At 36.6% G+C, this 53,472-nt stretch overlaps 2 protein-coding genes and 2 pseudogenes across 3 annotated transcripts; 2 read left to right on the top strand and 2 right to left on the bottom strand.

The window, feature by feature from the left end:
- Window positions 1-10,856: 10,856 nt before the first annotated feature.
- Window positions 10,857-19,447, bottom strand: LOC127167577 (uncharacterized; annotated as a pseudogene).
- A 4,157-nt stretch (window positions 19,448-23,604) lies between these two features.
- Window positions 23,605-25,369, top strand: LOC127168802 (GTPase IMAP family member 7-like). The gene is made up of 2 exons (XM_051115877.1): window positions 23,605-23,685; window positions 23,982-25,369. The coding sequence occupies exons 1-2, from the start codon at window positions 23,679-23,681 to the stop codon at window positions 24,926-24,928; spliced, it is 954 nt and encodes a 317-aa protein (XP_050971834.1). The 5' UTR covers window positions 23,605-23,678; the 3' UTR covers window positions 24,929-25,369.
- A 4,390-nt stretch (window positions 25,370-29,759) lies between these two features.
- Window positions 29,760-35,697, bottom strand: LOC127168596 (uncharacterized; annotated as a pseudogene).
- A 9,528-nt stretch (window positions 35,698-45,225) lies between these two features.
- LOC127167692 (uncharacterized) lies at window positions 45,226-52,055 on the top strand. Of its 2 annotated transcripts, none has more exons than XM_051113874.1 (11): window positions 45,226-45,324; window positions 45,581-45,656; window positions 46,888-47,025; window positions 47,145-47,214; window positions 47,344-47,447; window positions 47,892-47,975; window positions 49,119-49,180; window positions 49,277-49,363; window positions 49,456-49,510; window positions 49,968-50,156; window positions 50,254-52,055. In XM_051113874.1, the coding sequence occupies exons 3-11, from the start codon at window positions 46,900-46,902 to the stop codon at window positions 51,148-51,150; spliced, it is 1,674 nt and encodes a 557-aa protein (XP_050969831.1). In that variant the 5' UTR covers window positions 45,226-45,324; window positions 45,581-45,656; window positions 46,888-46,899; the 3' UTR covers window positions 51,151-52,055. The 2 variants fall into 2 exon arrangements, with proteins under 2 accessions (XP_050969831.1, XP_050969832.1); XM_051113875.1 differs by having other exon boundaries at window positions 45,324-45,378.
- The last annotated feature ends 1,417 nt before the right edge of the window (window positions 52,056-53,472 follow it).

The raw sequence follows: 53,472 nt of genomic DNA, 5'->3' as shown, positions 1-53,472 counted from the left end.
TTAAAAAAAATCTACATCATAACACAAGTTGTGACCTACAAAAGACTTTCTTCATTGCCTTTTTCCCTATCACACTTTAGAAATCATATATCAGTTCAAAACTTCAAATCTCAAAATTCATCCTTTGAAAGGCATTTTAAAATCAGACATTGCATTAACACAGAACATGTACATCAAAATCATATTACAAAATGTTTTCATTCATGAATTATAAAAACTTAAGTCTGGATATTGCATTTTTATGTCTGTGTTCAAAAATGGGAGAGACAGTTTACCCCCACCCTTGAATTTATACATTTACTATATCAGTGAATAAAGTCAAGTCCCGCCCTATAATTTATCACATTCTAAAACCTGTTTCACTCTGAAATATATCAGCATAAGTCAGCCAAATCTTCTGTCACATGACTTTAAGTTTGCTAAGCAGAGCATGGACACTAATTTTGAGATGTTGTGAAATCAAAAAACAAAATGGCAAGATCCACTAGAGGTTTGCTTTTCTTACATTTGAATTGTCATTGCATTTTTCTAGTTGTAAAGGTTAAAAACAGGGGTGCCCAAACTCGGTCCTGGTCCTTGGTTTAGCTCCAATCTGTCTTAACACACCTGCCAGGGGGTTTCTAGTAAGAGCTTGATTAGCTGGTTCAGGTGTGTTTAATTGGGGCTGGAGCTAAACTCTGTAGGACACCGGCCTTCCAGGACCGATTTTGGGTACCCCTGGGTTAAAACAATGTTAAGATACTGACAAACAGTAGTGTTTCCTTGGACCCTGACTCGACTCGGACTCGACTCGGACTCGTCTCAGACTCGATTGGTTAAAGACTCAGACTTGACTCGGACTCGACTTAGGTGGACTCAAACCCAACACTACACAACAGCATTTAAATCAAGCAATGAATCCTGTTCTTTTTTTAATGGATTTCATTCTTTATGTTGTTTTATTACTGATATTTTACATGTCTGCAGTTCAAAAGCTTATAAAATTATATGCAAACTAGGTTTAACATGGGTGGTACTGGCTGCAACATTTTTTGAGCTGGAGCAATGGAAATTGAAATTAGTGGGCACATACTGTATCATGGTTGTGGTAGTGTCCATATGTCATGGTGTAATTAAATAATACAAATAATTAAATGCTTAATAAACATTGAAATTCTCAACTTAAATCTGAGTAGCCATACATTCATTGAATTCATTCTGAATATTACAGAACATACCCATCTAAGACTTTGGAGCAAGGGGTGTCATGCACCAATGTGATGTAATAAAGTATTAATGTAATAAAACCATTACTAATTATAATGTTTTCATCGTACAGAAATCAAGCAAAGAACATTTACATTATCAAAAAAATGGCAAGCTGTTTTAACATTTAATCTATAAACCGTACTACTGTCTATTTTCATGCTAAACTACCCTTTCTTTTCTTTTTTTTTTTTTTTCCAGTAGTACTAGTACTTCATGAGCTACTATTTTTTTTTAAATACATTTGAATTTGCTGCAGAATGAATAATGTTCTGCATAGAATTCTGTTATAAACAGATGAGACAGCACTGATGTAGAAAACCACACCTATAACTATTCAATTCAATTCAATTCAATTCAAATTTATTTGTATAGCGCTTTTCACGATACATATCGTTGCAAAGCAGCTTTACACCAAATTGACATTTTTACAATATATGTAGTAGTAGCTTGATGCACATATGGCAGAGATGTGTGGTAAAGATCAATTAATGACGTAATCAAACAGACAAAGAACACTATAAATTAGTAGCAGAATTCGGTAGTGCTGTATGTTTTCAGACTACTATACTACTATACTACTATAACTACTATAACACGGTGTTGTGGCAAAAATAGTCAAATGTTATTACATTACATCCTTATGAGAGAAATTTAAGCACTTTTCAATGACATTCATACATTTCACACAACTATTTCCAGCACTTTAAAGCTGTAAAAATTATCCAATTGAAGTGCTGCTTTTAACTGGATGACCTAACTATACTTTGTTTAAAATATATATAACAACTCATGAAAAACTGATGTTAATTATCTGGGAAACATTCTCTAACAGCTGTCAAGTGGTCATAATATTGTTTGTGTCAAACAAGTTGTGAATTTGCTGTAACAGGAGATCATTACTTACTTTGTGCTCAAAGTGATGCAAATCTAATAAAAGTGCACTCTAATGAAATGATAACTGACAACCATCTATTTATACTGCATCATCTATCAAAGGAGAAGCTGAAACACTTGTGCTTTTTTATTTTAATCTGATAATAATAATAATAATAATAATAATAATAATAATAATAATAATAATAATAACAACAATAACTTACCCTTAACATGTACAGGACCAGTCAACTAATTTTAATGTATATATTTGCATAACAAAAATGAATAAATAAATAAATAAAACATATAGGTATATAATGTATATAGTTGTATATGCAATTATATAGTGTAAGATTCTAGAAACATTTTATCTACAATAACATAACAGTGAATGCATTACTTTAGATAAGGCTTGTTTGAAAAATGTTTTATACACAACATGTTTGCGCACACACAGAACTACAAGAACAGCAAGAGAAAATGTCAGAAACAGCTGAAGATCCTTTAGTTACATTTCAGTTTAATGTTGTTGGTATTAAAGTGTAACTCAAGACAGACAGCTGAGAGCAACAGCAAAAATGTGACCCTGGACCACAAAACCCCAAAAAATAAATTTTAGGGTAAATTTTTAGAAATTGAGATTTATACAAAATCTGAAAGCTGAATAAATAACCTTTCGATGTATGGTTTGTTAGGATAGGGCAATATTTGGCCAAGACACAACTATTTTAATATATGTAATTTGAAGGTGCAAAAAAAAAAAAAAAAAAAAAAAAAAAATCAAAATATTGATTTAAAAGTTGTCCAAATAAAGTTCTTAACAATGCATATTGCTTATCAAAAATTACGTTTTGAAATATTTACAGTAGTAATTTTACTACATATCTTCATGGAACATGATCTTTACTTAATTTTCTAATGTTTTTAGGTATTTAAAAAAAACAAAAAAAAACAAATCTATAATTTTGACCGACAAAATGTATTTTTGGCTATTGCTACAAATAAACCACAGCGACTTAAAGGGGTCATCGGTTGCTAAGTTCACTTTTTCATGTTGTTTGAACATTAATGTGTGTTGTCAGTGTATGTACAAATCTACCCTATAATGATAAAAATACATGCAGCGGTTTTTAATTAATCTGTAAAAATAATATTCCCTTTTTCAAATCGAGCCATTCTCAAACGCCTGTCGATGTTGCGTCACACCCGCAGAGGCCGCTCCCACGATAGTTGATTGACATGAGCGTTTTTACCTTGAATCAGCTGTCACAGTCTGACCTCTTTGTTTCGAAGCAGGGATGTAAGTTAGTCAAGAATATCTCTGATTGAGCGATTGAGGTGTTGTGTTGCTGGATGTAATAATGAACATAGTGGTCGTCATTTACTCCCGTCATCTGAGCCGCTGAAGATGCAGTGGATTAAGTTTGTTTGTGAAGGGAATGCACCTCCTGATCTACATATATCTGTCTATGTTCACGCGAATCATTCATGATCATTCATTTTATTTTTTAAATTATTTATTATTAACTTTTAATAAACTTTTAATTATTAACTTAATACATCCTTGGTGAATAAAAGTATTAATTTCTTTAAAAAAAAATAAAATAAATAAAAAGAAGAAACAATAAAAATGTACTGACCCCAAACTTTTGAACGGTAGTGTGTATATAATATAATATTCTATATTATTTATATATTTATTTATATTATAGTATATTGTATAAACATAAATGTACAAGTCTTATTTGGGAACACATAATTTGATTAATGAGTCTGGCATAAAATGATTTTTATTTTTTTTTTTTATGAAAAATAAATTGATATAAATTGCATCATTTAATCAGGTCGATTTGCTATTCTGTCTATTGTTTTAGTAATTTCTTCCATGACATTCTCTACCTGAACCATTTCTATCCACATCTGCTGGAGTGACATTCTAACTGGCAGAACTCCAAAGAAACTGACTCCAATAAAACATGATGTTTGAGACTTTATCTGCGCAGCCAATACACTGATGTCATATATCTGCATGAAGCGCACTAATTCACTGGCAGATGAAAAATACATCACGCTCTGGGAAACTGAGGTCTCTCATAAACAAGCTGACTGATTTCATTCATCTTGTCCATCATAGGACTGATTTTATACTGGAATTTCCTCAGTTCAGCTTCAGTGTCCTGCATTAATTTTGCCTTCAGGCTTATGATCTTCTTGCTCCAGATATTATCACTGATCGCAGCGCCTGAAAGCACAACTGCTCCCACTCCTGCAATAAGAGCTGAAATGCCCTGATGAACTGGAGCTAAAACTAACCCCAAACCCATCATCAACCCTCCAGCTACTTCTGCATTTAATGCATTTGTAATGGCTCCAGTAGCACGACTGAAATCTTCTTCAAAAGTCCTGATGATAAGATGCACTCTCTGCATGTGTTGCTGGATTTGAGAGAAATCTCTCAAGTAGAGTGCAACCAACTGTTTTTCAAGAAGATTGAAAACAGATCTAGATGGGGGAAAAGAAAAAAAAAAAAAAAAAAAAAATATATATATATATATATATATATATATATATATATATTAAATTGTATTGCATAGTACGGTTTCTGATAATACTAACCTGATGTGCAGATTAAACAATTAAAATGTAATAGTTTGTGCAACATGTGTATACACAGGTTTTGCTCATAAAACATTTTGCTTAATAGTATAATAAATCACATATTTGTATTAACATCCAGTAATTCTGATTCATATGAGTAATGCATAAAAACTCTCTTACAGAATTTTGGGAGGTTGCTCTTTCCTTTTGCACTGACGCTTGCTTTTTTTTTTCCTTTTTAATTTCCTTGCGTTGCTTCTGCAAGACACTGTAAGTGCTGAAATGACCAAATGCAATAAAATTGGCACTTTGTAAGACAAATTTGTACAAAAAAAGCACCACAGCATGTCTAATTAACAACAATATTACACATTAAGACTAACATCTTACATTACTTAAATGTTTTCATAAATCAAACTAAATGTACTGTAGGTTATTAACAAAGGACAGTACACACCAAATATAAATGCATGTACATACATACCAACTTTGCAATCGTCAACCTGCTAAAGCAGAGTGTGTATAGTTATTTATTTATTTATTTTTTTTTTTTTTTTTGCTTTTTGCTTTTTACATTACCACAGCTAAAACTAGTTATTAAAACATGCAATTATACCATCTGATATTTCTTTAATTTGTCTCAAAAAGAAATTAGTCCATAAGGACAAGGAGTAAATATGTTCCAGGTGTACTCATGCCAATTAAAACACTCTTCCTTAATGCAATACAATATCCTCAGTGTATTTATTCTTCAGTTTATACATTACATCATAATTTACCGTACAAAAGCATGACATCCTATGGCATTAAGGCACTGTGCCTGCCTAAATCAGGCTGAAATGTGCCAGTTTAACCCACCTCAACCCCTGTACATAAAGGTATACAGATCATTTACGAAATGCAGTGCTGAAGTATGTATGCTACCTTTGAGCAGCATTAAAATGCCACTAAAGAAGCGCTCCTGTGCTACCTTTGCAGTGTAAATTTGGCGCAAGTATTAAACAGCTTCTTTATCTCTTCCAGTGCCCCTGCTATCACTTACACCCAGCTGACCATTTTCAGAAACTGCATAACAACCTTAAATGACACCACATTATAAAATAAGTCAATTTAGAGCATTAAATCCATTAAACTACAACACCATTTAAGCTACAGGTATCAAACCAACTCTAAAATATTCTAATAAATACTCTATAGGGTGCATTATAGGGAATAATATTCTGAATATTTTACAGTTGGTTTGATGCATTTATCTTTTTTATGAGTTTTATGAATTTAGATGAGTATATGAAACATAAAAAAAAGGATTCAGAACCATATATAAAAATAACAAAGGGAATAAAATTCAGAGTGGGAACAGTATATAAAACATATCAAAAATATTGTTTCAATTCCATATACAAAAACAATAAAGGCATAATCAGAAAAAAACAAGCCTTGTGCATTATAGGCAATACTATTACTATTACAGTTGGTTTGATACCTTTAGCTTAAATGGTGTTGCCGTTTAATGGATTTATATTGTTGCACACATTAATAGTTGTAAAATTATTATAAAACACACAAAAAAGGCTAATTCCAAAAATGAAGCATTGTGCAATATAACGGAAATGTTTTTTTCTGAACATTTTAGTATTGGTTTTATAGTATAGTTTTAACAGGCACAAAGACTTCAATTGGTATGAAATCGAATGTCTAATGAATGTCAAACTAAATTTAACGCAATAATCTCTGCTGCTTCTTTCGAAATCTTTGATATAGACAGCCATATGTACTTTAGTCTATATTTAACACAAACGAAGATGATATTACTGTGCACACGCTGAACAAAAATCACGGGACAGATGTGATGCACATGCAAGTTACTGTCCCTCAGTTCCAACTGTACAGAGCCTACCTTAGCCAAATAAATCATCCAGTGAAGAAAAAATGAATAAAAACAACACACACTGACACAAGCAATGCTCCACAAAAACTATATCTCCTTACTTCACCTTTTTAACGTTTCTCTGTATCTTCCCGTGATTCTGTAAAATCCTCCAAAAAGTCTTTAGAGAACCAATCACTTAAAGCGGGGCAAATCAACATTTTAAAACAAAACAAAACAAGCACATAACTAACAATTACAAAATATTAAATACATTGTCCTCTTATATAAAATTTCAATTAATTAAAACCTAATAATAAAGAAAGAAAGGGCTGATAAAGACTGCACTGGCAGATCTTAAACCTATTTTCTAACTCAATAGCTGTCAAATCGCTGATAGAATCGCTGCTGCGTCTTATGAATGAATGGAATATTCATGTCAGACAATGCGGAGTAATAATTAGCAGCAAACATTCAGGCTTGGGTTGTCCTGGGATTTTACGTATTTATTTATCTGAAATAGAAATCTTTTGTAACATTATAAATGTCTTTATCATCACTTTTGATCAGTTTAAAGCATGACTTCAAGCTTTTAAATGCTACAGTGTATAATATTACAAAAAAGGAATATGAAAACACCCACGAACTAACCAAGACATATTTGGTTTTAATGAAACACCTTGACAAAAACCTGAAGGAGATAGAGGACCAAAAGTCAAATCTTCTGTCTGAAACTTACCAGACCATCAAGCATCTGTCTCAGATCGCATTAAAACCAGACTCTGCCTTCACTCTTCAGCATCTCGACTTCTTCATCCCCAGAGTGAGGGAGGCTGGGAGAGAAAACGTCTAGGTTACGTACGTAACCCTCGTTCCCTGAAGGAGGGAGAACGGAGACGTTACATATGGGAACTCGCTTGAGTGCCCAATCACCTCTGAGCTTTACAAAAAAGGCCAATGGAATTGGCGAGTGGAGTTGCGCGCTACGCCACTCCCCCGTACATACGGGTATATAAGATGGCGGCACACATCCACTCATCAGGTTTTTGCTGAGGAGCCGAGCCGCAGCCTGGCGTCAGCGCAGCCTAGGGTTGTGGCAGGGGATGTAACATCTCCGTTCCCTCCTTCAGGGAACGAGGGTTACGTACGTAACCTAGACGTTCCCCTTCAGTTGTTTCACTACGACGTTACATATGGGAACTGAGAATATCTATTCTGGCTATAGATATATGAGGGAAAACACAGCCTTCTGGCTGACTGTGGAAAAATACTGAGACATTTTGCCACAACCTTCTGGGCGAAGGAGACCCAGTCGGAGCACAGTCGCGGACTACTCCGCATCTAGTCCTGACTGCAGGGCATGGAGGACCCAGGTTCGCCGGAGGGAACATACTGGGAGATAGCGCATGGATCTGGTGGGAATGGCGCAGCAAGCCGACACCTGCCGGCCTCCCGCAAATTACCTGATGTTACCTTAACACACGGGAGGACAGGGGCTCGACGCGGAGATTATAGAATCTCGCGAAGGTGTTAGGTGTCGCCCAGCCCGCAGCTCTGCAGATGTCTGCTAGTGAGGCGCCGTGCGCAAGCGCATAGGAGGAGGCAACGCTCCGAGTGGAGTGAGCTCGAACTCCTAGGGGGCACGGCTCCCCCTGGCTTTCATAGGCATCTACCACCCAATGGGCCAACCTCCGCTTGGAGACAGCATTTCCCTTCTGCTGTCCTCCGAAGCAAACAAAGAGCTGCTCGGAGTGTCTGAAGCTCCGGGTGTGGTCCACGTAAACCCGTAAGGCACGAACGGGACACAGCAACACTAAGGCCGGGTCTGCCTCCTCCGGGGGCAGAGCTTGCAGGTTCACCACCTGATCCCGGAAGGGTGTGGTGGGAACCTTGGGCACATAGCCGGGCCGGGGTCTCAGGATAACGTGAGAATCAGCCGGCCCGAACTCCAGGCACGCTTCGTTGACAGAGAAGGCTTGTAGGTCCCCGACCCTCTTGATGGAGGCGAGCGCGGTCAGGAGCGCTGTCTTAAGCGACAGGTACTTAAGCTCGACTGAAACCAGCGGCTCGAAGGGAGGTCCCCGCAGGCCCAGAAGGGCGACAGAGAGATCCCAAGAGGGTATGAGGTGCGGTCTAGGGGGGTTAACCCTACGCGCACCTCTGAGGAACCTCACGACCAGTTGATGCTTCCCGATGGATTCTCCATCGACTGCATCGTAGTATGCCGCTATGGCCGCGACATACACTTTGAGAGTTGAAGGGGACAGCCTACGCTTCAACTTCTCTTGCAGAAAGGAAAGCACCACTGCGATCGGGCATCTCTGTGGGTCCTCCCCACGGGAGGCACACCAGTCAACGAAGAGACCCCACGTCAGAGCGTAGGCCTGCCTCGTGGAGGGGGCTCTAGACTGAGTGATCGTTTCAATCACGGCCTGTGGAAGGCCGGCGAGGTCTACCGTGTCCCGTCCAGAAGCCACACATGCAGGTTCCATAGATCGGGACGCGGGTGCCAAATTGTGCCCATCCCCTGAGAAAGAAGGTCCTTCCTCAGGGGAATCTTCCGGGGAGGGGCTGTCGCGAGAAGCGTGAGGTCGACAAACCAGGTCCGGGTGGGCCAGTAGGGCGCAACCAACAGAACCTGCTCCCCGTCCTCCCTGATCTTGCACAGGGTCTGTGCAAGGAGGCTCACTGGGGGAAAGGCGTACTTGGGCACCGGAGGCCAGCTGTGTGCCAGTGCGTCCCTGCCGAGGGGAGCCTCGCTGAGGGAGTAGTACAGCTGGCAGTGGGAGGATTCCAGGGAGGCGAACAGATCTATCTGGGCCTCGCCGAATCGACTCCAAATCAGCTGGACTGTCTGGGGGTGGAGTTGCCATTCTCCAGGGTGGGTGGGCTGCCGTGAGAGCTGATCGGCTGCACGGTTGAGCTCCCCTGGAATGTGAACTGCGCGCAGCAATTTCAGCCGCGTCTGACTCCACAGGAGCAGATGGCGGGCGAGTTGCGACATACGACGGGAGCGTAGACCACCCTGATGGTTGATGTACGCTACGGTCGCAGTGTTGTCCGTACGGACAAGCACGTGCTTGTGGCGGAGCATCGGAAGAAAGCGACGCAGCGCGAGAAGCACTGCTAGCAACTCCAGGCAACTGATGGGACAAAGCAGTCGAGGTCCTGTCCAGGAGCCCGAGGCTGCTTGCCCGTTGCATACAGCACCCCAACCCGTGGAGGAGGCATCTGTGTGAACCACAACATGCCTGGAGACCTGTCCTAAGGGAACTCCGGCCCGTAGGTAAGCAGGGTCTGACCACGAGCTGAATAGGCAGCGACACTGCGGGGAAACGCCAATCCGGAGTGTGCCACGGTGCCATGCCCATCTCGGGACTCGATCGTGTAGCCAGCGCTGAAGCGGTCTCTTATGAAGCAGGCCGAGCAGCGTTACTGCGGCTGCCATATGCCCCAGGAGCCTCTGAAATGTTTTGAGAGGAACCGCTGTTTTGTGCCTGAAAGATTTCAGACAGTTCAGCACCGACTGCGTGCGCTCGTTGGTGAGGCAGGCTGTCATATTGATCAAGTCCAGCTCCATGCCGAGAAAAGAGATCCTCTGCACTGGGGAGAGTTTGCTCTTCTCTCGGTTGACCCGAAGGCCCAGATGGCTGAGGTGCTGGAGCACCAGGTCCCTGTGTTCGCACAACTGATCTCGCGAGTGAGCCATGATGAGCCAGTCGTCGAGATAGTTGAGAATGCGAACGCCCTTCTGCCATAGCGGGTTCAGGGCCCCCTCCGCGACCTTCGTAAAGACGCGAGGGGACAGGGACAGGCCAAATGGGAGCACCTTGTACTGATACACTCGACCCTCGAAAGCAAACCGTAGAAAGGGTCTGTGTCGAGGCAAAATCGAGACGTGAAAGTACGCGTCCTTCAGGTCTATGGCCGCAAACCAATCCTGGTGTCAAACGCACAAAAGGATGCGTTTCGAAGTGAGCATTTTGAACGGCAGCCTGAGAAGGGACCGATTCAAGACTCGAAGATCCAGGATTGGTCCCACCGCTCTTCTTGGGCACGATGAAGTAAGGGCTGTAAAACCCCGACCTCATCTCGCCTGGAGGGACAGGCTCGATTGAGTCTTTCGCCAGTAAGACTCCAATCTCCGCACGCAGGGAGTGGGGGGACAGATGTTGTCGTCCCCTGAAGAGCAGCTTCCATCATCTCCAGGCTGCCCTTGTCAGGAGCACCGCGTAGACCTGCGGGTCTTGGATGTTTGGGGGGGCTCCTAAGCAGCGGGCGGCGCCGCTCCCCTGCGGCGGCCACAACGTCTGGCGGCGAGGCACGCATCATGGGCCTCAGCCGGAGACGGAGCAGGTTGTTCTTGCTTCTTGGGGGCCGCAGGGGGGCGCCCTCGGCGACGAGCAGGCTGAGGCAAGGCACCCGGGGACTTGCTAGGAGTCACGCGCCGGGGCAAGATGTGACTGATCGCCTCAGTCTGCTTCTGAACTGCTGAGAACTGCTGGGCAAGGTCCTCGACAGTGTCGCCGAAGAGGCCGGCCTGGGAGACGGGAGCTTCGAGAAAGCGTGCTTTGTCGACATCTGCCATCTGCGCCAGGTTCAGCCAGAGGTGGCGTTCCTGGACCACGAGTGTGGACATCACCTGACCAAGGGACTGCGCCGTGACTTTAGTCGCCCGAAGAGCAAAGTCAGTCGCTGCACGCAGCTCCTGCAACACCGCTTGGTCAGGACTACCCTTGTGCAGTTCTTTCAACGCCTTGGCCTGATAGACCTGCAGGGTGGCCATGGCGTGCAGGGCAGTGGCGGCCTGGCCCGCAGCACTGTAGGCTCTGCCGGTAAGAGCCGACGAAAGCCTACAGGCTTTGGATGGGAGGCGCGGAGAGCCCCGCCAGGTGGCGGCGTCTTGCGGGCATAAATGCACCGCAACTGCACGCTCAACCTGAGGGACCCCCTCGTACCCCCTGGCCGCCCCGCCGTCAAGGGTAGTGAGGGCTGAGGAGGTAGAACGCGAACGAGCCGAATAAGGGGCCCGCCACGCCCTGACCAACTCATCATGCACCTCCGGGAAGAAAGGCACTGGAGGCGAGCGCGGCGGTGCCGCAGACCTCGTCCCCAGAAACCAATCATCCAATTGAAGGATCAGGGGGTGGCACCTTAGGGACCTCCAACCCGATCCCCTCGGCGGCCCGGAGGAGCATAGCCGACAGTTCAGCGTCCGCCTCGGACGGGACAACAACCGCGGAGGTTGTTGTTGATTTAAATCCAGCAGTGAATCCTCAGGATTTGGTTCTGTGACTCTTGCTATAGATAGATGTGTGTATGTTTTTGTTTTTTAATTGTTGTGGTTTACTCATATTAATATCATAATTAATAATTACAATGATGCATATATTATAAATATGATTTTTTTTTTTTTTTAAACCACAGCGAGAAATACGGCACTGTGATAAATATCAAGACTCAGTTTACAGTGCTTTGAAAATGTAGGTGTTTGTTGAGATAGAATGAAGGCTATACTAAATTAGAAAGCAGCAACAAAATAAATGTTTCTATGATTTACTTTATTGATCAACACAGGTTGAATTTTGCCAATAACTGAATTTTAAATCCAAGATTTAGGCAAGGAGTGCACTGTTAGACAAATTTCTGATTATTTTGAATAAATTAGATTATTCTTTAACAATGCAAAATCAAAACACATTTTTGTTTACTTGGTTTTAATTTTGGAAAATATAAAAACTGTGAAAAAGGACAAATATTGTTATTTTAACAAGATTTAATGTATTTTCTTAATCATAGGGGAAAAAAGTCAATTATTCTCACCAGTGCAACAGCATGGAGCAACCTCACAGAATGCTGTAGGACAATGTTCATATGCATTACTTACTTGATTCAGACCAGAATAATGTGTATTTAAACAGGTATTTAAAGCTACAATATGTCACTTGTTTTGGTTAAAAAATAAATACATAAACAATACAAATAATAATAATGGTAGATTGCAGAACAAATCCATTTTCAGAAATACCTTTCTTACAGTGATACACTTTCATATTTTAGAGTGGTTGGGATAGATTGTATAAATACATCATTCACTCATACAAGTTATGTCATATTTGTAAACAGAGAGAAGTAACTTTGGCTAGTCGGTCAAATGCATAGTGTGCGAGTGGAGTGAAGCTGAAAGTTGTCACAACAAGCAAGATATATTGGCCAAACATACTCTTACAGTGTCCACAAGCAAAAAGGGAAAGTGACAGAGTCTAACAAAACCTGAAACATGCATGTAGTTTTATTTTTTAACCGCTAGAGGGCAAAGTTACAGTGTAGCTTAAAAAAATGTCTTTATGATGTATTATGAAGTAACATTCAAAAAAAAACATGATCTCTCAACTGAATTTACGAAGTTTTGAAAACAGAACCATCAGGAAAACTGCTGTCATCCAGACTGCTTTCACTGCTTAAGGATGGACAATGGGAATAAGATAATGTTATTAATTTGTTTAAAGCTTTGTTTAAATAATTCAATCGCAGTAATAAAGATATTCACACTTGGGATGACAAAAATCCATCATTAAGTGGAGATTCACAAGTGACAGATTTGATTTTCCAAAATGGCAAGATTTTGGATCACACTGAGTCCAAAATTAAAAACACTGAAAAACACCAATGAGAAAACACTGGATGAGCTTCTGAGGGAAATATGTGAACAAGTAGATATTGATGAAAAAATGATGGCAAAAGTGACATATTCTGTCCTCTGTGTCTGAATGTCTATCATTCCACAGTATCACATCTACAAGAAATAAAGCACATTGTTTAAGCTCTGCAAAGCTGTAGAAAAGACAATGAACTTTAAAACTCATCTGACTCAGATGGTGAGCTGGTGCATTCTGGTTCTTTATAAATCAAGTTGGCTTGGCTAATTATCAAGCCAAGAGCAAAAAGCATCAGGCAATATTTAAAAAAAAAAAAAAAAAAAAATTCAAATGAAGTGTATGCCTGCAGATGAATTAAAGATGAATGTTAAAGATGCTGTAATGAAGTTGAAGAGGGCAGAAAGCACAGCAGAATCACAGACTGAATCTGACTGAAAAAATTGAGTTTTTCTGGGCAAAAATTGAGCAAATTACTTTGACTTAAAAATGAGCTGGAATTTGTACATGTCACGTCATGCGGTCTCGAAAGAGTTTTCTCTTTGGGCACCGTGTTTTCTGCCGGTGTCTTTTTGTCAAATGTATTAAAACTGCTGATCTAACAAAATTCTTGCAGATATCTAAAACAAGATGTGCTTTCATTTATTGGTGACAAAATGTAAACATTCAAGACAAATGCTTAATTAAGTCTCTAATTGTATTTTAAACAAATTTTAGTATTAGATGCTGACAGAACTTTTATACTTTTATTAAAAGTGTAATATTCATAAGGATATTTTAAATCCTTAAAATGAACTTTCAAAAAGGTGTTTCAAGAACTGTGAATTATGAAAAACTTTGTCTAGTCAAAAGAGTACAGCTACACATACGTAAACATACTGCAACACTACATCATGTTTTGGGTTAAAAATAGAAAGATTTTGTTGTGCATTTATATAAATAAATCTATGACTGATCATGGCTACAAATCAAACATACCTGCAAGAAAACATATTTCATCTGCATTTAATGGATTAATGGGAAAAACATCTTAAAGGGATTGCTCACACAAAAATGAAAATTTTTTCATCTTTTACTCCCCCTCATGTCATTTGAATCACTTTTTATCTGCTGAACACAAACACACACTTAAACACAATGAGATTTCAACATAAGGGTAAGTAAACGATGACAGTTTTCATTTTCAAACTCAAAATCATTTCTTGGTGATTGATAGGTTATTTGACTTGTGATGCTACAAACATGGTAACATACAGAGGAGCTGTTTATTAACATAACCAGGCTGTGAACAAAACAAGCCATAAACTGTATAAAACTAGCTACAAAATACTATTACATGTTTTTCCAAACAAAACATAATAGCATATCATAAATAACAATTTAAATTAGAAATCCAAACAAGAAGTTTTGGACTTGTGTGTCACTGCAACAACACAGCTACTGTAATTAAAATCGACTACATTTTCTAAAATTATTAGTCGAATCGACCTGTGTATAATGTTTTCATGCACACCTGTCAATCTCTGAAGTTCTGTATAACTGGGACTTGATGCTTGAAAAGACTGATGGATTGTCCATGGCTTGTGTTTTTGTTTGCAAAGTGATTCCATATCTCGCATTCGTACCTACCGCGGATTTTTTTATCACGGATTTTCATTTATTCCTTGAGGGAAGTAACATCTTCACATTATCCGCCATTTTTGTCACGTGAGAAACAGCCTATTTAGCTGTGTGCATGAACACAGACACATGGCACTGCACAGATTTTCTCATAATGTGTAAGCGAGGCAGAAACATTTAAAAGAGAATCTTGCTAAGCAAATACATTTAAAGTAATTGTGAATAGAGCAGTGTTGTTATACATTTATTTTTTAAAGGCATACCATGCTGTTATTTCAGTGCCTTAAAGTGACAGGCTCATTGTAGGAGAAACCTGCTTTATCCACAGTAATAGAACGCCCCCTTCTGGTCAATGTATACATCTGGCTCACATTTGAATATAACACATGGGTGCATTTTTGAAATAGGCCTGTCTTTATTCAGAGTGACTTACGATGAATTATAATGTTCTGTGTGCATTCACTTATTAAACTGAAAATTATATCTGCAGCTGTACAGCATGCACTGAAGTTCATTTAACAAAACTCCTAAAATATGTCTGAAATATGGGAAAGGGGCTATATAGATGTAGACATAAATAAATCCTTTTAAAAAGGCCTGCATAACATCATTTGTAAGGCCTCAGTCCAAATGAAATCAAACATGAAATGTGTAACAATAAACTAAAATGGCTATTTCAAAATGGCTTTGAAAATCTAATTCCAATTCTGGGGAAACAGAATTGTTTTAAGGACTTATTCAGACAAATTCTGTTTTAAATGACTTATTTGTGTACCTCTTCCTGGACAAATTGTCACTAACCTGACAATAAGAGGGCTGCTGGCTTAATGGAGAAATTGGCTGAGATAAAACCAATTAAGAAAAACAAAGCTGATAATGTAAAATATTATTAATTTAACAAGACTTATGTAAAATTATTAGGGAAATATTAGACAATATTAGGGAAAAAACACAATAAAAGCAAAAGACATACAAAGGAAAGACTCTAGTAATTGATAAAATGTAAAAGAGCATAAACACAAAGAGTAAACACATCAACATTAACAGATGCAACTTTTTATTTTGTAAAACTATTATCCAGTACACTAAATTAAATATAAACATTTATTATTACAGTTCATAAACAAACAAATTGGAGTGGCTTGCATTGTAAATTAACACTAAAACAGATTAAAATGATCTTGAAACTATGATTAAAAAATTTCTTTTATTTTCAGATCTATCGAAAGACACCTGCATAGATTTCTCATTGTATTTTCTTCTTCATTTTCATCTCTTGTCCTCACTGCGTTTGTTCAGTGCCCACTAAAGAAATATTCCAGTTTGACAGACCTGCTTGAAGGTAACTCAGAGCATCTTTATTGGTTTCTTCAGCTTCCGCGCTTCTCCTCATTTCCTCCAGCTCCCGCACCCAGTTTTCTTTCCCAGCCTCCCTCACTCTGGGGATGAAGAAGTCGAGATGCTGAAGAGTGAAGGCAGAGTCTGGTTTTAATGCGATCTGAGACAGATGCTTGATGGTCCTGTAAGCATTGAACAGAAGAATGAACTTTTGGTCCTCAATCTCCTGCAGATCTTTGTCAAGATGTTGCATTAAAACCAAAAACGTCTGAGTTTGTTTTTGAGCTTTTTCATATTCCTTTTTAAAACTGTCAAATGTCATTGTCATGGTTGAGGTTTTGCTGACATATTTCTTGTTTTCTTTGACGTGTTTGCTGTGGTGACACTTCCCTGTGCACACAGTGCAGTGGCCATCTTTTCATGACTTTACATTTGCTGGGATCAGAAGCCCACCAGCAGTCAAACTCATGGCAGTTTTCCTCACAGACGGTGCAGGTCGTCGCCTTCCTGTGCTTCCATGATTTGCTCTCGATGGGAACTTTCAGTTTGACTGTCTTTTTGACTGTAATGGTGAAGTTTTTACACTTTTCTATCTTTTCCTTGTTTTGCATCATTGCCTCCTGAATCTGAAGTTTTTCAGCTTTTTTCAGCTCCTTCTCTTGAATTTGCAGTTGTAAGTTGCAGATAAACGCTTTAAATTGTATGCGCTCCATCAGGACATCTGAAGTCAACTCTAAACTTCTTCTATTTTTTTCATCCAGAGACTCAAGAAATTTCTTCATCTCTTCCATGCTGTCTTCCCAGGCATCTCTTTGAGCACGAAGGTAACGTCTCTCATTTTGACGATGATCAGCCTGTCGATTGTTGAATAAGAAATAAACCGGTTGGCCGTTTTTGTCTCTTCTGCAGGGGATTTTAGCTTTATTTATAGCACCAAGGACATTTTGGGGTGCCATACCATCAGAGTGTGTGATTAAAAACACAATGTTGTCCACAATGTCTTTTCCAAACAAAGACAGAATTGAACTGATAATGTAATGCTGTCTGTCTGAGAAACGATTCTTAGCTGCTTGAATCACAAAACACACAGCATCAATTTCACGAACTCCATCATTGCTCTGAAACAGAGCAGATAAATTCTCAGCAACTTCCAGATCTTTTTCCAGTCCTCTAGTGTCTCCGTAGCCTGGAGTATCGATGATGGTGAGAGATACAGGATTCTCTACAGGAAAGACCTCATACATGGTGATTTCAGAGGTTTGTGATTCTGATTGATCCCTGGCTGCTTCTTCTGTGATTTCATACCATATTTCTTCCTCAAATGTCACCTCCAGTAAATAGTTGACCATGGTGTTGATGAGAGTCGTCTTACCAGCACCAGTCTCTCCCACCAGCAGAACAATTTTGTTTGGTTTACTGGCATCTCTAGTCCCATAAGTCCATTTTCTGACTTTCCCATTTTTTTGAAGCACTTCCCTCTCTGTATGTAGACGGAATCGTTTTGGAGATCCTTCTTGAATCAAAACTGGTTTTCCGTCTGGTAGCCTTGACTCTCTGCAAAATTAAGATGAAGGGAAATGTCAGAATTTTTGTGGAGAAAGAGTTGAAACAGCCACCAAAATGTAGACACACACAAAGGAATTGCTTTGTCTTGACTGCTGTGGTTTACTTTATCAAATGGTCTGACGCATTTGGGCTACCTAAGAGGCTTGGACTGTTGCCAATGCTTCAATCAAGGGTATGTTTACTAGGTTTGGGGTCTCTCAAAGTAAGTAAGTTATCAGGGGATACATTTTGAGTCCAGGGTATTCTCTATCATGTGTGCGCAGTGAGAATCACTCCACCCTCCGAGTAACGGATTTGTGAGGCGCTTTAATAGGAAACTAGCTGAACAGTTGTCAATCCTGACATCCACTGATCAGCATGAGCATAAAGGCCTCCCAATCTGATTTGCGAGAGAGTATTTTGGTCTTTTTATTGCAACCGGCTTATTTAACTCACAAGTGGATGAGAGGCAGACGCACTGATATCATGTCCGACTGATGTCATGGCGAGTTACCTCCAGCTCCCTTCAGTTCTTTTACTTCTGAGACAATTATGACACATTTTGCAGGACAAGATTTATATTAATATTAATATTCATATAATAATTCATATAATATTCAATTCATATAGCAACATGTTCACAGATAGAGGTTGGGCAGTAATGAGTCTATGACTCAATAATGACGCAGGAATATAATAGAAGCTTTATGAATATTATAGTATTTATAGCTATCACTTTTGCTCACATAGGGACCAGCCATCTTGAAGTCTTAACTTGGGGTTGAGCAAGGTGGACCGGGTTCCTGAGATCCGAGTGCTCCATTTGAAAAACCTGACATGGAGCTCTGAATTTCCAACCTCCGATGACAAGTCAAACACAGCAACAGCCACGCCATACACACCCTGACTTATTCAGAGCACCACACTTACTCAACTAAACCCTGAATATTTGATAACACACAGAACATTTGATAACGACAGAATAAAGTGTAACATTAACGTTAACGTTAACACATTCATTTAACAACAGTAATATTTTGAGCTGTGTGTGTGTGTGTAAAAACCATATATAAACCATATATAGTGTAAAAGATACTCATATTTACTTTAACGTTTTCTCATGGCATGTTTCCATGCTACTTTTATGTTTGGACACCGAGTTTTGTCATCAGTTTTTGCAGTTGACCTGATGTAGGACCACTTACCATTATCATTACTTTCCTCATTAAGGATTGGAGGGAAAAAGAGTCTGCTGTCTATGAGATGTATCATTCATTATATTATAAATGCATGCCACATAAATATAAGGCTTTAAAACTCATTTAAGATGAATGAAAGCCAAATGCGAGGCCCACTGCAGTGGAATGGAAAACAATGCATTTTTAAACATTAAAAGTGTTAATTTAAAAATTAGGCACTCATGCTGAATAATGAGGTTAAATATGTTCTTCTAGTGCATGTTTCAGTAGAAAAACAATTTAAAAGCAAACACATTTTATCATGACATGGACAGACTGGTACTAGGAAAAAGACTATTGTCAAAAACATAAAACCAATATACTGACTTCTTGTTCATTTTTTATTTCTGATTGTAGCACATCAGAGTTGTAACAGTTCACACTGTGCAGCCTACTACACAATACAAACTAATTTACCCTCCTGTAGGAAGCAAGGTGATTTCGACTTACTTGGAATTCATGTTGATCGTTGGGCTAAATGTGTCCAGTTCACAAAGAACAGTCACTCCCTGCTAACACCAAAATAATGAATTAGTTTAGAATATGATAGGTTTTAATTATGAAATGCTCTATTTTGTATTAAAAAGTCCCAGTCAAAACATTCTGAGGTACTGAATTGCTATTAAACTTAAATACATTAATGTTCCTTCACATCAGCCTCACGGGTCAGAGTGGAGGTCTACACCAAGGCCGTAACTACAGTAGATATCGACATATACATTTCCCCCAATAATTTGAAAAATTTATGATAAACAAAGTGAAAAATGCTACAGACGAGCTCCTAACAACTCCAGTCTCAAGCATCAATCACAAGCGTCATATAAGGCCATCAGACACTGTTCTGTCCCTGATTGTAGACAAACAGCACCTCCAAAAACTGTTTAAAGTACCAAAGTAGGCATGAGTGTTATTTTTAATGACGTGCCTGAGCAACTGAACTGGGATGTTTTCATTTTTGTTTGTCTCATAATGTTTGTATTTTTCAAGCAAAAAGAGGTTCACCAAATCCAAGGCTAGGGTTCGTAGGTCTTGCTTACCTCCTCCGAGAAAATGCTCCTGGTACAGGTTGAGGAATAATGCAGAAAAATGAATCAGAAAAATATCTTTTCTGTATAAGAGAACCAACAGCAACTACTATGGTGTACGTCTGTATAATTTATGAATCTTCAGAAAAGTGTTAGGCATAATTGCATTGGAAGATGTTCAAACAATATGGAATCATATTTATCCAATCACATCCAAGGAAAAGTTTTACTATGTAATAAACACAAACTTTGTACTCATCAGTAGGGCATGTGTGGATTTTGAGAACTATAAGACGGCAGAGAATTCCTGAATGTTAAAACTTTGTATTTGTGATTACAACTTTTAATCCAGTTTACTCAATAACTTGTTCCAAAATTTAGTGCACTGCAAAGAGAGCCATAGAGTATTTATTTTTATTAGATTTTTAAAACATCTAAACAAGATACATTCTTTTCAACAAATACTCCTACAAAAATATATTCTTCAGAACTGAAGAATTTTACCCATTAGGGCTCTTTGTCTGATCTTTTGTAAAACTTATTTTGTGACCCTTGTAATCGTAATATGTTAAATCATTCACCTATAAAATCATAAACAACAAAGGTTTACAGTTTCATTTTGAAAGATATACTGCTTCAAACACCTCTAAATACTTTCACTTTGATTCAGGATCTAAAGTTCAGCAAAAGCCAATTATGCTGTAAGTAAAATGGATTTATTTTACGTAAGAAACTGCACCCCACCTTGATTTTATTATTACTATTATTATTATTATTATTTATTTCTGAAAATTATATTTTTTAATGTAAAAATTGTAAATAATGAAATATGTTATGAATGTTGCACCCACAAAAATTCTTCTGTAGGGAAAATTTTGCATTGACAATTTGCAGTTTTAGAGGTTTTAGAGGTATGCCTAAATGTTTTCATTTTACTCCATGAGGTGATGCCTATGTGCAATATAGATTATTTTTACAATTAACAAAATCATAATAATGCAGTGTATTAAATACTCCTGTCCTACCTTGATCTAATCAAATTATTAACCAACAGACAGTTTTGTCCCATACAACTAAATTCAGTTACTATTGTTTTAGAGAGTTTTGTGATAAGCAGATATTCTTAAAATAATGATAGTTTACTTCTCTATAGAGAAACATACTACTTTACCTCATACTTGAAAAGGTTCACACTGCATTGTTAGTATTCTGCTAGATGGTGGTGCTATGATTATAACTGAATATTTGTCACGTTCGGTGTACGGAAAAATGAGGTCAGGGTCCAAAATGCAGGGAAGGGAATTTAATATAACAAAACACAAAAGAACGTAAACCAAAAGGCTAACACGGCACAACAAAACTGGAAACAAGGATCAAAACCAAACCGAACCGAAACACACACGAAGACAATAGACAATGCAGACCTGAACAGGAGTGAGAAGTGAGAGTTCTTATACAATAGTCCAGAGTGTGAACAGCTGTGAGCGTAATCAGTGCAAATGACAAGACAGACGTGAACAATCAGGGGAGTGCAGTGCAAGGGGAACAGCGACCTCGAGAGGCTGAGGGAAGACCCACAGCCCCGATCATGACAATATTGGCCTTTAGATGTGTTCAGGCGTGGACTCCTATAAACCATGAAGTTTAGGGAAGATCGGATATTGTATGGCTGAGTTACAACAACAACAACAACTAAGCATCTCAGCTTGTCTGTGCGTGATGGGACCCTTAAAATCAGCATTAAACACTTATTATCCTTTCACTCCTTTCATTCTCGATTATCTGATGGAACTAAACTGTCTAGGTTAAATGGTGGCGTAATGGTGATAGAACTTTAAATTCATGCAAAACTTTGGTCTCTTCATTTTTCATGAATAAAGTTCTAATAAGTGCATATTTCCTAAATCTTACATGCATATTCAGCTTACAGGATTTTCATCCTTGCAAATAATAAAGATAAATGAAATGTGTATGACATTTTTTAATCATCATTCTGTTTGAGAATTTTATCTTGTGTGCACTGGTTTTGCTCAAGTCTAAAATATTTAACATCACTGAATGCCATTTTGATAGGTTACATCAGGTAGAAACAGCGCTTTAAGCTAACAGTTGCTGATCATTTGATTTTACAGTGCATCCGGAAAGTATTCACAGTTTTTCAAGGATGTCTCAATGCATTGCTGCATTCATCTTTCCTGACTAGTCTCTCAGTTCCTTCCGCTGAAAAACATCCCCACAGCAGTGGCTTCTCTCTGGCCACTCTACCATACAGGCCTGATTAGTGGAGTGCTGCAGAGATGGTTGTTTTTTCTGGAAGGTTCTCTTCTCTCCAAAGAGAAACACTGGAGCTTATTCAGAGTGACCATCAGGTTCTCAGTCACCTCCCTGACTAAAGCCCTTCTTCCCCAATCACTCAGTTTGGCCGGGTGATCCGCTCTAGGAAGAGATCTGGTGGTTCCAAACTTCTTTCATTTATGGATGATGGAGGCCACTGTGCCCACTGGGATCTTCAATGCTGCACAAATTGTTTCTGTATGCTTACCCAGATCTGTGCCTTGATACAATCCTGTCTCTGAGGTCTACAGACAATTTTTTGGACTTCATGGCTTGGTTTGTGCTCTGACATGCATATCTAACTGTGGGACCTTCTATAGACAGGTGTGTGCCTTTCCAAATCATATCCAATCAACTGAATTTTCCACAGGTGGACTCCAATCAAGTTGTAGAAACATCTCAAGGATGCTCAGTGGAAACAGTATGCACTTGAGCTCAATTTTGAGTGCCATGGCAAAGGCTGTGAATAGTGATTTTTTATTGTTTTATTTTTAATAAATTTGCAAAGATTTCAAACCAACTTCAATTTCACATTTCAAGTCATAATGGAGTATTGTTTGTATAATTTTGAGGAAAATAATGAATTTAATCAATTTTGGAATAAGGCTGTAACATAGCATAAAATGTGGGCAAAGAGAAGCACTGTGAATACTTTCCAGATGCACTATGACAGACTTCCTCCAAGTCTGAAACTGAACTCTGAAACCCAAAGCAGAACATTGTTGAGGATGTTGTCAACTTACCTAAGCAGAAAGTGGTTTAAGTAATTTCCAAATGGATACCATTTACTGTAAGTGCCCACTCACAAAAAAAAAAAAATAAATAAATAAAATTAAAAAAAAAAAAAACACTTCTGCATGAACTGCTGCATTGTTCTGCTATAAGCAAATGACTTGTTTAATGAAAATTATTTAATAATTAAATTATTATAAAATAAATGTATGTTTACTATTTACTAAAATTATCACTTATTTTCTGTTTATGCTCATTTTACTCTCTTATGGGAGACATCTGCATGTTGTATTTTATCATTTGATATGTGTTTAGATTTTTTGCTTTATTTGCAAACACCAATCATTTATAACATAGAGTTGGACAAATTCACTTCTTTTGATTTAGATTCTTTAGATACAGTCATATAACTTAAACAACATTAAAGGAAGTACAATGATGTGGTGAGAAAAACATGTGACACTAATCTTAGGCACTTTGTCTAGATTCCAGTTCTTCATTTTGTAAACTAAACGGCATGAAGAGAAGAACAGTTTAATCGGTGCAACACACCTTCACTTTCACAGATTACAGAGCATAACTTTACAAAGGAGCAAGAATAATGGGAGGTAAGAAATGATGGCATAACCTGTATAATCAGTTTTTACAATCTTAATGGTTTATTTCAGTGAAATCTGCAAGTGCAATGACTATTTTGCACTGTAATTTACAATTAATGAAAAGTTGTGGACAAACAGAGGCTAATTTTAAAAGCAAGTGCTTCATGGGCATCTATTATATGAGGAACAGCTATGAAGCATACATAAAACTCAATATTAAAATGTACTGAAAGCATGCATAAGAAATTGTTTCTTAAAAAAAAAAAAAAGTCATCCTTAGTAACAAGAGTGTCTTCTTCAAATAGCTAATGATTCTAAACCTGATAGAAGAATTGTCCTTTTTGGGAAAACCGGAGATGGCAAAAGCAGCACTGGGAACACAATCCTTAGACTGCAATTTTTCCAGACTAAATCTTCACCAACATCTGTGACTGGAGACTGTGTAAGCGGGTATGGGATTGTTAATGGAAGAAAAATCACCATTATTGACACACCAGGAATATTTGACACAGTTGTTGATGATGAGGCCATCAGATCTGAAATCACTAAATCAATTACTGAAATTGTTCCAAGTCCTGACATGTTTATAATGACTCTAAAGGTCGGCAGGTACACAGAACAAGAAATAAAGGTAGTAGATAAGATGCTTTCATATATAAAACAGTGTGAAGAGAATATCCTCAAACATATAGCAATTTTATTCACTCATGGTGAAGATCTTGAGGGTCAAACTATTGAAGAATTTGTGAAGAAGAGTCCAAAACTGCAGGAGCTTGTTGATAAATGTGGAGGTCACTGTTATGTCATCGACAATAAACACTGGAAAAGGCGTTGGTGGGGATACAGAAGTAACAGAGTTCAGGTGAATAAACTGCTGGATACTATAGACCAGATTGAACAAGAGAACGGTGGCTACAGCAATGAGCTGCTCCAGATAGTGGAGGAAGAGATTCAAGAAGAGATGATAAAAATAGAAAATGAAAATTTGTCTCTGGAAGAAAGACACGAGAGAGCAAAGAAGACTGTTTATAAAAAACTTCTCTTTAAGCTTGCAGGAGTGTCCATTGGGACACTGATTGGGGCTTTTCTGGGCATCAGTGTCGCTGTGGCAGCTGTTGTAATTTTACTGAAAGACAAAAATATTATAACAGTGGCAAAAGATGCATACTGGTTCATGTATCGCTGCAGGTGTTGTTTTTGGATCTGCAGCTCTTGTAGGAGCTGTTGGAGGAGGAATCACTGGATGGAATGAAGCAGAAGAAGCTGATTCAGTGCTTGATGCAATGACGAAGACAGCAAAGACCAAACTTTGAGGCTGCAAAATCATTTGTTAAAATGGCAGACAACCTCTAGTGTTTAATGCTACAAAAATATTTTTTATAGAATAACATTTCACTTTCTTTAAAATTATCTTAAATATGTGCATTCGTGTGGGGGAATGTTATTCACAGGAGTCTCTCTCATTTAACAACACATTTTGTCTTCTCCAAGATACCTTGAATGTAAATGTATTTGCATTATTACTCAAATCAGCAGTGTATGTGGTTCAATGAGCAGAGTGAATATCAAGGCAAATAGACCCAGAGGGAAGGAAGTGAAACCAGGCAGTAGATAGCTAATGTGAAACTTTTTTTATTTACAAATTTTATTTTAATTTTTTTTATAACAATTTTATTTTATTTTGTTTTATTGCATTGCAAAATTGCACTGTTCTGTGGGTTGTATATATTCACTTTTTTATTTTACTTTTGTGTATTTTTGTAAGTTACAACTGTCATTTGTCAATCTGATAACATTCAAATAAATAAATAAAAGAAAATTCTTTCATTCATTGTGAGAAGAAACAAGCAAGTTGGGATTTGATGAAAGATTTGATTAACTATTGTACAGTGAGTTTTGTATATCATGTACAGATAATCTACACAAGAAATTTATCACATACCTTTTTTTGAATGGTGTAATGTTCAGTGTAGTATTCAGCATTCTTTATAATAATAATAATAATAATAATAATAATAATAATAATAAAAATAATAATAATAATAATGATAAAAAGCCGTGGCAAAACCAATCAACTACACACAGGACGATTATACTTTCAAGACATTAAACAGTTTTATGTTCTCATTTTGAAATGTATTCTGCTTCATCAATTTATTTTATTCTCTAGTGGACATTGAGCCATATTGCAAATACATAGGGAACACAAACTGAACCAACAAAGGCATTTTTCAAAAGACAGAATAAGTTTTTCAGGGAAAATAGACTTAATTTCTTCAGTGGGTTTTATCTGTGTCAGTTCGTAACAAATTCATCCAGGTGTAAAAACATTCAAAAATTAAATTTTTATTAAAATCACTAGACCATAAAATAATCAACAAGATGATTCGGTGTCTATCCAAACACCTTCATCAGTTGTAAAAACGGAAGTAAATATTTCCACAAAAGTCACATGATCAACAGAGCGTTAGAGGTTATGTGACTGCTAGGTTAAATGTGTATTATATGTCTAATAATAGGATTTTGTTGACAAAATCAAAGAACTCACATTGGAATCAGATGAGACTATGGTGTCGTATGACATTACATCATTGTTTACATGTGTGCCAGCAGCCCAGGCAGTTTGAAATCGTAAAGGAAAGATTGAGTCCGAAAGAGATAAGTTCACTGCTGGAATTGTGTTTGAACACCACATATTTTAAGTACAAAAATGAGTTTTATCAACAGAAGCATGAATTTGCAATGGGTTCTCCAGTGTCACCTATCAGTGGCTGATTTGTACATGGAGGAGGTCAAAAGAAAAACTTTGGCAAAGTATAGTGGGGATGTCCCAACCCACTGGTTCAGATATGTGGACGATGGATGAAGATAAATTGCAAATACGCAGGTGAGTTTTTTTTTTTTTTTTGAGGTGGACTCACTAATGCTGGACAAAGGTCTTGAAGTAGTCTACTTGAATAATAATATGCCTGTCATTGAACCATTAAATGGATAACTGGCTGAAATTTGGTTTGTCATCAACCAGCTGAAACATTTAGACACTGAAGAGAGACTCTAAACTTGTGATCAGCGTAAACATATCTCTAACCAGATTACTCAGCTGTCTGATCAATTTTAAAACTACATTGAGGTCACATCTTAAAAGTATATTGATGCCACATGGATCCACAGAGGATGTTTTTGAGGAAGCAACTTGAAATGTTAAGTTGTACTAAGTAACAACTTAGATATTTGTGTTTGCTAAACTTAACAGATGGGTAAGCAACCCAGCTGTCTTCAATTTTTAAGTTGATTCAACTCAAATATGAACTTAAAATGTTAAGGCAGCCAGGTTACAAATTATTTTAAGTTGACTCCACAAATTGTTTTTTACAATGTATAAAGTACTCAAAAATTATACTTGTTACATGTTCTCTGTGCCTTGTCTGGTCTTTCATGTTGAAGTATTTCCTGTGCCCTGTTTGTAGTCAGTTTTGTAGTCTGTTTGTATATTGGTTCTTCATGTTTAGGTTCCCCAGGTGTCACGTTTGAAGAACCACGAGAGAGAGAGAGAGAGAGAGAATTCACAGAAGTGGCGTGTTTTAATGAAACAACTCAGGCAATCGCATACAACAGAGGTAAATATCAACTCAGGTAAGAATGCCACTTAGGGACTGAGAAGAAGGCAGAACATAAACAACGCTTAGCTGATAATAGTCCTTTTAGAAGCGTGAAGCACTCCGTGTGCTGAGAGGCTGGAGACGGGCAGATGAAGGCAGGCTGGCAGACAGACGAGTGCAGCAAACAGTGGAAGAAGATCTGAGGACTCGTGGTGTGCAACCTTGAGGTCTGATCACCGAAGGTTTGTTTGAGGGGAGTATAAGTAGGGACTGCAGATGAGGTTCAGCTGGTGATGGGTGATTGGGTGCACAGGTGTTCAGTATTCTGGTGATGGTGATCGTGTAGCGGTGAACTGCGTGGTGGAGCCGGGTGTAGATGTGACACCAGGTGTTTTCTATTTACCACACCCCCTTGTTATTGTCACACGCCAGCTGTTGTGAATGCACTCAGGACAGTTGGGCATTGCGGTGGATCAGAGGAATAAAGCAAATTTTGTTTAATCTTTGCAAAGCTGTATAAAAGACAATGCAATATAAACCTAGTGTGACTCAAATGGTGAGCTGGTGCATTCTGGTTCTTTCTAAATCAAGTCGGCTTGTTCAGGTTAACAGGAGAAGGAAAGTCATGCATCATGGCAATGTTTGCTGCATATCAGGCCATGGGAAAAACCCCTGACATCGTCTCCAGTTCTCCTGTACTTGCTGAAAGAGATGCTAAAATTTTTTTCTGCATTTTATAAAGAACTGGATATAACTGTTGACATCAACACCAATAAATCAAAAGATGGTGCCAGTCACTTTTCTGACCCTGTTAAACTAGTGATGTGTGTAAACACATCTTTAAACAGTTTACTCAGTGAAAAGGCGAAAGATGCCAGAAATATTCTGGTGAGGATCAGACTCTCAAGGTTTCTTGAAAAAGACATTCCAAAAATCATAAAAAGGGAAGAGCTTTTCTCTGTTTACCTTAATGTTTTGGATGGTGTTTATGAAGATGATGTTTTCTCTGACCAGCGTGATGTGATTGTGTCCTCTCTTCATTAGTGTTGGGGTCTGTGGCTCCTGATGCACTCCAGTGAGGAAAAACCCATTGAAATGTTGATGGAACAGCTGAAAATGGACTTATCAAGTGCAAAGCAGAAACTTTTGAGTAGACAGTCTCCATCCTCCATGGTCTACTACTCCCTTCCATGAAAATGGACACCTTACTGAAAGCATTGGGATGTACACCAAAGCTTTGGAGGACAGTGCATCTGGGGAGATTATTCTTCTCTATAATCGTGCACTGGCCACTATTCCTAAGAAACACACTGGTTATATTACACAAGCACTCACTGACCTGAGAAGGTCTGACATGGCAATAAATTTATACAAGTCACATCTGGCAAAGATTTTAACATACGTGAAAATATCAAGCCAAGAGGCAAATGTGGACGGCAATAATTTGCTCACCAAACAGTTTTGAGTGAAGTGTATGATTGTACATTTACTCAAGATGAACATTCAAGACTCTGTAATAAAGTTAATGATAGCTGAAAGCAGAGGAGGAGATGTGAGACTGTCGGAAAAGCGTACGGTTTTTCTGGCAGAAGGCTTGATGAAGTGTGCTTTAAGTACAAGAAATATAACCCTGGTCTTCTTTGTAATTGTTCTGATAGATGACTTTATAACAAAAGCTGAAATCAGACGAGAAGATATAAATCTGTGTGAAAAATGTGCACAATTTTGGGCAGAAAACATTAAGAGGGCTAAAAACAGAGGAGATGTGAACCCAGCTAAAAGACTTTCTGATAGAAGGACTTCTTCCAGGTAATTTATTTAAAATATTATTTGTTTCTCTCTCTCTCTCTCTCTCTCTCTCTCTCTCTCTCTCTCTCTCTCTCTCTCTCTCTCGCTCTTTCTATTATGAAATGTTTTCTTGGGAATCTTGTTTTAATTTTCACTTGTAAGCAGTTTGAAGACGTTTTGTTCATCATGCTGACCAACGGCCACTGCAAGTTTTCTGCAAGGTTCCTTAAATCTTTCTCTAGATTGCAATTTTTTTTATAATGATAACCATAGCTAATTTCTAAATAAACAAATTGGTCTTGGCTTTATATGTTTATTAGCTTGTCAAATTTTTATTGTGTTAACTTTTTAAAGCACTTACTTGAAAAATGCTTAAAGCTACATGCTAATGTTTTAATACTAAACTTAACAAACAGTAAGTGTACATTACACATGGTGCTGATTGGATGACCACCAGTGAGTGACCAGTCTTTCCATCTCTATTGTTTTTATAAAAACATGCAATGTGATAAGAGAAGAAAATAACCAGTTGATGAAGGAACACACCACCACACCTGAAACACAAAGAAACCTGTATGCACAAGGCAACTACTGTGCCAAAAGCAGTATTTATTTTTTGGTAGTTCCCATTCACTTTGATCAGCTTGTGTCAGTCATAAAAAATGCCAAAAAGCTTTAAAAAGAGTGTGCATCACTTTTATAAGTTCCCCTTAAAGCATTTCAATGAATACATTTAATAAGTCATAAGTAAAACTTATACATGTGTTTAATTTGAAATGTTCAAATACTATAGCAATTATTAATATTCTACAGCCAGACTTTGTGCTTTTATTTTTTTATTTTATTTATTTATATTTTTTGCATCCTTTCACTAATGATTTGTCACTAACATAGGAGGTTTAACCAAAATGAACACAATAATGACTAAACCCATTTGACAGTCCAAAATGTTCTGTAATGTAAATCTATCATCCAGTACTTAAAGTGTAATGATGCAAATATTATATTATTAGAATACATAAATTAACAGATTAAAATTTAATCAAGCTTGCCTTATTTTAAATAAAAACTAAAAACAGAGAAGAAAATAACTTGTGATCTTCAGAACCGCAGAAAGTCACCTACACTGATTTTGCATTAGTCTTCTTCATTTTCATTGCTTCATCCATTTTGCATTTTTTCATTGCACACTAAAGAAAAGTTTTCCCAGACCAGCTTTCAGATAACTCAGAGCGTCTTTATTGGCTTCATCAGCTACAGCTTTTCTCTTCATTTCCTCCAGCTCACGGACCCATTCTTCATTTCCAGCCTCCCTCACTCTGGGGATGAAGAAGTCGAGATGCTGAAGAGTGAAGGCAGAGTCTGGTTTTAATGCGATCTGAGACAGATGCTTGATGGTCTGGTAAGCAAGGGTCAGAAAAATTGACTTTTTGTTCTCAATCTCCTTCAGGTCTTTTTCAAGATGATCCATTATAACCGAAAACCTCTTGGACTCTTTTTGAGCCTTTTCATATTCTTTTTTTAAATCATCAAACTCCATTCTCATACTTGAGTTTGTGATGGCATATTTTTTGTTTTCTTTGACGTGTTTGCTGTAGTGGCAATTCCCTGTGCACACAGTGCAGTAGCCATTTTTCATGACTTCACATTTGCTGGGACCGGAAGCCCACCAGCAGTCAAACTCATGGCAGTTTTCCTCACAGACAGTGCAGGTTGTCGCCTTCCTGTGCTTCCATGACTTACTCTCGATAGGCACCTTCTGTTTGACTGTCTTTTTGACTTCAATGGCAAAGTTTTTACTTTGCTCAATCTTTTCCTTGTTTATTCTTATTGCCTCCAGAATCTGAAGTTTTTCAGACTTTTTTTGACTCTATTTCCTGAACTCGCAGCTGTAAGTTGCAGATAGACGCTTCTAATCTAATGCACTCAATCAGGACATTTGATGTCAACTCCAAACTTCTTCTGTTCTTCTCGTCCAGAGACTGAAAGAAATGCTTCATATCATCCATGCTGTCATCCCAGGCGTCTCTCTGAGCGCGAATATAACGTTCTTTAGTGTGACGGCCTTCACCCTGGTGATTGTTGAATAAGAAATAAACAGGTTGGCCACTTGTGTCTCGTCTGCAGGGGATTTCAGCCTTATTGATCCCACCAAGTACATTTTTGGGTGGCAGACCATCAGAGTGTGTGATTAAAAACACAATGTTGTTGACAATGTCTTTTCCAAACAAAGACAGAACTGAACTGATAATGTAATGCTGTCTGTCTGAGAGACAGATGCTTTGATGACAAAACACACAGCGTCAACTTCATGAACTCCATCTTTGCTCTGAAATAGAGTGGCTAAATTCTCAGCAACTTCCAGATCTTTTTCCAGTCCTCTAGTGTCTCCGTAGCCTGGAGTATCAATGATGGTGAGAGACATAGGACTCTTTACAGGAAAGACCTCATACATGGTGATTTCAGAGGTTTGTGATTCTGATTGATCTCTGGCTGCTTCTTCTGTGATTTCATACCATATTTCATCTTCAAACTTCACTCCCAGTAAGTAGTTGACCATGGTGTTGATGAGAGTCGTCTTACCGGTGCCGGTCTCTCCCACCAGCACAACAATTTTGTTTTGTTTACTGGTATCTTTTATCCCATAAGTCCATTTTCTGATTTTGTCATTTTCATCAATAATTTTCCTCTCTGTAAGTAGACGATACCGTTTTGGAGGACCTCGATGAATCAGAGTTGATTTGCGTGGTGAAAGACTTGGCTGTCTGTAAAATATGGAGGAAAATGTTTCTCAAGAATATTTGTGTGTATACAGGTGCATCTCATTACATTATAATGTTGTGGAAAAGTTCATTTATTTCAGTAATTCAACTCAAATTGTGAAACTTGTGTATTAAATAAATTCAGTGCACACAGACTGAAGTAGTTTAAGTCTATGGTTCTTTTAATTGTGATTATTTTGGCTCACATTTAACAAAAACCCAACTACTCTTAACAAATTAGAATATGGTGACATGCAAATCAGCTAATCAACTCAAAACACCTGCAAAGGTTTCCTGAGCCTTCAAAATGATCTCTCAGTTTGGTTCACTAGGCTACACAATCATGGGGAAGACTGCTGACCTGACAGTTGTCCAGAAGACAATCATTGACACCCTTCACAAGGAGGGTAAGCCACAAACATTCATTGCCAAAGAAGCTGGCTGCTCACAGAGTGCTGTATCCAAGCATGTTAACAGAAAGTTGAGTGGAAGGAAAAAGTGTGGAAGTTACTGTGCTTAAGTACATTTTTCAAGTATCTGTACTTTACTGGAGTAGTTTTATTTTGAGTAACTTTCACTTTTACTTCACTACATTCCAAAGCGTAAGATTGTACTTTTTACTTCACTACATTTCGTAAAATATATTGTTACTCCTTATAATATATCACATACTCTGAAACAAACAAACTGATTCTTTTCAATGAACCTGTTAAATTGATTCGGCAGTTGCACCAAACAATTCATTCACAAATTGGAATGATCTGATTGCAGCTGTTCTCGAGTCGACAACTCATTGATTCAAATGATCCGTTTAGAGCGAGTCTCCAGTCAACTGAATTCACAAGTAAGAACCGGGAGATCTTGTGCGCGCGACTGATGCTGCGAAAAGTAAGTTTACTAATGTTGAATTTTAGGATTAATTATTATAACTGAAAATTATACTTAGGTCAAAGCTGTCCGTTGTTTGTGAATTACATTTGCTGTAAAAGGTGATCTGTTTAAGTGCACTGAAATGCTTGAATTCAGACACACCAATAACAAAAAAATTTAAATAACAGATTAAATAAAATAACTCATTCACATTCATATTCCTCGCTGATGTAACGTTAGCAGTTTTATTAAAATGCTACGCATGTAGCCCTATGTGATTTCTGTTTTTATATTGTTTAGCAACAGTATAAATTTTTATATTGTTTGGATCAGCTAGAATAGACACATATCCCTGGTGAAAAAACAGCATATGCTGGTTAGGTAGGTTTTGATGCTGGTTTAAGCTGGTCCTTTGCTGGTTTATGCTGGTCCTTGACCAGCAAAAACCAGCTAAGGACCAGCTTAAACCAGCTAAGGACCAGCATAAACCAGCAAAGGACCAGCTTAAACCAGCATCAAAACCTACCTAACCAGCATCCCAGCATCAAAACATACCTACCAGCATATGCTGTTTATTTCACCAGGGATGAATGTTTATTCATAACCATACTGAAAATAAGTAAATATTGTTAGCTGATGCTAACTGTCTAGCTGCTTGCTGGTGCTAAGTTAAGATAATTTTTAGATATAAAGTCCACATATTTTTATTCAACCACCTAGATAGATTACATCCGAGGGAAAAAGAAAGGATGTCATTCTCAGAACATGGTAACTACAGTAAGTAAAGTAATACCCTCTGGGGGCATTTGGCCAGGGGTGTTTTTACACAGACAATATTTGAAAGGAAAAAAATCATTATGAAAATATAATTATATTTCCCTTAAAATGTTCTTGCTAACTTCAGGCCTTATTCTCATGTCATATATAACTGTGACGTTATGCAAAACAAGCTTTAAAACACTTTTTTCTTATTTGTGAAAATTTGATGGTCAAATCTGTTTTCTCTCAGGTACACTGCAGTGTAAGCTTCACATTGAAGTCAGGGGTGTCACAACTATGGGGCGTGTTTATATTGGGATGTGATGTCACTCAATAGAGCAACCCGACTCTCCTTTAATTCTTGGCACCATACACAATAAATAATACCGTCGTTTTTACCCCAAATGCGACTATCCCCTGCTAACAGCGGGAGCCACAACAGTCCGTACAATAAGTCAATATTCACCATTAACCTACCCGCAAACCCCACGGGGTTGTTTTGTTTGATTTTGTCTAATTTTCTTATTTAATAAAAATCCCATTGCAATTCTGCGTTTGAGTCCCCGCCTCATGTTTACCTCCAAACTTGACACTTGCTTTGAACTTGACTGACAGACACAGCCTGGCATTCTGACACAATCCGCTTTTTGTTGCACTTCTCAGTGCAAAAATAAAACACTACATTTTTATATCAGTAGTCCCGTATATAATTGTGACCACACTGACTGTTTAAAACAGCAGTTGAAAACCTTGCCTCGAGAGCCATATATATGTTTCAGTGTTTGCGGCTCTGTCACAAAGGATGCGCAAAAGCGCCATCCACAGGTCATTGGCGAATACACACCAATCCATTTGAGAAAAGTGAGTTCAGTGTTGTTTCATCATTGCTTACGATTGATTAGATGTCTGTAAATCTACGAATAGTTAAGCATTTTGTTCAAAAATGCAGTCAAGAGAGAAATTATGAGTCATGCATTCTCTCCCGTGATGTTAACGAACACTAAGCAGCATTGTAGAATGCATGTTGTTCATGTTGATTCTCCCATCACTTAATGGTGAAACTGATATTATACTCTTTAATTTGTGAATCCTCTTCACAGCATCTATGGCAGAAATAATTAAACCAAACAATAACGATTTTAAACCCTTTTCAGCAACAATCAAAGCTATTGTGCCAATTCAACAAAACACTACACATATTACATTTATTTAAATATTACATAATCCATTGATACCCCTTTGTTAAGTAAGCTATAATACACCAACCGGTCGTGTTTTTTCTTTTTTTTTTTTTCGATCTGGATCTGCGGTTTGTCTCATTTTACAAATTGAATTTTATTGCTTTAAAAGTGGATGTTCATTGACTAAAGCACTATAGAAAAAAAAACAACAAAAACCAAGAAGCACGAGGGGTCGCATTCATTTATATTTATATATATATAATTGATATAATTGAAATGTTTTAAATAGGCTATAATTTTGTAATTCATAATTATTGATTATATTGTTTTTAATTGTAAGCTAAAACTGCTTGTACTCTGATTTTGCTGTAAATGTTTCCCACACTTCTCTATACTTTGCACGGAATGTTTTTACATTTAAAAACGCAAGACTCAACGCAGTGCAGCGGAATGGAAAAGATCACAACTTCTGTAGAAAAGTTCAAAGTTTAACTGCCCGCGTCTCCTGTCTTTTTAAACCAAATAAATAAATAAATAAATAAATAAATAAATAAATAATTAAATAAAACGCATTCTGTGTGAATAGTCACTTAGGACTACGGATATACGCTCGCAGCACGGTTCTTTTTTGAAAACCAAATAAACTTTTCATTTTTCTAATTAACCCAAAAATATTTTATACAGAATGTTCTCTAATGGTTATTTTTTGGTTATTATTTCGCAACCATAATATAATCTTATGAATTAAAGAAATATATAAAACCAAATCGTGGCAAAACATTACATTCGAATTAATCTGTAAAACGGGTGATTTAAAAATGCGTCAACGAATGAAATATTTAAATATGTCCTTGTAGTGCATGTTTACAATAATAATAATAATAATAATAATAATAATAAAAAAACTTGTGAAACTTGTGAAGTGAAACATGCATAAATCTTCAACTGTTTTTTGTTTTTGTTTTTCCCTGTAGAAAGAACATGAATTACAACTTACCCGAAATTCATGGTGATCGCTGGACTAAATGTGTTTCTCACAGAAGAGACCTAGTACTGAAGTGACTGTCTGAATAAACAGATTTTGACAGAAATGCTGGTTTATTTAAGGAGCCTAACTGGTTGAAGTCCCTCCCATCCAAACGTGTCTTCAGTGTCACTCTGTTATAAAATCCTATGAGTGCATGTTGTCAGAAACGTGCACTTCTTATGCCATCTAGTCATTTATAGTCAATATATATTCCACTAAAATATTAATAAAATCTTGATAAAATATTAAAAAAATGTACAAATAGTATAAAGCACTCACATTCTGGTATTTTTTTTTAAATATTAACATTTAGAACATCTCATTTTTGTCAGTCTGTGTTATAATCGAAGGTGTGTTTTTGTTGAACTTCTGTTTTGAAATACTTTCTGTGTTACAGATCTTAGAACAACAATGATGAACAGTTCATCAATTCATATTCAGTAGGTGTAATGAAGGTGTTTTGTTTTTGAGAAAATCAAGAACTTCATTTTGACAAACAATTTCACATTGCGCTTTGTATTTAATCAGATGAAACCTCACATTGGACACTATATGCGTATTATATATGATAGCAATACAAAGAATTACAAATTTCTGTTGTAGATTAAACTGATGGATCAAATCAATTAGATATTTATATGTTGGTAGCTGTGCTTTACTTTGTGGATATAAAAACTATAACTGTGAGGTGCATGGCTTAATTGCTGTAAAAAAAAAAAAAAGGCAACAGCTATGTTGTGTAATGTAGCCTGCTGCTGTAATGTTTTATAAAAATATTTAAGTCAAAACCTAAAAAAAAAACAAAAATCAAATCAAAACAAAAAACAACAACAACAACAACAACAAAAATAAGAAACCTGTTGGATATTACAGGAACAAGATGAATGTGAACACAAATATTGACATTAAATACAGATCAAATAGATCAAATAAAATAGGTGATTTCTGAGAATGTACATTTTAAGAAGAATGTTAACGTCTACAGCTGCCAAACTGTCATCCAGTGCTTTCTTTATAATGTAATGAAGCCTCATATTTATACCATTATATGTTGTGTGTATTATACATACACTGTTGCATAAAACAACAACCATAAGTGAATTGACTCATCCACCTGCTGTACTTATAATTTCTAAGGGAGCAGACAGCAGGATAGTCAATGCAATCTAAATTTAACATCTTTAATTTGGCAACTGGCAGCTTTATTCTTAAACCTGTGGAAGTCTAGACAGTTTATGGTTTGCATCCATTTTACACACGAATATGGATTTCAGTACAACACAGTAGGCAAACGAATAAGTATGTCCACAGGAAATCTATACGTCATCATTGAACATGATTGAGAACAGCAACGCGGGTGTTTACAAACATGAGTATCACAAAATCTTAAATCTTAAAGGGGTCATTGGATGCCCATTTTCCACAAGTTGATATGATTCTTTAGGGTCTTAATGAAAAGTCTATAACATGCTTTGGTTAAAAATTATTAATGGTAGTGTAAAACAATACCCTTTTTACCTTGACAAAATCAGTTCTGCAAAAATCATTCTGTTCTGGTTGAGGTTGCTTTAAATGTTAATGAGCTCTGCTCGCCCCGCCCCTCTCTTCTCTCTGTGGAGTGACGAGCCTGTTTACTTTAGCCGTGTTTAGCCGCTAAATTTGCTAACTGGTACGTTATTAGGAAAGGCGATTGCAAAAAAATCATAAAAAAACTCCCCTTATACTCACTTTTGCTGTAAATAAAGCTGGATCACAAAAGATTTGCTCGAACATAGACGAATATATGTATCAGCGGCTCAGATGTCGAAGTAAATGACGACCACTATGTTCATTATTACATCCAGCAACACAACACCTCAAATGCTCAATCTGAGATATTATTGTCTAACTTACATCCCTGCTCTGGCATTGAAACAATGGAGGTCGGACTGTGACAGCTGATCTGAGGTAAAACACTCATGTCAATCAAGTATTGTGGGAGTGGCCTCTGTCGGTAAAACAGAAAATAATTTAAATAGGATAATTTTGTTACTTCTAATACAGAAATCAAAACAGTTTAAAATTATTGTTAAAAAAATTAAAATTATTGCTTTTGTATTATTTGTGCATCCTTGTGTGATCTGAAATGTCTGCAGACTGGTGTGAGCAGTGAGGATGGAGAGTCCACAGCAGCATCGTGGTCTGGTGCCATGGATGAGACCCTCCATCACTTCACCTGCCCTTGTTGCCTCATCTGAGCCTCATCAGTGAGCCCAGAGCTAGCGAGAGCATCTAGAAAAAGACCAAAAGACGCTGAGGTTGTGATTTTGTTCTGCCGGTTTCTGTTCATACAGTATCAGCCAATGGAGCCCGACTTTCAGAGGTTTCAAAAGCATCAACAAATAATGGCATGAAGCTTTTATCCAAAGTGACTTACAGATGCTCTTATTACAGGGTCCCCCAATACCCTGGAGAAAAGAGCCTTGTACAGGCCCAAAAGTGTGTCAGCCTGCCGGGAAAATGCCCGGTATGCCAGATTACCAGTCCAGCACTGGTTGTTTTGCCTCAGTCGATCTGTAAGCATTTCTGGGAGTTTTGCTGCTTTTAGAGTCATTTTTGTTATAAATTAAGAGACATTGAGATTTCTTCCTGCGTCTCATTTAAGTGCACTTGTTAGTGCGCAAAAATGCTTATATGAACTGAAAGTGAGTGTTTAATTTTTTTTCCACTTTCTCTAAGTATTTTAGCATTTTTGTCGAGACTGTCCATCACCTACGATCAGTTTTGCTTTTGGGACGCACCTATCTTTTGAGACAGTTAGTGCGTGCTGTGGCTGAGCTGTGCCATTTTGTTTGTGAGTTCCCCTGAGCCACGCTGAGTTTTTGCTCAAGTTTTTTTTATTATTACCCTGCCATCCTGACAACATCTCCTCACTGTCCTGACCCAGCCGTTCATTTCATCGTCGCAAGTTGTCTCAAGTCATCGCAAGTCATCTAATCAATTTTATTGTTGCAACAGATTGGTAAAAAGAACTTTGCACACACAAACATAAAGTCTTCACTGATACAGATTGAACTGAACTGTAAACTTGAACTAAGCAATTGAACTGGGTTGGTGTGAAAACTAAATCGTATGTTGATTCATAAGAGTTGTCCATTTGAACTGAATCAAGGGTTATTTCAGAGTTAATCTGAATGGAGTAAAGGGTTATTTCATAGTTTATTTGAAGTGAATCATTTGAATCCAACTAAAAGAGTCATTTATAAGGTTCAGAGTTTCGTTTGAGATATCCAGTGCTGTTTAAAAATCATTTTGTGTGCTCTGATAATTAATTGAATTCTGGGAAACTTGTGTATGAAGAGTTAAACAAAAGTGTTAAACAGTTTATCAAAAAGCTACAAAACAAAATTCATAGAATTACTTGTTTTATTTCATTCTTTCTTTTTACTAATTCTTTAATTCTTTTAAAGAAAAGTCCAGTTTCCTAAAAAAGGGAACAAGAATAAATGACTAGTTGTTAACGAATCATACAGTCTACAGTTATTTGTGCGAGTTTCCTTGGGGTATAGGGCATCTCACTTACACGATTAGGATTAGGAGGTTGGAAATGTGAATGATTTATTCTGCCTCACATGAACACACTTCAGGGAGCCACTGTACTGACACTTCCTTACCTGAAGCCTGCTTTTCCTATTCTTTATAGTTCACAATATAGTGTAAGCTAAAACATATAAACACATAATGTATAATGAGACTAAAAGCACAGAAGCTGGGACTAAGATCCTTTTACTTTTAGGTCTTCCAAGGTCACACTGTAATTTGGCAGGACCTTTAGTCTTGTTACATTCGTTTCAGTTTCATTTTCAATAAGTTTGTTACAGATTTAGCATTTAAAATAAATGTTTTGTAATGAATGACACTATCATTTATTTTCATTTTATAAATGTATTTATTTTTGTTCTGTTTTGAATGCCAACGTAAATGATCTGGAGTGAGGGGAAGTAAAATACACGTTCATAGTGTGTATAATGATTGTTAAGTTTCTTAACGTTCATTTCATTTATCAGTATTCTTCCTGAAAGTGATAGTACAATGATAATTGGTTTAAAATATAATTTTAATAATATGGTAAATTTAATTATATTATGCATGCTGTAGTATTAAAAAGTATATATACAAAGGGGACCATTTACACCAATAGAACAGTCATATTATGTTCATTACTCCCCCCCACGTTAAGCTTTAGTATTGAACACTGTTATAATTATGAGGGGGCCCTTGGAAAATCCTCTCCCCTGTAAGGGGTCCAAAAAGTTTGAAAACCCCTGGTTTGACATAGTTGTGAGAAATCTGACATGGGGAAAAAAAACAACAACAAAAAAACAAAAACAAACAAACAACAACAACAACAAAAAAAAAAAAACAGATATGCTGCTAAAGATTATTGGTGTATGTTTCGCAAGAAAATACTATTTTAGTCTTTCAACTTAAAAATGGTTTAATTTAGTGTGCTACTTGCTGTTTCTCTGTAATTAATTGTGAAATTTACAAACATTTTCAGAGTAAAAATTGTTTATTTCTATATGTATGTATCTTAAGTATATAAATCTAAAACACCTTCACACTAATGCATTTACAAACAGATGTTTTATATTATTTTGTTTATAATAGCTTGTTCAAACCTGCTCTTTCTTTTGCTATAGATCAGGAGTGGCGAACGTCAGTCCTGGCTGTGCAATTATTGTTAAAGTTTTAAAGGTATTACTTCTCTTACCAATACTGCTTATCGATACAGCAATGCAACTGTATTCTTGTTTTCTTCTTCTTCTTCTTTTTGAATAAAATTAACATTGGTTCATATTCTGAGATGTAAAATAAATAAGCTATAGCAGGGGTGGTGAACTCCGTTCCTGGAGAGCCGCAGCCCTGCAGAGTTCAGCTCCAACCCTAATAAAAACTCATCTGCCTGTAGCTTCTTAGTAACCCTTCAGACCTTGATTAGCTTGTTCAGGTGTGTTTGATTTGGGTTCAAGCAAAACTCTGCAGGGCTGCGGCTCTCCAGTGCACATTATACAGCGTGTAGAGTGGATGAAAAGCTTTTGGTCTGTAGTTTTCCTTTTCCTGTATACAGTATCAACAGTTCTGATGTAATGTTTTATAAAAACATGCAGGTCAATAAAAAATAATGTGTGAAATACAAAATACTAGGAAAGAAAAGTCATGCGAGTCAACCACTAATAACAGTCAAGCAACACACACCGGAAATACAAAGACCAGTTTCAAAAATATTCGGTCTTAAACTATTAAAATACTACAATACATGTAAAATATTTATAAACATAAAAGGAGATTTACAAACAATAAGTAATCAGCAAAGACATTTGGGCATTATTTAAAAAAATTATATTGATATTGTGTTATATTTTAACCCCAATATGTATTTTACCCAATTTTGCAGAGAACAAATGACCTATATAAAGACATAGAAGAATTGTTGTGCATCTCAGCGGTGTTTAATTTCTGAATGAATCCACATTTTGAACAAAGTGTGTGAACCAATGATTCAAAGGCCCATTCATAAAGAGCTGTTTACTTCACTCCTGAATGAATCAGCCATTAGAACAAATCAAATTAAAAACTAAATCGAAGATTTAGTTTCTTATTTAGAGTATCATTGTATAAAATAAATAAATAAGAATAAGAATAAGAATAATAAAAACATTAAAGGGACAGTTCCCCCTGAAGATTTAAATTCTGTCATCATTTATTCACCCTCATGTCATTTCAAACTTTTTTTTTTTTTTTTGTGGAACATGAAAAAATATATTTTGAAGACTGTTGGTAACAAAGCTGTTTTGGTTACCAATGATTTTCATCATATGAACAAAACATACAGACATGTTTCTCAAATTATCTTCTTTCATGTTCCATAGTTTACGTTAGGCCAGGTGTATATGTTTTAAGATCCTGTTTGGGTACCTGCATTTTATGCTTCATGGATCTTTACAGGAACAACATTTTCTTGATGAACATGAACACAGTTCATATTTACATAAGTAAAATCAGGTAAGAAGGTAGATTTACTTTTTTTGAAAATGAAATCAAAGAACATAAAAAAAGAAAATGCATTAAAATCTGTAAAGAAAAAAAAAAAGAAGGTAAGAACAAAAGTTATCTGTGGATCTTTGCTCTAATTACAATGATACACTATCATATCATTGTGTTTTTTCTTCTTAAAATGAAAAAGTAATAAGCATAACTGATATTCAAAATTGTAAGCAAGCTCTGTTTTGTTTACGTTGGGTATTTTTGTGTATATCTTGTATATGCAGTAGGTTTGTCCCCCTTAGTAAAATCACAGTTTTCCCATTTGCAGGGGGAGTACAAAGTAAAAGTAAACAGAATAAGGAAAATAATAGTTCAAGCATTTAAGTAATACACTAATAAAATCATAGGAAAGATTGAAAGATGTTCTGTCAAATGTTTGCTAAATATGTAGCAGTTTGTATAAAGAATTTACAGCAATATTTATTCTGAGTTATCTTGCTGGCTCATCACGTATAGCTAAAGCAAGCAGTTGAGCAGGACTGACTCTAGAGGGCAAGATGTACAAGACATTGACTTAAATCTAAATCTACCTTGGTAATGGTTTATTCTCTCTCACGTGGGCACTGGTGGAGTGAGTCTGAGCGTCTTTGACTGTTAGTGTGAGTTTGTGGTCGGCGAGCCATAAACAAGGGTGTTTCAAGTTTTAGTTTTAACTTCGGTGCGAGTGTACTCCAGGCCATGTATTACCTGTTGAGGAAGCATGACGGCCCCGGATTCATGGATACTTAATGCACTCACGCGGCGTCATTGTGTTAAGGTGGCGTCCACGGTAAGTATATAGCGGACTGTTGTCTTGCTATAGGGAAAGCTGTTGGTCATGAAAGTATTATGTCAGCATCAACAATGAATAATGCTACTGTGATCTTCTCCCTCTTTCAATGCCATCCAAAAAAGTGATGCCGTCTAATGTTCCTCCATTCTTCTTCTTCTTGAAGTTTTATTGGCAGATGGCACACAACTTTTAGGTGCATTACCGCCACCTACTGATTAGGAGTGTGGGTCAGGATTGAGTTTTTTAACATTGTATAGCACACCTGATCTTTACCTGGTGCTGACAACCTAGTACTTCTTAATGCACTATTTACTTCTCATACTTTTAATGGTAAATTAAGTATATCATCTTACATAATTAGTTCTCTGTATCTAAATGCTGTTTGCTCAATTCCTTTCCTCCCTTCCTCACTGACATTATCCGAGCTATGGATTTTGACAAATGTTTTCATTATCATTTCCGCTTTCTCCTGCTCTGTCACGGCTGTGCCTTCATTATTTCTTAATGTAGGATATCTAAATACTCTCCTAATTCCATTCATTTTCTTTATAATATCCCATACTTTATAAATTTCTGTTTTTCTCTCTACTGAACCACAAAATGATCTCCAATATTCCCGTTTTGCTGTTTTAATAGTTCTTCTTACCTTTGCCTGCATCTTTTTATACTTGATTAAATCCTCAAAATTGTGAGTTATTTTAAGTATTTTAAAAACTCTGTTCCTTTATTTTGTTACTTTCCCACATTCGTCCATCCACCATGTTACAATTTTCTTTCTTCTATTCCCTAAACTTCTTGGAATTGATTGTTTAGCTGTTTCTATAGCTTCACTAACCACTCATTTTAATTTGTTTACTTCTTGATCAACATTAATTACTCCCATTATTTCATCACTTATTTCCCTGAATTTCACCCAGTCCGCTTTGCTAAATACCTATCTTTCTGACCCATTTGGCCATTTTCATTTCTAATACCAATTTCTATAAAAATTGGACAATGATCGCTTCCCAGTGTACTATCTTTATAAACTTTCCATGAACACAACCCTGCTATAGCATCAGATGCTACTGTAATATCAACTGCCATTTCCTTCCCATTTACCACATTTATTGTACTAATTTTTCCATTCCATTAATTCCTCTACCACTTCTCCGTTCGAATCATTATAACTATCCCACAGCGAATTGTGCCCATTAAAATCTCCACAACATAACCTTACCCTCTAAATGTACTGCAAGCTCCTCCAAGTTTTCCAATGATAATTTCTAACAAGGATTATAAAAATGTACTACTTTGATATTTCCTTAATTTGTCCAAACTTATACTAATATAAATTCCAATTAATTCACTTTTATCATTACATTATAACATTCTGTTTGATAAACATACACACCCACCTTCTAACACTATCACACCCTGCTATTATAAAATCTAAAGATGGTTTCAGTTGGATGCCAGCAGCTGAAAGTTTCTTGGATGCAAATTATGTCCATTTTTATTTCTAATTCATTCATAAAACTTTGAATTCTTGACCATTTGTTAATAAACTTCTTGCATTCCATTGAATTATAAACATTAACTCTATCCAAGTTGGCTTGAAGACTTTCCTTCTGACTCAAGTCATCTGGTAATCTGTTCCCAGGAGAGGTTCCTGACTGACAAGAATTTCTCAGCACCTTCTGTAATTACTTTAATTTTCTCTGTTTTATGTTTTACCTGAACAATACAACTGATAATATATGCTTTGAATAAAATTACATTTTCGATGTTCACTGTCATCTCTTTTGGGTTATATATATATAATGATAACATAAATGGTCTTTAACGTTGTGTTTTGTGCAGTTATTTTGGCAAAGTGTCGATCAAACTAACTAATAAGCATAATATGGCTTTATCCCCTGAGCAATCTGTTTGCACTGCTTGTTTCAAAGGGAAGTGTGCACTTTGTGCTCGTGATCTTGTGCACGTGAAATTAAATTGAGTTATCAGCTCGTTATCTTCTGTTTTCAGTGACTCCCTCTCTGGCCCTGTGACACTAACAAAACTTTTTTTTTTTTTCCCCCAGAAAAAAAGTCAAAATAATCTTGATTTTTCGGTTTAAAATAAGATTATTTTGCTTATTTAATATATAAACCAGTTATAGGACACTTCTTCTAAAATGCTGTCATTTTTATGTAGAGCTAGGTATTGTTTGAGACGCCATCATTGGTGTGAGAATAGATTAGTTTACCGCTGACTGGACAAGACATCTGTCAATGAAAGTATACAGGAAGAAAACCATGAAAGTTTAGAGACGGTCTTAAAGCTCAGTATAAATGTATTGTATGAATTGCCCTTACTGTGGAATAAAAATATATACTTGTACATTTATAACACTGAACTTTGTATTATATTACCTTTGAATCAGATAGCGCTAATGCGAGGGTGTGTCTAATACAGAGTCTATGGAAGTCTATGGGAGTGATAATAAATTTGATCCTACGTGTTGCAAAGAATGTCACGTGATGTTCTTACCTGTCTCGTAACATATAGAGCGTGCAACCATATATAACGAAGGCAAACGTTCACGTAGGTAAGCAACGCAAACAAAACGGGATACAATAATTAAACACGATGGCAACAAAAATGACGACCACAAAACAGCAACGACATGTGGGAGCTCGCCGATTGGGAGCAGCAGGATGGGTGACGTCAGCGGCTGATGATGAGTGACAGGTGACACGACCAATGACCGGTAACTAAAAAAATGAAAGTAACCAAAAGAAGCAAAGACAGCCTGAAACACACAACACAGCACAGACACGTAAGTCTACACGCATCATTGCATTCTGTGGATTTAAAGTATTTGCCTATTAGGGTAAGTTATTTGCCTCTAGTTTTATGAGGCAAATAATGCCTATAACATGTAAAGTGCTTTGAAAATCAGTCCTAAAAATTAAGAATAAGGATTGCAACTCCTTGCATTTCTATATGCTCTCTTTAGTTGTTTTGACACAAATTATTAAATTCAATAGACTTGTAACAGATCTCATCCTTGTGATTCTCTTCCTAATATGTAGGGGTCAGTCTCCTCAGGTAAAGCGAATAACACTCCAGGTATAAAAGACAAGGGAGGTAAACGGTGAGAGCTACAAGGTGAACATTCTTTTGTTTCTTTGAGGAACTATTAGTTTGGCACTTATCAAAGATTGTTACACATTCTGATGCTATTTGTATAAAGTAAAACAAGGGCTGTTTGCTCCAATTGGATTTGCTACTGCACTTTTTTTTTTCGTATTCTTTTTTTTTTCTTCCTTTTTTTATTCTTCTTAACTTTTTTTTTTTCTTTCTAACTCCATCCCACCCCCAAACCCCCTCTTCTTCTTTTTGGACTTCCTTGTTTGCAGATACTTATTTTTCATTTTGTGGACAATATATTTTTTGCTTTAGGAACTGCATTTTTGTTAAGTGTTACAAACTGTCCGTTAGCCATTATACAAATGTATTCAAATGGTCTCTGCATCACGTGTTACTTGGATTTCCAGTTTTGCTGTTGCTGATAGTGTTTATCCAGTGCAAGTCTGGCCTTTGTTAATTATGGACCTCCAAATTTCTGCTCCATACAGAAAAACGTTTTAGTCTTTTTTACAGTCCATTCTTGCCTCGGCAATTTTCACGCTTTGCTGGTTTAAAGAAGATAAAGGCTTCAACCTCAACCCAGTCATTTATTTCATAATTTCATCTCCAATTAAGGGGTGTTTACAAATATCGTCATCTCTCCGTGTAAGCTATGAAAAGACAAATTTGTGGAAAACGGTGACATCACGCGCATAAGTATTAATTGTCCAGTCTCATGGAACATGGATCCATGTTAAGTTAATAAAAAATAAATAAATAAATAAATAATATAGAAATATTTTGTTGTACCATTTTATTTATTTATTTTTAATTTTTATTTTTTTCAGTAAGACAATAGAATTGTCTGTAACACTTTACAATAAGGTGTCATTTGTTAACGTATTAACGTATTAACTAACTTGAACAAACTATGAACAAAACATTTATTACACTGTTTATTAATATTTGTTAATGTTAGTTAATAAAAATACAGTTGTTCATTGTTAATTCATGTTAGTTCACAGTTCATTAACTAATGTTAACAAACACAACTTGTGATTTTAATAATGCATTAGTAAATGATGAAATTCACATTAACTAAGATTAGTAAATGGTGTAGAAGTATTGTTCATCCTTAGTTCATGTTAAGTAATGTTGTTAAGTAATGTTAACTAATGAACCTTATTGTAAAGTGTTACCGAATTGTCTTAATGCATTACTGTTTGTGTGTGTGTATTAATATATAAAATGCTTATATATTGCTTTGTAGAAACATTCAGAGATGGGCAATAAACAGTCAGCTGTAAAATATCCAGGCTACACATTAGTGAGTGAAGATGAGCAGAAGATTCTGGTGAAAAATGGAGGCGGTGATCTTTTTGTCATTAAAAAGTTAAACCTTGGACAGGTAAGGTGAACACTTAATTTTTGCATTATATTTAAAAGTTTATAATTATATATATATATATATATATATATATATATATATATATATATATATATACACATGCATTTGTATGGTTTTAGGAAAATAATTTAAACCACCTCCTACAACTCAGTCATCCACACATCATCCATCACAAGGAAGTCATCACAGGTTGAAAGAAACTTCAAAATTCATTGTTAACACATCTAAAGTTCTAGGAGTATATTTATTCTCAGTTACTTAATGTAGTTTGATCACTTCAATGATTTAAATTACTGTAATAAATGAATCTGTTTTTAGGTCCTGACTGCTTGTGTCTTGTATTGGAGCACTGTGAGGGTGGAGATCTTGCTCAGAAAATCAAACACAAAATACAGACAGCAGATACATTTTCTGAGAATGAGGTACAGTATGTTTATAGATGTAAAAAAAATGTTAAAAAATAGTTTTAAAAAAATGATATTAAAATGATGTTAAACTGTACAGTTAATTATTAAAACTCATGACTTACCCACTGTTTAATCTCACAGCATGTTGAAAATCACAACATGGTTATCATGCCAAATTAGAAAAGCAGCATTAGGAAGTACAACAACTTCAATAAAAGCATTAAACACATTGGTAATAAGTCTCTTCATGCGGATAATATTTAACAGGATGTAGAATATATATGTGCTTAAAACCTATTAATATAAGCTAGTCATAAAAACAGAATATTTACACTGCTCTAAATAGTGATGAATATAATGTTCTGTTTATGTGATTTTTTTTCCCCTCCCACTTACGTCTTGCTACGTACATGTATTAAACATTTCTGATTTGTAATTTCACATTTTATTGATTTACAGATTATGGACTGGACTGTGATGATTTGCATGGCATTAAAGTACCTACATGATTCAAATATCTTCCATAACAACCTGCAGACAAAGGTACAAATGTAATTTAGTTCGAAAGCCACTTCTGACAGTATTGGAAAATGATTAACAAATTGTTATATATTAAAGCTACAGTCCGTAATATTTTTTTGTTTATTTATTTATTTGGTTAAAAATGATCCGAAATCAATTTGAGAGGAAGCACATAACCAGCCGATGTTCAAAACTATCTCCTTACCTTAGCCTGATTTACAACGATAAGCTTATAATAATATTTTCTAATTCGTGTGGTACTGGTAGGTTTTCGTGGGAAATACTAGTAGGCTATGTCGCATGTGAGGCTGCTACAGGTGGCAGATCATTTACAGCCTTTTCTCACTGCAGCTGGAATAAGTAAATTTATCATTTAGATGGCTGGTTGTAATCCAGAAAGGATTATGTGTTAATGAAACAAATGTAAGTGACTGAAATTAGATCCAGTTTTACAGATATGTGGGATTACACAAGATTTGTATTTCAAACAGAACCAGTTCTAAGGAACATTAATTTGCTTTTTGTGTAAAAGAACTCTTTCTTTATACGAAATTCTTTGAGAACAAAGTATAACAACAACAACAACAACAACAACAATAATAATAATAATAATTTGCAATAATTTAATCACCATAGGTAGGGCAATTTATTGTAATGCTTTTTTCCCCTTAGTTGGTCAGAACAAAAGTGGCAGACATGTTACTTACTTGTTCAGGTGACAATATCCAGTGAAAATACTTATTTGGGTCATAGTTTGAATACATAAAATCTGTGATTCCTAAGTACAGTATCTACACTTCAAAACATTAGATTCCTCCAAGCTGAGGAGCTGTGCTGATGCACAACCCATGTAGAAAAAATAAATAAATAAAATAAATTAATTAATTAAAATTAACAAGTAAATTATTTGTAAATTGTTGTTCTGGAAGTGGACTTCTCTCTTAAGTTTCAATCACAGATGTTGATAATGAGCCTGAAGTGTCATAGTGTACATTTATTCTTGGACAAAAGAATGGAGGTTTCTCTGCAATTAATCTATTTTATTTCAGACTAGTTGAAGGCTGTAAGAATAGATTGATTTTTGACTGATATTACTAACTCTTGTTGCAACCCACTCATTCCCTGTGGCCACAAACTTCTAAAACATGTGTTTTCTTTTGAAAGAGCCTATTTTTCACTGCATGTGGTATCATTCGTCTTGGAGAGTTTGGAGAGATTAATGAACGGTATTGTGCAGCTTTACTTTAACAATGCACACCCTTCAGCAAGAAATAATGCATCTAGTCCATATGATGAACATAATATGTACCATGTATTTCTAGGTCCACTGATGCACACACAGCAGAAACTGAAGCTCTTGCATACGTTGCACCTGAGATTTTGAATGGCGAACCTAATGATGAGAAGACGTAATTGAAGAATTGCAGTGTTAACTTGTTATATATATTTTCTAAATCAATGCACTGATAAAAACCTTTAGAACATTCATTTTCCTTTTCAGTGAAATGTGGCAGTTGGGATGTGTCGTCTATGAGCTGTGCAAGCTGAAGTGTGCTGTAAGATTTTTGGTTCAATTGAATCTTTTGTATAACAAAATACATTGTATTTGTAATATGTTGCCGATTTTTAATTTAAAGCACTTAGATATGCCAAGACTGCACAATTTGTAATCATTTATACAAATTATCTAGTTGTAGACACATTGTTATTTAGACAATCAAACAAACTTCTATCGTATTTTCATGTCAGTACAATACAGGCAACCATTTTAACTAGCTTGCTTCCCAAGACTTTCTTTATAAAATGAAATGTTTGCCATAAGTAAACAGATCTTGATATTGCATTCCATATTTAGGGAAATAAAAATGGTATATTCTATATAATATTCCAATATATTTCCAAGTTGTTGGATTGGTTCTTTTGTCTCAAAAGGCTTTTTTTTTGGTATGACCTTACTGATAAATTATTTTAAGATCCCACCAACTGGTTAACTCATTGTGTTATTCCACTTAGTTTATGGCAAGAAACGCAGTTGAGATTGTTGGGAGAATACTCGCCTGCTCCTATGAAGCTCTTCCCAACACCTTTTCTGAGGACCTACGTCAGCTGGTGAAAGACACACTTCAGAAGGATCCAGGGAATCGTCCATCTGTCAGTCAGATCCTGACCAGGCCTTTTATCATTAAACACCTTCATAAAATGGTAAGTTGCTTACTAATGTTTGCATTTTACTTTTATGAAACAAGAGTCAATTTTTAAGACATTGGCATTGACTTTAGCCATTTGATAATTCTTTCAGAGCGTACAAACTATTGATGAGCTTTATAAGACTTTAGATGTACTGAGAAACCTGGCAGAAGGACTGGAGACTGTCCACTTCAACACAACCGTCAGCAGTCTCACAGGAGGTGTAGTAGGTTTGGCTGGAGGAATCACATCTTTGGTGGGACTCATTCTGGCTCCGTTTACTCTCGGAGCCTCTCTGATAGTAACAGGTGTGGGAATCGGTACGGCAGTAGCTGGTGGGATAACAGCTGGCGCCAGCAACATAACAAACATGGTTAACCAGCAAACCAACCGACAAAAGATTAAAATGATCATAACAGAGTTCCAGGAAAAAATTACCTCCATCATATGCTGCATCCAAAACATCTCAACAGCAGTGGAAACTCTAGAAAATGAGTTTTCAACAAGCAATGGGTCACTTTCCAATACACAATCTGGGGTGAGTGTTGGAGCTCGACTTGGACGAGGGCTGGGAGGAATCCCGGAGCTTCTTCGTTTAACTCGGTTCGTAAACATAGGGAAAATCGCAGCTCAGGCTGCAAGAACAGTTCGTGTGGCTGAGACGGTTACAGGGGTTTTATCCGCATTTTTCATAGCTGTTGACGTCTTCTTCGTGTTTCTCGACTCCAGAGAAATCCACAACATGCGCAGAGATTACGCTTTAAAATCTAGTCGACAAGAATCCACCAGCAACCAAGCCACAGGTTTGAATGACCGGACATCAAATAACAGAGACACAACAAATCTGCTTTCTTCAAACAATCAGCAGGAAGAAGAGCTGAAGTCTGAGACCATGAAATTTGTGACAAAAATAAAAGAAACTACAGAGGAGCTACGGACAATTCTGGATACGCTACGAGACACACTGAACCCAAACTCTGAGACGTCAAACACAGATAACTATGAATAATCAAAGGTTTATGAGTTTATGATGCTCAGTTTGGTCTTTCATCATGGATAAACGTTTTGATTGTAGAAGTAGCTAGTGTTGTGGACAGCATTGTAGACCGTTTATTTGTTAACATCATTTATGTGATTAGTTTACAATTTCCTGCTTCAAATACAATCAATAATTAGTTTTTATTATTGTTGTTGTTGTTTTTTTAATTATTATTTGATTTCTTTTGATACTGTTGTGCTAGATCAGAATTTAACAGGGAATTGTGTCTAAAAATTCAAATAGCCAAAACATTCTTTATTATTACAAAAAATTACTTAACTAATTATATATAATTAAGCAATATCAAGAGTAAGAGAGCTGTTTTTTATGGATATGAGCATGATTGTGATTTGCAAATGAATCAGCTGCTTTGAACAAATTGGTTGAATAAATGATTATTTGACAGGTGATTTGCTGCCACTAGCGCAGTGGTGGTTCTACACTTTTAGAAATAAAGGTACAAAAGCTGTCACTGGGGCAGTATGCTTTCGAAAGGTACATGTTTGTACCAAAAGGGTCCTCTTATAAGAACATATTAGTACTTAGTGTATATATTAGAACCTAACAGGTACAAAAGTGTACTTTTTGTAGGGTACACTTTATTCATTTTTATTAATTAAAAACCAAGACATTTGTCCAGTTGTAAATGTGGATCTTTCTGATGAATTTGAGAAGTACTGATTTGGTCTTGACTATACACTAGTAGCAGCAAAGCTCAGGTAATGGTACCTGTATATTCTGCAGGGATTTATAATAATAAAGTGTCTAAATCATTGAGTAATGTGTTTTGGGAGTTCTTTATTACTTTTGTTAACTTTTCTGTGTGTTTTTGAGTGGCTGCTAAATGCATGTGTTTTTTTTTTTTTTTTTTTTTTTTTTTTTTTTTTGTTTTCCCACAATGTATAGTAAACATGAACAGAAATAAATGTGAATCTTGGCATTTTCTTTCATTCAATAAACTCTAATTTATTAAATTCATTCTAAACATCTTATTATTTAAAACTTACTTATAATCTTTAATAATAGCATTTATAAAAATACATACATGACTCTTTCTCTGTTTAAATTTCCATGCGTGTCAGGGTTGCCAGGTTTTCACAACAAAATCACCTTTCGAGGGGGTCCCCAATTAAAAATCATGTTCTGGGCGATAAAATACACGTTTTTGTGTCTGGGCATTTCAGAGGCTAAATATGACGTTACTGGGGTCGCTTCAACCCGCGGACATCAAAAACTACCCGTGGCAACGGTGTAAAATAGCCCAATTCTTGGCAACACTGATCTGTATATGGTCATTTTTCAGACATTTCAGATATAGAAACAGAAGCCATGACAACAGTTCTAGAGTTTTCCCTGCAAATACCATTACAAACATTACAAACCAACAATTTAAACCATTATCATAGCGTGTTCTGGGCTATAAATTCATCATCATTTAATGGTTTTAACATGCCACTAATAGAAGGCAATAAATTACCAGTAGAGACCCAATGAAGAGGACTCTTCACTTTCCATTAAAACCAAAACAATGTACATTGTGGTCCACCAACACCAGCAGGACCAGCTAAACACCAAACTGGGGTGTGTTTCCCAAAAGCAACTATGGTCGCAAGTTTCATTATTACCAATAGAGTTAGAGTAATAGCATGTACTGCTCACTGCAGAGCTGAATGGCCTCCAGCTCCCCCTCTCTGGATGTCCAGCTCCATCTCTGTTTGAAGTAATGGGTGGAGTTATGGTTAGGATAGGGTAAGGGGTAGGGTTAGGGTGTGGTTAGGTGTTTATCTCCACCCATTACCTCCAGCGAGGGGGAGCTAGAGCTCCAGCTCTTCCCATTTGGCTCTGCAGCGAGAACTTACCACCATAGTTAGCTAACAATGCTTTTGAGAAACCCACCCCAGGTTAAGTCTGAAGACAAATCTAAATCAAATATTGAAACAATTCTGTAGTCAGTTTAGGCAATGCAAGTCAACAAGTAGACAAAACAGCACTAGAGCATTATAAACATGGCTAAATGGGTATTATGTATTATGTTGGGAGGCAGGACAACACACTTGGGGTTTTGGCTAAATCTAAAAGTTTCTCTTCACCTGATAATCACTAGCATATTTAACGACACACTGACGTGATTGGCTTTTATGGTTCCATACCATCTGATAATGACTGGTATATGGGGAAAGTGATACATTTCATTTTGCCTCCCATACAATCCCTATTTTAAAGTGTTACCATATATTATTTAAAACAAAATTGAGATTTGATTTATTAAGTGCACTTTAATGAAATTATAAC

This window comes from Labeo rohita, chromosome 7 (genome assembly GCF_022985175.1).
Source record: "Labeo rohita strain BAU-BD-2019 chromosome 7, IGBB_LRoh.1.0, whole genome shotgun sequence".
NCBI classification, from domain to species: domain Eukaryota; kingdom Metazoa; phylum Chordata; class Actinopteri; order Cypriniformes; family Cyprinidae; genus Labeo; species Labeo rohita.
The sequence above is the reverse complement of the archived record's forward strand: the minus strand, read 5'-3'. Positions and strand labels throughout refer to the sequence as shown.

Coding starts and splice junctions, on each gene's coding strand:
- LOC127167692 (XM_051113874.1), top strand. CDS start 46,900: ATGGGCAATAAACAGTCAGCTGTAAAATATCCAGGCTACACATTAGTG. Junction 47,026..47,144: donor AAAAGTTAAACCTTGGACAG/GTAAGGTGAACA, acceptor GTATGGTTTTAG/GAAAATAATTTAAACCACCT. Junction 49,511..49,967: donor TGTGCAAGCTGAAGTGTGCT/GTAAGATTTTTG, acceptor TATTCCACTTAG/TTTATGGCAAGAAACGCAGT.